Raw genomic sequence first — 72089 nt, forward strand, 5'->3', positions numbered from 1 at the left:
TCAGCCTTTATTTAAGGGCATACAATAGGCATATGTAAACTTACAAGGGATGGGTGTATGGGTATAAGAAGTTTTTTAAGCAAGAGTCTGACAGGAGTTCAGCTTTTCTTTTCTTTTTCTTGGTTCTCTTCTTGCCTCCATTCCACTGCTGCCATTCCTATCTGATCTCATTCCTATCTGAACCTTCAATGCTGCTTCCCTTGGGACCTGCACATGTTGAAGGAAGCTGAATGCTGGTGAACTAAGTTTAAGAACTAGTGGTTCCAGCCAAATTTCTTTCTTTCTTAAAAAAAATTTAATTATTGGATAGAAACAGAGAGAAATTGAGAGGAGAGGGGGAGATAGAAAGGGAGAGAGACACCTGTAGGGGGAAAGCTTCATGAGTAGTGCAGTCTGCAGGTTTCTATCTATCTCTCCCCCTACCTACCTGCCCCTCTTTCAATTTTTCTCTGTCCTAACCATTAATAATAATGATAATGAAAAAGGCATTTCTTTCCTCTATTCTCCCAGGTCAAATAGGAATACCAAAGAAGACCATCTGGGACCCTAACAAGACAGGACTAGAATGACTTCAAAGCCACCAAATCACAGGTGAGTACAAACACGTGTGGCTCATGGACAGAGAGGAGCCTAGGGAGAGATTAAGTGGCTGGTAATAGTCTGGCAGTTTACCAGTTGAAATACCACCTCCAATCTGTTTCACCAACAAAAAGATGGCTAAAGGGAGGAGAGGACTCCCCTAGACTCACCAAATGCAACTGTGAGTCTCCATTGCTACTGCCCTCAGAATCTGGAGTAGCAGTAGGGAGGCCCTGTGCTGACACCAGGGGGCAGAGAACTATAGCAACAAAAACAATAAAATATCTAGGAATAAACATAATCAAAGAAGTGAAATAATTTTACACTGAAAATTATGCGTCACTACTCACGGAAATTGAAAAAGACACAAAGAAGTAGAAAGATATTCCATGTTCATTGGTTGAAAGAATTAACATAATCAAAATGAATATACTCCCAGAGCCAGATACAAATGTAATGCTATCCCCATCAAGATCCCAAACACATTTTTTAGGAGAATAGAACAAATGCTACAAATGTCTATCTGGAACCAGAAAAGTCCTCGAATTGCCAAAACAATCTTGAGAAGAAAGAACAGAACTGGAGGCAACACACTCCCAGATCTCAAATTGGATTATAGGGCCATTGTCATCAAAACTGCTTGGTACTGGAATGTGAATAGACACACTGACCAGTGGAATAGAATTGAGAGCCCAGAAATAATCCCCCACACCTATGGACATCTAATCTTTGACAAAGGTGCCCAGACAATTAAATGGGGAAAGCAGAGTCTCTTCAACAAATGGTGGTGGAAAAAATGGGTTGAAACATGCAGAAGAATTAAACTGAACCACTATATTTCACCAAACACAAAAGTAAATTCCAAGTGGATCAAGGACTTGGATGTTAGACCAGAAACTATCAGATAGTTAGAGGAAATTATTGGCAGAACTCTTTTCCACATAAATTTTAAAGACATCTTCAATGAAACTAATTCAATTACAAAGAAGACTAAGGCAAGCATAAACCTATGGGACTACATTAAATTAAAAAGCTTCTGCCCAATTTGTAATAGCCCAAACCTGGAAGCAACCCAGGTATCTAACAACAGATGAGTGTCTGAGCAAGTTGTGGTCTACATACACAATGGAATACTACTCAGCTATTAAAAATAGTGACTTTACCATTTTCAGCCGATCTTAGATGGACCTTGAAAAATCATGTTGAGTGAAATAAGTCAGAAACAGAAGGATGAATATGGAATGATCTCACTCTCAGGCAGAAGTTGAAAAACAAGATCAGAAAAGAAAACACAAGTAGAACCTGAAATGGAATTGGCATATCACACCAAAGTAAAAGACTCTGGGGTAGGTGGGTGGGGAGAATACAGGTCCAAGAAGGATTCAGAGGACCTAGCGGGGGTTGTGTTGTTATATGGGAAACTGGGGAATGTTATGCATGTACAAACTATTGTACTTACTGTTGAATGTAAAACATTAATTCCCCAATAAAAAAAAGAGAAGAGAAAAAAAGAAAAAAAAATTAATTTAAAAAATAAAATAAAATATTTTTTAAAAAAAGCTTCTGCACAGCTAAAGCAACTACTATCCAAACCAAAAGACCCCTCAAAGAATGGGAGAAGATCTTTACATGCCATACATCAGACAAGAGTTTAATAACCAAAATATATAAAGAGCTAGCCAAACTCAACAACAAGAAAACAGATGACCCCATCCCAAAATGGGGAGAGGACATGGACAGAATATTCACCACAGAAGAGATCAAAGAGGCTGAGAAACACATGAAAAAATGCTCCAAGTCTTTGATTGTCAGAGAAATGCAAATAAAGACAACAATGAGATACCACTTCACTCCTGTGAGAATGTCATACATCAGAAAAGGTAACAGCAGCATATGCTGGAGAGGTTATGGGGCAAAGGAACCCTCCTGCACTGCTGGTAGAAATGTAAGTTGGTCCAATGCCTGTGGAGAACAGTCTGGAGAACTCTCAGAAGGCTAGAAATGGACCTACCCTATGATCCTACAATTCTCTCCTGGGGATACATCCTAAGGAACCCAACACACACATCAAAAAAGATCTGTGTACACATATGTACTTAACAGCACAGTTAGTAATAACCAAAACCTGGAAGCAACCCAGATGTCCAACAACAGATAAATGGTTGAGCAAGTTGTGGTATATATATACAATGGAATACTACTCAGCTATAAAAAATGGTGAATTCACTATTTTCAGCTGATCTTGGATTGACCTTGAAATATTCATGTTAAGTGAAACTAGTCAGAAACAGAAGGATGAATATGGATGATCTCGTTCTCAGGAAGAAGTTGAAAAACAAGATCAGAAGAGAAAACACAAGTAGAACCTGAACTGGAATTATTGTACTACACCAATGTAAAAGTCTCTGGGGTGGGTGGGTGAGAGAGTACAGGTCCAAAAAGCTGACAGAGGCCTAGTGGGGGTTGTATTGTTATATGGAAAACTGAAATATTTTATCCATATAAAACTATTGTATTTACTGTCAAATGTAAAACATTAATTCCCCCATAAAGAAATTTAAAAAAAAAAAGGCTTCCAAGGAACAGTGGTTTCATAGTGTCAGCACCGAGCCCTAGCAATATCCTGGAGCGGGGAAAAAAAAAATCTCACCACTGACCCCCAACGTCAAATGCTGGAAGGAAATTTTTGTTTTAATTTATGCCAAATGCCAAATGAAAGTAGTTATTATGCATCTACAGGGTGCCAGGGATGGTGGTAAGTATAGGAGTTCAATGGTGAGGAATTGATGGTCATTGAGCAGGGAGATAGCACTTGAGTCAATAATCTCTGCAATAAATATAACACTGCCAGTCATGGAGAAACCATACATTCAAGTGTGAAATGTTTGGCAGGATCCAGCACCACCTGTGCGGATGAAGATGGATGGACTTTGCTGAGGGGTAACACTGAGGCTGAGAGCTGGAAGGGCATGGGTATTTGGCAGTGGAGGAAGGAGAGACAGATGTGTTCAGAGCCTGGGTAGAGAAAGTTAAGTAGAGGAGCTAAAGACAAGAGTGGCTCAGACACTGGGTTTGAAGGGGAGATGTAGGTGGTGGAACTGGTGACAGAAGCAGAAGTGATCATTTCACTCACTCACTTGCTGGCTCATTTATCCAACATTTAATGAATCCTTAAGCTATCTGGGATCATTTCCACACAGCAAGTGAGACAGAGTTCTTGTTTATGTAGAGAAACTCAAATCCTAGTGGAGAAAGATAGATCATTCTAAGGCAGTGTAGAGGTCATGACAAGAAGAAAAAGCAAACAAGGAAGCCTTAGAAAGAAACTTCAGTGAGGTAGGTCAGAGACCCCAGAAAGGACCTAACTTCAGTTTGGCATTTCAGATACTATAAAGTGTATATGTGTGAGAGAGACAGAGACAGAGATGCAGAGAGAGATGGAGAGTGATAAAGAGAAAGCCCTAAAGTTTAGACTCATTGTTGGGGAATATGTGAAGAAATACTGGCCTCAATTTAAAGACCACTTCCTGCATACTCTATATTGTCTTATAACCATCCACTTGTAATTCACATAGACCAGACTGATCATGTGGTTGGTTTAAAACGGTCGTGCCTTTTAAGTTGTCGGTGAACTATTATAAAATGTATTCCTTCACACTTCCTCTTTTCCACCAGTGGAGGTGCCAGTCGTTGCTTCTATAGTCCTAGAAGTATGCAAGAAGAGAGGCACATATAGAATTACAGTCAAGATCAAGTGCAACAGACATTCATGTCAGATGACGAGTTTCTGAATCAGCATTGTGGCCATAGCACTATCAGACTTGAACTCAAGTGTCACCTATTCTCGATGCCTTTGGGGGTGGGAGTGGGGGGGGGGAGAACCCACTGGCAAAAATAAAAGCACTAGATTAACACTTTGTTCTGATATATTTGCTGGGAGTTTGATAGCAAACCTTGTTAGTCTAAGTGGCTGTAGCAAGAGAACTTTATAAGATTTAGAAAAAATATGACTTTCAGGTCAGAGGATCTTCCAAGTGCCCTTGGTCCACTATAACCTTTCTTAGGAAATACTAAGTATGCATTTGTCTCCTTATTCAACTATTGAAGTTGTGTGTGTGTGTGTGTGTGTGTGTGTGTGTGGTGACATAGAGGCAGACAGAGAAAAGGGAGTCTGCTATTTTAGAGTAATCAGAAGCTCTCTTTAGTGGTCAGAAAGGTGACCCAACAGAAAATAGGATTGATGCTTGAGAAATTCACAAGGACTGTGAAATACGTAAGGCCTCAGAACACCACATATGTTGGGAGCAGTGCTCTGGCCTCTTTCTCTTTTCTTACGAAATTAAAAAATGTATTTTATTTTATTTATTTATTTTAAAATTTATTTATTGAGTGATTAATGGTTTACAGTCAATAGTAAATTACAGTAGTTTGTACATGTATAAGATTTCCCAGTTTTCCACATAACAATTCAACCCCCACTAGGTCTTCCTCTGCCATCGTGTTCCAGGACCTGAATCCTCCCTGCCACCCCAGAGTCTTTTACTTTGACGCAGTACACCAACTCCAGTCCAAGTTCTTAGTGGTTTCTCTTTTTAAAGAAATCTTTAAAAAATATATATTCTTGTCACAGAAACTTTCTTTTTCTAGTAAATTTACTCCTCCCCTCCCCCCCCCCCCAGCACGTCTCCAGGGTTATTGCTGGGGCTCAGTGCCTGAACTATGAATCCACTGCTCCTGGAGGCTATTTTTTCCCTTTTGTTGTTTATAATTTTTATTATTGTTATTGTTGTTATTGCTGTCGTTGTTATTGGATAGGACAGAGAGAAATCGAGAGAGGATGGGGAGACAAAGAGAGGAAGAGAAAGATAAACACCTGCAGACCTGCTTCACTGCTTGTGAGGCGACCCTTCCTGCAGGCGGGGAACCAGGGGCTTGAACCGGAATCCTTACCCCAGTCCATGAACTTTGCATAATTTGCACTTAACCTGCTGTTTTACTGCCCAGCCCGTACAGAAACTCAAGTTTCTGTTCATAATGCAATGATGAAACTGAACTAAACTTCTTCCAGCTGGGAAGATGACATAATGGTAGAACTTTGGAATTCTAAGAAGGTCCCAGGTTCAATCCCATGCACTTTTTATGTTAGAGAGAGGTCTCTTACCATCTCTCCCACCACCCCACACCCTTCCCTGGCCCATCTCTAATCTCTATTTCATGAGGTAAGTAAATTAAATCTAAAACAAAATCAACTACAAAAATGAAACTTCCTGTGCTTCCCTAAACATTCCTAATTAAGAAATTCTGGAGGGTTCCCTGGAATCCCTGTCTACCTGCTTTGACCCTACCCCCAACACAGAAAACAGTTGTGTCCTCTTATACCAGGTAATTCAGATACCCTTGCAGCTGGGGAATAGTTCCAGTTCTAGCCTGAAGCTGGGCATAGCCTAAAACAATACCCCCTGGACATCCAAGCTAGAGGCTAAGCCCCTATCCATGTAGGATGGCACCCTCTGTGGGAGGGGCAGTACTGGGGTGACAAAACTCTCCTTCTAGTCACCACAATTCCAGGTGACCAGTGGAATGGTGGTGCCATCTGATGGCCAAGCCAGGGAATGAAGCAGGGACTGGAAGGACAAATGGGGAGAAGCCTCATGGCCCCCAACTCTAGTTAGGATATGTGATTTCACATCACAGCTCTGAACAAGGCGGCTCAAGAAGCTGCTGGTTACTGGGCCAGTGTCTACAGGCTACAATGGGGGAAGACAAATGTTGGGGACTTAAAAATATTTGGAGGAACCTACTGCATTTGTTACTCAGTACAGTTAGAGGGATTAGAGGGATAGGGAGTGAGTGCATGTAGGACAAAGAATCTCTCTCTCTCTTTCTCTCTCTCTCTCATATATATATTATATATCTAAGATATACAGAGCTATTCCTCACTTAGTGACCTACCTGTTTATCAATCACTAGGAGTTATGACCAATTTTCTCTGACCAGTTGGTGGTGTGGCATTGATGTGTAAGGACTTAGATCATGAAAGGGGGGCTGGACAGTGGCACACCCAATTGAGCACACACATTACCATGCACAAGGACGCAGCTTAGAGTCCTAGCTATTCACAAGCAAGGAGGAGACTTCATGAGTGGTGAAGCAGCTCCATGGGTATCCCTAACTCTCTTTGCCCTCCTAATTTCTCTTTGTCCTATAAAAAATAAAAATATAAGGAAAATAAAAGGAAAAATAATTTCCAGGAGCAATAGATTCATAGTGCCAGCATTGAGTCTCAGTGATAACCCTGGTGGCAATAAAAAATATATAAACAAAACAAAATAAAATAAAAAGAACTTAGATCATGGAAAATAGCAGCACAGTGGCTCAGCTTCCAGTTATTCTTTTCTTTCTTTCTTTCTTTTTTATTTATAAAAAGGAAGCATTGACAAAACCATAGGATAAGAGGGGTATAACTCCACACAATTCCCACCAACAGATCTCCGTATCCCATCCCCTCCCCTGATAACTTTCTTATTCTTTAACCCTTTGGGAGTATAGACCCAAGGTCTTTGTGGGACTCAGAAGGTGGAAGGTCTGACTTCTGTAATTGCTTCCCCACTGAACATGGGCATTGAAGGGTTGATCCATACTTCCAGCCTATCTTTCTCTTTCCCTAGTGGGAAAGGGCTCTGGGGAAGCAGAGCTCCAGGACACATTGGTGGGGTCATCTGTCCAGGGAAGTCTGTTTGGCATCATGCTAGCATCTGGAACCTGGTGGCTGAAAGGAGAGTTAACATACAAAGCCAAACAAATTGTTGAACAACCATGAAATTAAAGGCTGGAATACTGCAGATGAAGAGTTGGGGGGGGGGTTTCTCCTCTTTGTAGATAGCAAGTAGGCATATTTTAGTTATATTCCAAAGGGCCCCAGTTCTTTTTCTATCACCTCTCAGGTTCAGTCTTTTGCTGGTCCCTGTTCGGGCGCCAAATGCTGGGCTAGCTTCATTGATGGGAGAGAGACAACCAGGGACTTATGGCTGAGCTGGGAACGCAGTTCAATCTTTATTGATGAACAGGAATGCAGTGCAATCTATCTAAATAATCTCTATTCATTAGAAAATCCTGTCCTTTATATCTCCTGAGACGGAAGTGTCAGGAAGAGGAAGTATGTAGGATAGGGGGTGGGGAGAAGGGAAAAACATGCGAACTAGTGGGGATTAAATGGTGGAAAACAGGATGTGACTAGGAGAGGGAGCAGAGTGGAAAAAGAGCTCGAACCAGTGGGGATTAAACCAGTGCAGGTCTCAAACAAAACAATGATTATGTAAATAGACCACGGTGTTAAGCAGTGCAAGTGAACCTACCATGATCAAAATAGAAGGGGTCTTAGAAGTAGAATTAGAAGCAGACCAACAGTCTTTCTCCCACAGTCATTGGTGTACACTGTGATAGTGTTTATATGTCATGTGTTTGTATTGTACTGTGCATCCCATAGTATGATTCATTTTATCTATTTAAATAAGTTTGAAAGGTTGTAGATGATGAGACATTGGCATTAAACTATCTAAAGACAGTTGACAAACTCACTCAATATATCATACCAGAAATCCTAGTGAGGGATGGGACCTCATTGACTAATGAAGGCTTTTATTAGCCGTTTCAGGGACCAAACACCATTCTGAGCTGAAGACCATATATATAGCCTTTGAGGCTATTTATTTACTTATTTATTTGTTTGTTTGTTTCTTTGCCTCTGGTGTTATTGCTGGGCCTCAGTGCCAGCACTACAAATCCACTGCTCTGTGGTCATTTTTTTTAACAGGACAGAGAACGTGAGAGGGGAGGGGAAGATAGAGAGGGAAAAAGAAAGACAGACACCTGCAGACCTGTTTCACCACTTGTGAAGCAACTCCCCTGCAGGTGGATAGCTGGGGGCTCAAACTGGGATCCTTGAGTGGGTCCTTGCACTTTGTACTATGTGTATTTAACGCAGCGCACCACTGCCTGATCCCCAGGCTGTTGTCCATTTGAGAAGACAATATTAGGCCATAGAGAAGAACATCATCAAGATGATGGGTTTTGAAAGGAGATCACCTGGGATCTCAACAAGACAGGACTAGAATGACTTTGAGAAGCCACCAAATCACTGCAGCAACAACAATCACAGCAATAGCTACAACAACAGCTACAGCAACAATACAGGACTTCCAGAGGCGGGGATATGGAGCATCAGCATCTGTGTTTCTCCTCCTCTCCCGGGTCAAGTAGGAATACCAAAGGAGATCACCTGGGACCACTACAAGACAGGACTAGAACAAATTTTGGAATCCACCAAATCACTGGTGAGTGCAAACACATTTGGCATGTGGACAGAGAGGAGCCTAAAGAGAGATTACTGGGGCTAAAGCCCATATCTACTCCTGAGGGGCTGGTAATAATAGTCCGGCAGTTTACCAGTTGAGGCTGAGAGCAAGAGCTCCCCATTTTGAGTGTTCCTCCACCTTAGAGCTTTATAAGTAAAAGACAGTAAAAACTGAGAAACAAGCTAACCTCTCTCACAGGAACACCTGAATCATCTGAGCAGCCACAGATGACTCATTTGAACTTACAAGAATGGTGTTGCAAAATAAGTGTTTATGTGACAATTTGAATTTTTGAAATACCCACTCAACTTTACCAGCTCATTTTGCTTATGTATACCTGCTCTGATGAGATAAGACTGACACCATAGTTAGAGATTAGAGTGTACTGTTTAGATAAAGAATGTAATGTGTAATTTGTGCCCTTTGCTTTGCTCAAGATGTAAAGTGTAAGTGTTTTCCTTAGATAAAGTTTACATCCTGCTTGTGTAACCCTGCTTGTGTAACCCCTATCCCTTGAGAGTATAAAGCAGTGAATCTCAAAGTTGCTTGGGGCTCCTAGCCAGGGAATGGTCCCAGCTAGTGAACCTTCAGTGCTGAGTTCCCTTGTATGTGTGTCTTGTGTGTTTGTGTGTGTAAATCTTTGAACTTTCCTATCTGGGAAGCAATCTCAGCTAGTGAACTCTCAACGCTGAGTTCTGCTGTATGGGTGAGACTCTGCATGTGTCTGTGTGAATAATTATTTGAATGTTTTTAACCCAGGGAGAAATCCCATCTAGTGAACCCCCATGGCTGAGTTCCCCTGTATGTGTGTCTTGTTTGTCTGTGTGAATAAATTTTTGAATATCATTACTCTGTTCATGCCTATATTGGATTGTGATCAGGCTTGGTCAGTGGCTTCCTGACAAAGGCACCACCTCCAGTCTGTTTTACCAATGAAAAGACTGCTGAAGGGAGGAGAGGACTCACCAAATGTAACTGTGAGTGACCATTGCTACTGCCTTCAAAGACTGGAGCAGCAGGAAGGAAGACCCTGTGCTGACATTGGGAAGCAGAGAAATGACCAGGAAATTCAGGAGAAGATGTACACCCTGGTGGCCTAGCAGTGGGTCTCTATAGTGGGAATATTTCCACCTTGTTCTCTTGATGAAAACATGGTGAATAATTGCCTCAGAACCTACAGACTATAAATGGGACTTGTTTAGAAACTCACAGGGTCCAGCAGTGCTACTCAATTTGGCAGAGTAGCTGAATTAAGCCCAGATCTTTGGATCCTTGGGATGTGGGAGTCTCTTTGCATAAGCACTGTATTATCTCTCCTCCACCTACTTTATCTCTTGGTTAGGAGTGAGTGATTAAGCTAAGAAGCCTATTTATACTTTAAAAGCCCTCAGTCTCCCATAGCCTACAGGGAAGAAAAAAAAAAACAAAAGAAGCGTTAACAGCCACTGTGCTCCAACTCAGGGATTGAAATAATATTGAAAAAATTTGTTAATTTCCACAACTGTGAACTCTTTAAGTACCTTACTTAGACACAAGTCAATCCAGGCAAGAGTGATCACTAATTTGAAAAGTACTGAGAGAGGGACTTCATAACATACTATATAGAATGGTTAACCCAAGAAAAAATATTAGAGAAATGAACCAGGACAAAGGTCCTGCTAAAAGCCCCCCAAAGGATGAAGCATAGAAGAATGAGGTCAACATCCAAATGCTAGTTAAGGTAATAGTCACAGGAGTGAGTAAAGAGTTTGAAAGAATTGTCATCAGAAATGCAGAAACAATATATGAGACTCTGGAAGAAAACACTAATTACCTCAAGATTATTAGAGAGCTGAAAGATGAAATAGATGAGTTAAGAATACAACTAGTTGAACAAGCTAAAAGAGTATCAGAACAGGCTAGCAAAATAAATGACCTCCAAAAAACAGCAGAGGGGAGAGAGAAAAGAATAAATGAGGCTGAAAACAAAATTAGCAAGATCGAGGATGAGTTGGAGACAACTAAAAAAGAATTAAGAGGACCAGAAAGCTGGATCTGGGAAGAGAGAGGCTCCCAAATATGGGAAAGACATATAAATACTGTTGAGGGTAAATCCCATTGATTTGATCTGATCTGGGGCCAATATTCAGCTTAGGAGCTATGTGACCTCTGCATCCTTGTAGATCCGACCTGACATTCAATGCCCATGTTTAGCGGGGAAGCAATTAAAGAAGCCGGACCTTCCACCTTCTGCATCCCACAATGACCTTGGGTCCATACTCCCAGAGGGTTAAAGAATAGGAAAGATATCAAGGGAGGGGATGGGATACAGAGATCTGGTGGTAAGAATTGTGTGGAGTTGTACCCCTCTTATCCTATGGTTTTGTCAGTGTTTCCTTTTTATAAACAAATAATAAAAAAGAAGTAAGAGATATCAAAAAGAGATTAATGATACTGAAAACACCAACAGAGACATATGGGATGACTTCAAAAGAAATAATATATGCATTATTGGCTTACCAGGGGAAGAAGGCATTCTACAGGACATATTAGCTGATAACTTCTCTAGTCTAGACAACATCAAAGACATAAAGGTTAAAGAAACCCAGAGGGTACCAAACAGAATTAACCCATACTTAAAGACACCAAAATACATCATATTTAGAATGAAAAGGAAGAAGGATACAGAAAGGATCCTGAAGGCTGCAAGAGAAAAAACAAAGAGTCACCTACAGAAGAAAACCCATAAGGTTAGCAGCAGACTTCTCCACACAAACACTACAGGCCAGAAGAGAATGGCAAGATATCTATCAACTACTCAATAAGAAAGGTTTCAACCAAGACTACTGTATCCTGCTAGACTATCATTCAGACTAGATGGAGGCATCAAAACCTTCTCAGACAAGCAACAGTTGAAAGAATCAACTATCAACAAGCTTTCCCTGAAAGAAGTTCTGAAAGTTCTCCTATAAACAGTCGGACCACCATAAATATGCCCTATATGAGAACACTCTAAAAATCTACTAGAATGGCATTAAACTATCTTCAATCTTTGATATCAATAAATGTCAATGGCCTGAATTCACCTACTAAAAACACAGAGTAGGAAGATGGATCAGAAACCACAACCCAACAGTAGGCTATCTACAGGAATCCCACCTAACTCAACAAGGCAAACACAGTTTCAGAGTGAAAGGATGGAAAACTGTCATATAAGTCAATGGCCCACAAAAAGGGGCAGGAACAGTTTTTCTCATATCTGACATGATAGACTTTAAAATAAATAAAATTTAAAAAGATAGGGATGGACACTACTTAATGCTCAGTGGATCAGTCAATCAAGAGGACTTAACAATTATTAACATCTATGCAACTAATGAGAAGCCATCTAAATAAATCAGCAATATATTAACAGCAACATAGTCATAGTAGGGGACTTCAACACCCCACTCTCTCAACTTGACAGATCATACAGGCAGAAAATCAATAAAGATATGAGGGAGTTAAATGAGGAGATACATAAACCAAAACTATTGGACATTTTCAGAGTCATTCATCCCAAGAAAGTGGACTATACATTTTACCCAAATCCACATGGGTCATTCTCAAGGATAAACCATATGTTAGGCCACAAAGACAGCATCAGCAAATTCAAGAACATTTAAATCATCCCAAGTATCTTCTCAGACCACATTGGAATTAAACTAACACTTAACAATCAATAAAAGACTAGTAATAATCCCAAAATGTGGAAGCTCAACAGTACACTTCTTAACAACCCCTGGGTCAAAGAGGAAATCAAGGAAGAAATCAAAATGTTTTTAGAGTTCAGTGAAAATGAAGACACAAGCTATCAAAATATTTGGGACAGAATACAACATTCCTTCATGATCAAAACACTACAAAAAATGGGAATAGATGGAAAATTCCTGAAGATAGTGGAGTCTATATATAGCAAACCTACAGCCAACATCATACTCAATGGTGAAAAACTGGAAGCATTTCCACTCAGATCAGGTACTAGACAGGGTTGACTACTATCACCATTGTTATTCAACATAGTGATGGAAGTTCTTGTCATAGCAATCAGGCAGGAGCAAGGAATTAATGGAATACACATTGGAAGAGAAAAAGTTAAACTCTCCCTATTTGCAGATGACACGATAGTATCTAGACTTGTGTACAAAAATTATGAATCACTACTCAAGGAAATTGAAAAAGACACAAAGAAGTAGAAAGATATTCCATGTTCATGGGTTAGAAGAATTAACATCATTAAAATGAATATATACTACCCAGAGCCAGATACAAATGTAATGCTATCCCCATCAGATCCCAACCACATTTTTTAGGAGAATAGAACAAATGCTACAAATGTTTATCTGCAACCAGAAAAGTCCTCAAATTGCCAAAACAACCTTGAGAAGAAAGAGCAGAACTGAAGGCATTAGACTCCCAGATCTCAAATTGGATTATAGGGCCATTGTCATCAAAACTGCTTAGTACTGGAATGTGAATAGACACAGTGACTAGTGGAATAGAATTGAGATCCCAGAAATATGCCCACACACCTATAGACTTTAATGTTTGACAAAGGTTCCCAGATTATTAAATGGGGAAAAATGAGTCTCTTCAACAAATGGTGTTAGAAAAAATGGGTTGAAACATGAAGAAGAATTAAACTGAACTACTATGTTTCACCAAATACAAAAGTAAATTCCAAGTGGATCAAGGACTTGGATGTTAGACCAGAAACTATCAGATAGTTAGAGGAAATTATTGGCAGAACTCTTTTCCACATAAATTTAAATTTTAAAGACATCTTCAATGAAACGAATCCAATTACAAAGAAGACTAAGGCAAGCATAAACCTATGGGACTACATCAAATTAAAAAAGCAACTACTATCCAAACCAAAAGACCCCTCACAGAATGGGAGAAGATCTTTACATGCCATACATCAGACAAAAGTGTAATAACCAAAATATATAAAGAGCTATCCAAACTCAACAACAAGAAAACAAATGACCCCATCCCAAAATGGGGAGAGGACATGGACAGAATATTCACCACAGAAGAGATCCAAAAGGCTCAGAAACACATGAAAAAATGTTCCAAGTCTTTGATTATCAGAGAAATGAAAATAAAGACAACAATGAGATACTGCTTCACTTCTGTGAGAATGTCATGTATCAGAAAAGGTAGCAGCAATAAATGCTGGAGAGGTTGTGTGGTCAAAGGAGCCTTCCTGCACTGCTGGTAGGAGTGTAAGTTGTTCCAACATCTATGGAGAACAGTTTGGAGAACACTCAGAAGGCTAGAAATGGACCTACCCTATGATCCTGCAATTCCTCTCCTAGGGATGTATCCTAAGGAACCCAACACACCCATCTAAAAATGTTTGTGTATACCCATGTTCATAGAAGCACAATTTGTAGTAGCCAAAACATGGAAGCAACCCAGGCATCCAACAACAGATGAGTGACTGAGCAAGTTGTGGTATAAAATTACAGTGGAACACTACTCAGCTATTAAAAATAGTGATTTCTCCAGAATATAAGAAATACACATCTGCATTATATGTGTGTATGTACCTACATGCATAACTGAAAAATAATAGGAGTTCATAGTTGAGGCAATTATTCCAGGAAAATATTAAAAGCAAGGAAAGATCCTGACAACCCAAGGTGGCCACTAATTGTGGGTAGCTACTGATTCTGCTGGAAGTTGTCTGATTATGATAAGACTGCTGGTCACCGGACCCTACTAGAAGCACAGGGGTAGATGTGATACAGATGAATGCGAAAGATATTTATATTACAGGACTTGAAATCTTTCATGGAGATATGAAGCCTGTAAGTCAGCTGGAGGTGACTCATTCAGATGTTAGCTGCACAGTGGGATCCTTCACAGTTCTTTAGCGCAAACCCAGTCTGTCCTTGCATTTGTCCTGCTAAGTGTCTTGCTGATCAGCGTGTTTTTTCTATTTAGTCCTGCAAACCCTCATTGCTGGGATTGTTTGTTTTGCCATAGGAATTATCTTCAGGGGAGTCGGGCTGTAGCGCAGCGGGTTAAGCGCAGGTGGCGCAAAGCACAAGGACCGGCATAAGGATCCTGGTTCGAACCCTGGCTCCCCACCTGCAGGGGAGTTGCTTCACAGGTGGTGAAGCAGGTCTGCAGGTTTCTATCTTTCTCTTCCCCTCTCTGTCTTCCCCTCCTGTCTCCATTTCTCTCTGTCCTATCCAACAACGACAACAACAATAATAACTACAACAATAAAACAACAAGGGCAACAAAAGGGAATAAATAAATAAAATAAATATATATATAAAAAAAGAAGGAATTATCTTCAGAGCATGGTGCTTGTATGACTCCACCACGTTTTATTATTCCCCCACCCCTTTTTTTCTTTGTTTTTTGATAGAAAGTGATAGACAGAGAGAGAGAGAAAAGCCACCTGCAAAACTGCTCGACCACTTATAAAACTTCCCTCTTAGAGACTGGGGTCTTGAACATGGGTATGGTAACGTGTGTGTGCTCTATTGGGATTTCCATGGCTCAACTCCTCTTTACTGAAATTGTCAAAGGAAGTATTTAAGGCCAAAGAAAAGCTTTTGAAATGGTTGCATCCTTGTGACTGTAAAAAAAAAAAATTCATAAATAGAGAAATTGAAAGGGAAGAGTGAAGGAGAAAAGAGACACTGGAAGTTCTGCTTCACTGCTTGAGAAGCTTCCCCACTGCAGGTGGGGACTGGGGTCTTGAACCTGGGTCCTTGTACATTACAACATCTGTGCTCAACTGGTAGCACCACCACCTGCTCTTCCCCACCCCAGGACAGTTTACTTTGCTCCAGTCTTTTTCAACTGTTTACAGTTTTGATAAAAGTGCACAAGAAGTAACACCCACCCACCCCACCTCCATCTCTCTCTCTCTCTCTCTCTCTCTCTCTCACACACACACACACACACACACACACACACACATCTTAAACAGTTAAGCACAAGGCTATACCCTGGAGTTGGAACGGACCTCAGAGGTCACAGTCTTCTGTCCCTGCCTCCATTTGACAGCTCTGCATATGGCCCAGCTTGTTATGATTTTGGGGGGTGGGGTGGAGGATATATTTCTTTATTTTTATTTTTCCTATTTAAAAATTGTGATTAATAGTGGGTTATAATATTTTTAGATTACAATGTATAGTTCCATACCCACAGGTGAGATTCTTGTTTCCAAATCCCGATGTTCTCCATGGTGCCCAAGTTAAAGGAGTCTCAGCCTCTGAGGCACTGGGCTAATATTAAGACATTACAAAGGACACAGTGGGCTTTATATTTTTCTTACTGACTCTTATCATCACTGAAAACTCAGAAGAGGGGAGGGCTCCAATATACCTTGGAGGAAATAGAAGACCTGTTTTTTTTTGTTTTTTTTTTTATCAAACCTCCTAAAACTATTGATTGTGAGAGACTGAAAGTGAGGAGGCAGGCATATGGTGAGTATGAGAGGGGAACATTAATTTATTTTCTGAAGATTTATTTATTATTTTATTGATTGAGTTATGAGAGGAAGAAGAGAAGAGAGAGAACTAGAACATCATGCTGATACATACAATGCCAAGGATGGAGCTCAGGACCTCCTGCTTGAGAGTCCAGTGCTTTATCAAGTGTATCACCACTTTTTGGAGAGAGAGAGACAGAGACAGAGAGAGATATGCTAGAGTACTGCTCAGTTCTGCTTTATGGCTGTACTTGGGATTGGATCAGAAGCCTTGGAGCCCCAGACATGAAAATATGATGTTCTACCTCTGTACTAAGGGCCACTTTAACACAAAGGAAACATCCATAAATTCCCCTCTTAATCTCTGCATCTTAATAAATATTGGCAAATAATTAAATTTCGTGAGACTGTTATAACCCTCAAAATCCTCCCTTCCTTCCCTCACCCTGTTTCTTTTTTTTTTTTTTTTTAGGGTTAATTATTATTTCTATAACTATATGTATATATTTTTCCTATTTATTCTTTTTTTATTGGGGAATTAATGTTTTACATTCAACAGTAAGTACAATAGTTTGTACATGCATAGCATTCCCCAGTTTCCCATATAACAATACAACCCCCACTAGGTCCTCTGACCTTCTTGGACCTATAATCTCCCCACCGACCCACCCCAGAGTCTTTTACTTTGGTGCAATACGCCAATTCCTGTTCAGGTTCTACTTGTGTTTTCTTTTCTGATCTTGTTTTTCAACTTCTGCCTGAGAGTGAGATCATCCCATATTCATCCTTCTGTTTCTGACTTATTTCACTTAACATGAAATTTTTAAGGTCCATCCAAGATTGGCTGAAAACGGTGAAGTCACCAGTTTTTACAGGTGAGTAATATTCATTCCATTGTGTATATAGACCACAACTTGCTCAGCCACTCATCTGTTGTTGGACACCTGAGTTGCTTCCAGGTTTTGGCTATTACAAATTGTGCTGCTAAGAACATATGTGTACACAGATCTTTTTGGATGGATATGTTGGGTTCCTTAGGATATATGCCCAGGAGAGGAATTGCAGGATCATAGGGCAGGTCCATTTCTAGCCTTCTGAGAGTTCTCCAGACTGTTCTCCACAGAGGTTGGACCCATTGACATTCCCACCAGCAATGCAGGAGGGTTCCTTTGACCCCACACCCTGTCCAGCATTTGCTGCTGTTACCTTTTCTGATGTATGACATTCTCACAGGAGTCAAGTGGTAGCTCGTTGTTGTCTTTATTTGCATTTCTCTGACAATCAGAGACTTGGAACATTTTTTCATGTGTTTCTCAGCCTTTTGGATCTCTTCTGTGGTGAATATTCTGTCCATGTCCTCCCCCCACTTTTGGATGGGGTTATTTGTTGTCTTGTTGTTGACTTTGGCAAGCTCTTTATATATGTTGGTTATTAAACTCTTGTCTGATGTATGGCATGTAAAGATCTTCTCCCATTCTGTGAGGGGTCTCTTGGTTTGGGTAGTGGTTTATTTTGCTGTGAAGAAGCTTTTTAATTTGCTATAGTCCCATAGGTTTATACTTGCCTTAGTCTTCTTTGTAATTGGATTCCTTTCATTGAAGATGTCTTTAAAATTTATTCAGAAAAGAGTTCTGCCAATATTTTCTTCTAAGTATCTGATAGTTTGTGGTCTAACATCCAAGTCCTTGATCCACATGGAATTTACTTTTGTATTTGGTGAAATACAGTGGTTCAGTTTCATTCTTCTGCATGTTTCAACCCATTGTTTCCAACACCATTTGTTGAAGAGACTCTGCTTTCCCCACTTAATAGTCTGAGCCCCTTTGTCAAAGACTAGATGTCCATAGGTGTGGGGTCTCACTTCTGGGCTCTCAATTCTATTCTACTGGTCAGTGTGTCTATTCATGTTCCAGTACTAAGCAGTTTTGATGATAATGGCCCTATAATACAGTTTGAGATCTGGGAGTGTGATGCAAGATTGTTTGAGATCTGGGAGTGTGATGCAAGATTGTTTTGGCAATTCGAGGACTTTTCTGGTTCCAGATAAACATTTGTAGCATTTGCTCTATTCTCCTAAAAAATGTGCTTGGGATCTTGATGGGGATAGCATTAAATTTATAGATGGCTCTGGGTAGTATATTCATTTTGATGATGTTAATTCTACCAACCCATGAACATGGAATATCTTTCCACTTCTTTGTGTCTTTTTCAATTTCTTTGAGTAGTGACTCATAATTTTCAGTATATAAGTCTTTCACTTCTTTGGTTAGGTTTACTCCTAGATATTTTATTGTTTTTGTTGCTATAGTAAAAGGAATTGATTTCTGGATTTCAATTTCTTCTAACTTAGTGTTTGCATAGAGGAATGCCCTGACTTTTGAATGTTAATTTTGTAGCCTGACACCTTACTGTATTTCCTGCTGATTTCCAAAAGCTTCTTGGTGGATTCCTTAGGTTTTTCTGTGTATACTATCATGTCATCTGCAAATAGGGAGAGTTTGACTTCTTCTCTTCCAATCTGTATGCCTTTAATTCCTTGCTCCTGCCTGATTGCTATGGCAAGAACTTCCAACACTATGTTGAATAGTAATGGTGATAGTGAGCAGCCCTGTATAGTACCTGATTTGAGTGGAAATGCTTCCAGTTTTTCACCATTGAGTATGATGCTGGCTGTAGGTTTGCTATATATAGACTCCACTATCTTCAGGAATTTTCCATCTATTACCATTTTTGTAGTGTTTTGATCATAAAGGGATGTTGTTATTTTGTCAAAGGCTTTCTCTGCATCTATTGATATGACCATGTGGTTTTTAGTCTTGCTTTTGTTGATGTGGTGGATCACATTGATTGATTTACATATATTAAACCAACCTTGCATGCCTGAGAAAAACCCCACTTGGTCATAATGAACAATCTTTTAATATACTGCTGTATCCAGTTGTCTAGAATTTTGTTCAATATTTTAGCATCTATGTTCATCAGAGATATTGCTCTGTAGTTTTCTTTTTTGGTTGTGTCCCTGTCTGCTTTTGGTATCAGAGGGATGTTAGCTTCATAGAAGCTGGCACGGGGTATTCCAGTGTCTTCAATCTTCTGGAAGACTTTTAAAAGTAGAGGTATTAGTTCTTCTTTGAAGGTTTTGTAGAATTCATTTGTAAAACCATCTGGTCCAGGACTTTTATTTTTGGGAAGATTTTGGATAACTGTTTCAATTTCATTAGCTGTGATGGGCCTGTTCATGTTATCCACTTCCTCTTTACTTAGTTTTGGAAGTTGGTAGGTATCTAGGAAATCATCCATTTCTTCCAGGTTCTCTAGCTTGGTGGCATATAGTTGTTCATAGAAGCCTCGCATGATATGTTGAATTTCTGCAGTGTCTGTTGTGATATCTCCTCTTTCATTTACTACCCTATTTATTTGGGTCCTCTCCCTTTTTTTGTTTTGTGAGTCTGGCTAAAGGTTTGTTGATTTTGTTCACTCTTTCAAAGAACCAACACTTACTTTCATTGATCTTTTCTATGGTTTTCTTATACTCAATGTTATTTATTTCTGCCCTAACTTTAGTGATTTCTGTCCTTCGGGTTGCTTTAGGGTTCCTTTGTTCTTCTACTTCTAGGTCTTTAAGATGTGCAATCAGGCCGTTTATTTGTGCTTTTTTTTTTTCTTGTTTCCTAATGTGTGCTTGTATAGCTATGAGCTTCCCTATCAGTACTGCCTTAGCTGTGTCCCAAATATTTTGATAGCTGTGTCTTCATTTTCATTGAAGTCTCGAAACATTTTGATTACTTCCTTGATTTCCTCTTTGACCCAGGGGTTGTTAAGAAGTGTACTGTTGAGCTTCCACATTTTGGGACTATTACTAATCTTTTGCTGATTGTTAAGTGTTAGTTTAATTCCACTGTGGTCCGAGAAGGTGTTTGGGATGATTTCAATGCTCTTGAATTTGCTGATTGCTGTCTTTGTGGCCTAACATATCGTCTATCCTTGAGAATGACCCATGTGGATTTGAGTAAAATGTGTAGTCCAGTTTCTTTGGATGAATGACTCTGAAAATGTCCAATAGTTCTAGTTTATCTATCTCTTCATTTAGCTCCCTTATGTCTTTATTGATTTTCTGCCTGGATGATCTGTCAAGTTGAGAGAGTGGGGTGTTGAAGTCCCCTACTATGACTGTGTTGCTGTTAATATATTGCTGTAGCTCTTTCAGTAGACGTTTGATGTATTTAGATGGCTTCTCATTGGGTGCATAGATGTTAATAATTGTTAAGTCCTCTTGATTGACTGATCCTGTGAGCATTAAATAGTGTCCATTCCTATCTTTTTTAATCTTATCTCTTTTAAAGTCTATTGTGTCAGATATGAGAATAGCTGTTCCTGCCCTTTTTTGTGGGCCATTGGCTTGTATGATAGTTTTTCATCCTTTCATTTTAAGTCTGTGTTTGTCTTGTTGATTTAGGTGGGTTTCCTGTAGATAGCATATTGTTGGGTTGTACTTTCTGATCCATCTTCCTACTCTGTGTCTTTTAATACGTGAATTCAGGCCATTGACATTTATTGATATCAAAGATTGAAGATATTTTAACGCCATTCTTGTAGAGTTTTGGAGTGTTCTGACATATGTCCTATTTATGATGATCTGACTGTTTACAGAAGACCTTTCAGAACTTCTTTCATGGCAGGCTTGTTGATAGTTGATTCTTTCAACTGTTGCTTGTCTGAGAAGGTTTTGATGCCTCCATCTAGTCTGAATGATAGTCTAGCAGGATACAGTAGTCTTGGTTGAAAGCCTTTCTCATTGAGCACTTGATAGATATCTTGCCATTCTCTTCTGGCCTGTAGTGTTTGTGTGGAGAAGTCTGCTGCTAACCTTATGGGTTTTCCTCTGTAGGTGACTCTTTGTTTTTCTCTTGCAGCCTTCAGGATCCTTTATTTATCCTTATTCCTTTCTATTGTAAATATGATGTGTCTTGGTGTCTTTAAGTCTGGGTTAATTCTGTTTGGGATCCTCTGAGCTTCTTGAATCTTTATGTCTTTGATGTTGTCTAGACTAGAGAAGTTTTCAGCTATTATGGCCTGAAGAATGCTTTCTTCCTCTGCCTCTCTTTCTTCCTCTGGTAAGCCAATAATGCATATATTATTTCTTTTGAAGTCATCCCATAGGTCTCTGTTGTTGTTTTCAGCATCTCTTAATCTCTTTTTGAGATCTCTTACTTCTTTTTTAGTTGTCTCTAATTCATCCTCGATCTTGCTAATTCTGTCTTCAGCCTCATTAATTCTATTCTCTCTGACCTCTACTGTTTTCTGGAGTTCATCTATTTTGTTTCCCTGTTCTGATACTGTTTTAGCTTGTTCAGCTAGTTGTGTTCTTAGCTCAGCTATTTCAGCTTTCAGCTCTCTAAAAACCTTGAGATAGTTAGTGTTTTCTTCCAGAGTTTCATTTGTTGTTCCTGTATTTCTGATTACAATTCTTTCAAACTCTTTACTCACTCCTGTGATTATTTCCTTAGGTAATATTTGGATGTTGAACTCCTTATTTTGTGCTTCACCCTTTGGGGGCCTTTTAGCTGGACTGTTGTCCTGGTTAGTTTCTCCAATATTTCTTCTTGTTGGTTTACCCATTTTATATATTATGAGTTCCCTCTCTTAGTACTTTTAGAATTACTGATCACTATTTCCTGGATTGACTTGTGTCTAAGTAAGGTAATTAAAGGGTTCACAGTGGTGGAAGTTAACAGTTGTTTCAATAGTATTTTAATCCCTTAGTTGGAGCTCAGTGATTTAAAAGCCTCTTTTTAATTTTTTTTTCTTCTCTGTAGGCTATGGGAGCCTGAGGGCTTCTAACTATAAGTAGGCTTCTTAACTTAATCACTGACTCCTGACCAAGAGATAAGGCAGGGTGTGGTAGAGATAGTCCGGTGGTTATGCAAAGAGACTTTCACAGCTCCGCAGCTATGCTATGGAGGTATAGGTCAGGGAGTCGGGCTGTAGCGCAGCGGGTTAAGCGCAGGCGGCGCAAAGCACAAGGACCGGCATAAGGAGGTATAGGTCTTCTCCTGAATTTCCTGGTTAGATCTCTGTCATGTGGTGTCCCTCCCTGCTGCTGCTCCAGATTCTGAGGGCGGTAGTAATAGAGACTACCAGGGTTGCACTTGGTGAGTCTCCAGGGAGTCCTCTCCTCCCTTCAGCTGTCCCCTTCTTGGTGGAACAGACTGGAGGTGATGTCTCAACTGATAGACTGCAGGACTGTTACCAGCCATTTAGTGTCTCCCTAGGCTCATCTCTGTCACCAGCCACATGTGTTTTCACTCACCAGTGATTTGGTGGGTTCCTGTAGTCATTCTAGTCTTGTCTTGTTTCAGTCCCAGGTGGTCTCCTTTGGTATTCCTAGTTGATCCGCCCTCACCCTCTTTCTGTCCACAAGTCACCAGTGTCTGTCCTCACCTGTGGCTTTGTGAATTTTTTAAGAGATCCTGGTCCTATTTTTCTGAGTCTTCAGGTAATTTTCATTGCTTTTTCTAGATGATTTTGTGATGGGGAAGGTAATCTAGAGCCATGCCTCTGGAAGTCTCTCCCTTCCTTCCCTGCTCTTGAATACCACACTTTGGTTTCCTTATGTATTAAGAATACATTTCTGAAATAGGATGGGGGCTCCTCCAGTAGAGTGTCCATGTTACTATATATGAGCCCATGGTCTCCACCTGTGGGGGGAGGTGTGTGTGGTGGTGGTGGGGTGGAAGCCTCACGAGCAGTGAGGAAGTGCTGTAGATGTGTTTTCTTCTTCCCCCACCTCTCTCTCTGACTCTCACTCCCTATAAAAAAAGAAAAATTACATATATATATATATATATATATATATAGAGAGAGAGAGAGAGAGAGAGAGAGGGAGAGAGAGATGGAAAGAAGGAAGAAAGGACAAAACTGCAGTGATAACTCTGGTGGCAACACCCCCCATCTCCCCCAGCCAACCCCCCCAAGAGCATTTTTCCAGGGAGATTTTCACAGCTATTTCATAAAGACAGCCAATCTCTCTCTCTCTCTCTCTCTCTCTCTTTCTCTTCTTAGACCACATAGCTAAAAGAAAGTTTAAACAAAATGCTTTTAAATCTAAAAGGAGGTGCCAGGAACTTGTTCACTTAGTAGGTACATGTCTTAAAGTTAAGGTCAAAGGCTCACCAAGTACATTTATATTATGTCACTTATAGCAGTGTCCATGAACTTGAACTGTTCATGGTGAGGGCAGAATGACCCTCTCTTCTGGGCAGCCAGCCACAAGCCCAGTCAGGGAAGAAACAGCATGTTTGCAAAGAGGCCTGGTGTGGTCTTCAAGTTTCAGACATGGGTTATCTGGAGAGCTGTTTCCCATCTGCAATGTAAGTTTTAAATGTGTTTTTTTTTTTTCTTCCATTTTTCTCCCCTTCACTCTGAAATGAAAAGAACACCTGGATTTAATCAGTTAGACAGTAACAGAATCAGAGTCCCAGAACCCAGCACCAGGTGAGGGCCAGGAGGCAGGGCAGTGAGCCAGCAAAGAGGGCTCACCGGGAACTAAATTGTGGATCCCCATGAACTCACTGTTAATGAGAAATGCACTGCCAACTTTGGCCTAGGACTCTCTCTAGGGTGTTCACAGACTGCTCTCTAAGACCTTGTGTGAACTGAGTTGGAAGGGGCTGTGAAGTTTGGACTGATAACATTGGGTAATGCTCAACACTGCCATAAGGAGTCTGTTTCATAAACCATGTTCAACCTTATGCTTACAATCATTCTAGAATTTTCTTTGGGTTTAAGAAATCTTGTAGAATTTTTTTCCAAAAACAAATAAATATATATTTTAATGTAATGCTGGATATTGAGCCTAGAATCTCACACATGCAATCTATTATTAATTCAACACGCTGGCTCAATTTTTTTATTGTATTTTTATATAAGATGATGAGAGGGAGAGAGACAGAAAGCAAAAATATCACTTTACCAGTTAAGGAATTCTCATTATTGCTTTCATATGGTGCAGAGACTTGAACACAAGGTCTCACATATGCACAGCAGGCACCCAACCATTGAACTACCTCCTTGACCCTAGAATTCTGACTTTGGAAGCCTTATCCTTTGTTAACATCTTGAAGTGAGGTTGCAGATTCTAATCTGTTCACAGACTGGCCACCCTCTGTGACAAGTGCCTTGTTCTGCCTATGGGGATAACAGCTACTGATGATGAATGGGTCACAGCTTTCAGAAAGAGGAGAAGGGTCAATTCTATGGTAGACTTATTACCTACCTTTGATAAGACTCTGACACAAATCATATGTACAAACATCTTGTTGGATAGTATGCCAGCTCCCCCTGGCTTCTGCTTAACCATATGCCTATATAGGGATAGATTTAATCCCATTCAAAGCTTTGGTCTATTTACATAAATCACTTTTACATTTACATAAAGCACTCCAGGGCATTGGTGGTTCAGTGATAGGATTCTCACCTGCTCTGCCCCCTCCTTGTCACACTCTGATTTTCACCAGTCACTTTTCTCTCCACCCTCTCTATGTCATATCCTGTTTCCACCCTACTTGGCAAGTATATATAAAGACAGCATTGTGAGTTTTGGGGTACTTGAGTTTAGCTTAGCTTGTCTTAGATTGTGCTGCGTCCTGCATGAATAAAGAGATACTGCCTACAGCTCAACCATGAGTCCCTGGTCATCTGTTACCCACCCGTGAAGCCAGACCGGTGAAAACAACATAGCCCGCGCAAAACAACAACATCTGGTCCTTCTTGTAAAATAAATCTTTAAAAAATAATTCAGTGACTCTTTGATATTTATTTTAAATCCACAAATGTGGAGAAGGACCTAAGTAGGGGTTGAGAATGTTCTGCATACATCTATCACGGGGAAATGAGAAACTGAACCCATGGGTCAATGACTGTACTGTAAACCATTAACCCCCAATACAGTGATAAAAAGGGGAAAATTCACAGAGAAATCATTTTTAAAGCTGATGTCTACATATATGAAACATATCTCATAGCTCATAATGGAGGATGATAAAAATATGTGATTTCTGCAATCATTTCTGTGTCAGCTGATCCACTATCAAGAGAAAAAGAAAAATCCCAAACACCGAAACACAACATACATACAGAAATAGCACATAACAAGAAACTGTGAATGTCATCTTTCCTGTTGTAGTTGTAGATGAGTGGAGAACAACTGTCAATTTTTGGTGATAATTTTTCCAAACTGGAAGAACATTCTGACTTCCAAAAAATTATCAACTAGAGTTTCTTTTATTTCCAGAAATACTTACCAAACCCTGGGATTTCCACATTTTTAAAAAATACATGTAAACAAAAAAAAGTGTTATTTGTTGATGTATATCAGCTGGTTAAGTGCACATATTACTATATAGGCACATGGGCTTGAGCTCCACTCCCCACCTACAGAAGAAAAGCTTCATGAGCAGGGAAGCAGGTCTGTAGGTCTCTTTCTCTTTCTTTCTTTTTCTCTTTCCTGCCCTCCCTCTCAATTTCTCTCTGTCTTATCTAATAAAACAGTCGCTGGGAGTGGTGGATTCCTTGTGCTGGCACTTAGCTCCGGTGATAATCCTGTTGGCTATAAGTAATAGTAATAATAAAGTCTATTAAAATAGTTAATAAACTGAACTCCTCAACAGAAGACACACAAATGTAAAAGAAAAAGACCCATGGCCCCATGGCACTAGATATATATCAAACAGGACTCATGGATACAGTCTGAGAGCTGGCGGCATGTACTTCTGGCACCACTATAGTGGTTATGGGTTGGAACACAGGATTTTGGTGGTGGGTGCAGTGTGAAACTGTAGCTCTGAAATCTTACAATTTTGTGAACCTTTATAAAATTACCGATAAAAAAAAATTAAGGTGTCTCCATGGAGAAGCAGACATAAAACGAAGCTGCTGTTGATTGGTTGCTGGAAATGTGAATCACAGCCCCCAGCAACTTCACCCTGTCTCCCCTCAGCTCACTGGTTCAGTATTTACTCATTAAGCAGTTGTGGTGACTTTGTCAACATAAGCACCAGGATTAATGATAACGGACTGGACATTGCTACCAGGCTGTAGGAGAGAGATTCTGGTCAATTATATCTCTTTCCTTAAGCTGTTTTTAGTTAGAACATTCTCAGACTAGTTCATGCTGAGGGAGAGGGGGGTATACAAAGCCCAAATATGGGGCATGGCGGTGGGGCAGTGGTACACCTGGTTGAGAGCACACCTTACTATGTTTGAAGATCCAGGTTCTAGCCCCTATTCCCCACCTGAGCGGAGGGAGTGGGGGGCATTTCACAAGCAAGCCATGAAGCAGATTTGCAGGTGTTTCTCTTTCACTCTCCCCCACTATCTCTCCTTCCCCTCTTAATTGCTCTCTGTCCTATCAAATACAACACACACACACACACACACACACACACACACACACACACACACACACACCAGACAAAAAGAACCACCTTGGCTTTTTCTCTGGTCAATGGTCTGAGTTATGGAACAGGATATTGTAAACTTTATTTATTTATTCCTTTTGTTTGTTTGTTATTAACAGCAGGTTGTTATTAATTGGGTCTCTGTGCCTACATATGGAATTCAGTGCTCCAAGTGGACCATCATTCCCTACCTTTTTTTTTTTTTTTACAAAGACAGAGAGAAATTGAGAGAGATGAGAGAGATAGAGGGAGATAGATGTCTGCAGCACTACTTCAATGCTCATGAAGCTTCTCTCCCCACCCCAGACCCCCAGCTGCAGGTAGGGATGAGGGGCTTGGACCCAGCTCCTTTTGCATGGTAGTAGATGTGTTTTACCAAGTGTGCCACTTCCTGGACCCTAAACTCTCTTCAGATAGAGCCTAAGGTCTGTCTGGGGCATCAATGTTACACTGTAGATGGATGACACTCCTCTTTAGCACAATTATCTTCCCCGAAGTTTCAAATGCCTAGTCAGTCAGTGGATTTGTAGGCTTGGAGTGACTGTGAATAAAGAAATAAAGGAGTCTGTAGAAGAAGTAAGATTAGGTAGGAAGATGACTTGAGGCTAACTGGATTTGTGTAAGAGTAGCACTTAGTGCCTCCACTGACCAGAGACAAGATGCTAGAAGACAAATGACCCTGCAAATACTTTAACTAGTAGAGACAGGGTGTGGGTGGGGCCCTAAAAAAGAGACAGAAGTAGGGGTGGCAGAAAGATCACTTGAGGGTAGACCTAAACCTGAGTGTCACCCAGGGCCAGGGTGGCTCATTGGGGCACAAGCAAGAGCTGTTAAGAACCAAACTGATTTGCTAAGGATAATAAGTTAACAACAAGACAGGATCAGTCTGATCCACTGCTTATACTTTTGGATAAAGTAATGAAATCTTTATGGCTAGTAGTAAAATGCACACACACATACAAACACACACACACACACACACACACACATCTCTGTAATCTCTGGGTTGAATGGGAACAAAGAGAGTTGTCAGATGGAGGTGGGGTGAGCCTTATTATCAGACAACTGGTAATTCCTTGGCCTCAGCTCTGGCAAGCAGCATTTGTTGTCAGGATACTACTGGGTTGGAAAGCAGAATGGGGTAGTGCCCTAAAGATTAGGTAGATGAGTTGGCAGGCCATTTTTCAACCAGGTCTGAGCCTGCCCTCTGAGGCTCCCTCATTCACATGCTAGTGCCAGGGCAGCATAATTGGGGTTACATTAGGATAGTCTGCTGTAGGAAGCAAATGTAAAACTCAAATCCTTAAGTCTCTCCTGTGAAGAGAGAGGGCCTAGAACTCATTTCATTCTACCTCAAAGACCAGAGCATCTGCCTGTGCCCCATAAAATATTCTTTTAAGAAATACATTTAATTAATTTATTTATTTTGGATAGAGACAGAGAAAAACTGAGAGGGAAGGGGACGATAAAGAGAGGGGCGCAAGAGAGAGGCACACACATGCAGCATTGCTTCACCACTCATAAAGCTTCCCCTCTGCAGGTGGGGCTGGGGGCTTAAGTCCAGGTCCTTATATATTATAATATGTGCACTCTACAGTGCACACAGCCCCCAGCCCCTCCCATGAATTATTCTACTTGGTCATGTGTGTGTGTAGGGGAGGCAACGGGGACTAGAGCATCAAGCATGTGATTTCAATGATCCTGGACCACTTGCTTATTCAGAGAGAGAGTGAGAGAGAGGGAGATACTGAGGCTCAGAGAAAGCAGGTGAGGCATCGTATCTCTCCAGAGTTTCCCCAGTGTCATGCATGGCATTCTCATTTGGTGCTGAGAATTCAAATCTGAGCCATGCTCTAGGAGGGCACATGACCTACCTGATGAGCTCTCTGACCAGCAAATTCTCCTATTCTGGAATTAGAGAAGAGACTATGGGAGATAACTTCATTTTCTCCAAATGTATAAATCAGTTAACCTTGTTCTCTTTTTAACTTTTTAAAAAATCTTTAATTGTTGTATAGAGAAAGTCAGAAATTGAGAGAGAAGGGGGTAATAGAGAGGGAGAGAGACAGAGAGGCACCTGCAGCACTGCTTCACCACTTATGAAGCTTCCCCCCTGCAGGTGTGGCCCAAGGGCTTAAACCTGGTTCTTGTGCACTGTAACGTGAGCTCAACCAGATGCAACACCACCTGGCCCCAACCTTGTTCTCTTAACCTTCCAGAACACATACAGAAGACATAGAATAAAAAAAAAGAGTACCCATGAGTAAAGTTTTTTTTAAATTTTTTATTATCTTTATTTATTTATTGGATACAGACAGCTAGCAATCGAGAGGGAAGGGGGAGATAGAGTGGGAGAGAGACAGAGACACCTGCAGTACTGCTTCACCACTTATGAAGCTTTCCTTTGCAGCTGGGGATCAGGGGCTTGAATCTGAGTCCTTGTGCACTGTAACATGTGCCCTCAACCAGGTGCACCAACACCTGACCCCTGAATAAAGTTTGTTTTTTTTCAATAAAGATTTATTTATTTATTCCAGTAAAAAGAAATTGAGAGAAACTAGTACCGTCTGACATATGCAATGCTGTGGATGGAACTTGGGATCTTAAGGATGCAATCCCTCCTTTTCATGGCTGATCACCTAGCCTGCCTCCATGAATAATGCTTTGCAGGAAAAGCCATGCTTACATATGGGATGTTGTTGCTTTTGAATATATAGCCAAATTTTGTATAGGACAGAAGATGTTTGGCCTCCAAAGCCTTACATATAATCTATATTATAAAATGCCATATAATTTCCATTGCATATTATTTTTGTTGTTGTTTTCTTATTGGGGCTTCACTGCTCCAGGAATACTTTTTGAGAGAGAGAGAGAGAGAGAGAGAGAGAGAGAGGAAGGGAAGCATAGTACCCTCCAGAGTTGTAGGGGTGAGCTTTGCACCTGGATTGCACAGACGACCAAGCAGTTACTTTCCATGTGAACTATTTTGCTGGTCCTCCATTTTATATTCTTTTACTTCTTCATTCATAGACTTTTAATGTTTTGGTTAACAAAATGTCATTAACTTCTAACCCACTTATTGTTTCCAGAAATAATGGATTGTATAACATTAACTGATGAGATAGGTCATCTGGGCTGATGTCTGCTTTGCCATGCATAACACCAAGTTTGACACCCCTGCCCTAGTATACCATGTGGAAGTCTGACTCTGAAGGAAACTTGGCGTTGTTCTCTCTCTCTCTCTCTCTCTCCTGAAAAAGTCAACCCAAAACATTTTGGTTCACAGAAACAAAGAATATCATAACAAAACCCTCAGACAATATAATGGATATCCTCTGTTCTCTAACAGCAGAACTGAGTACATGATGGACAGGAAATTCCATATGTAGACAGAAATAAACCTTTCCCCAGCGTGCAAGTAGAGACTATGTTCAAAAGTCAGAGATGTTGCAGGAGTTTGAATTTGGGTGGGCACTGTGTTGAGTTAATTTTGTGATGGCTTCCAAGTCTAACTTTTGGTAAGCTTCCCAAGCTTTGCCTAATCTGAGCTTTAACTTTGTACAGGTTCATCAAGAAGAGTTAAGAAAAAAATATTTACACTGAACTCCAGATTGTCTATGACTGAGTTAAGTTAGGTTGCATTTACTATGTTAGTTCTCTCTTTGTTTAATTTTTAAAAGAATATTTATTGTATAGAGATAGAAATGAAGAGGGTAGGGGGAGATAGGGAAGGAGAGAGATACCTACAGCACTGCTTCACCACTCAAAAAGTTTTCCCTTTGCCGGTGAGGACTAGGGGCTTGAACCTGGATCCTTGCACACTATAATGTGTAGGTTCAACTAGGTGCACCACCACCTGTGCCCCATGTTAGTTCTCTATCACTGTTGCAGCAGAGTATGGCAATATAGTGGTCTAAAACAACACATATATATTGTCCTGTGAATCAGAAGTCTAGTGAATCTCTCTAGCTACAATCAAAGTGCTGTCAGGGAAGGAGATTCCATTTCCTTCTCTCTCTCTCTCTCTCTCTCTCTTTTCTTGAACTTTTGGAATCTACCTGCAATACTTATGATTTCCCCCTCATCATTAAAATCAGCAATGCCACATCCTCTTTGATTTTCAATCTATAATTGTACCTCCCTCTGATGATGTATAAGGAAGGTCCTCTGTGCTTACTGGCATTATCAGGATGACCCTGGTTCTATTCCCCTATCTCAAGGCGTTTGACCTTATTCACATCTGCAATTTCTTATTTTCCTTGATAGTAGTAACATCCATGGGTTATGGGGATTAGAATGTGGAGTTCTAGTTTTTGTTCTTGTTTTTCTGCCACAGAGGTCTTCACAACTCCAGGCTGACTTTTTCAAAGAGAGGGGGAAGAACAGAGGAAGAGAGGAGAAGACATCATATAACTAGAGTTTTCCCTCAGTGTGGTGCAGGTCAGGTTCAAACGTAAGCCATGTTCATGACAAAGCAGATACACTCTCAGGTGAGTTATCTTGTGGGCCCTGGAATGTGAACTTTTGGAGGTCGTGCGTCTGCCTCTCCCTACCCCCATATTAACCAGGGAAGACTCTGTGACAGCTGGGGTTTTCCTGGACACTAATAGCAGGCTCTAAATCTTCCATTTGTAACATGAAATACAATTAGCCTGTGTTTTTCCCAAAACTTTGTTGAACATTTTCCATTCCTCAGAATGGGAAATATTCTAACAAATATTATCACTCACAGAAATGATTCACAGTCTGACATCATCACTGAAACAGACTTGGCTAAAATTGACCCCTGCTTGGGAGGCCCAAACTTGCCTTCTGTCAGGGCCAAAGATGAGTTGATCCTGCTAAGTTGAGTCAATGTAACTACTTAATTAAGGACTTAATTAAATTGGACTTCAGATGGAGAGTTCTAGTGAAATATACTCTACAATATCTGGTATGCCATCATGACTATGCTCCTCTATGCTAGGGCAGAGAGAAAATTGAGAAGGGAGAGTGAGATGTAGAGGGAGAGAGGGACACCTATGGTGTTGCTTCACCACTTATGAAGAAACATGCCCCTGCAGGTGGGGACAAGGGGCTTGATCCCAGGTCCTAGCTCTTGGTGATATGTGTACTCAACTGAGTGTGCTAACACCTGACTCCTATGTTAAAATTCTACTCATTATTTTCTCTCATCCTTCATCATCATCATCATCAACATTGTTGTTTTTTTATTATTTATTTTTTAAATTTTTTAATGTATTTAAAAAAGGAGACATTAACAAAACCATAGGATGAGAAGGGTACAACTCCACACAATTCCCACCACCAGATCTCTGTATCCCATCCTCTTCCCTGATAGCTTTCCTATTCTTTAACCCTCTGGGAGTATGGACTCAAGGTCATTATGAGATACAAAAGGTGGAAGGTCTGGCTTCTGTAATTGCTTCTCCACTGAACATGGGTGTTGGCAGGTCGATCCACACTCCCAGCCTGCCTCTCTCTTTCCCTAGAAGAGTGGGGTTCTGGGGAAGCAGAGCTCCAGGACACATTGGTGAGGTTGTCTATCCAGGGAAGTCTGGTCGGCATCATGCTGGCATCTGGAACCTTGTGGCAGATCCAGCGGATTCCAGGTTGCAAGCTGCTGCCTCTTGGAGCTCATGGCAGCTGTGGCTCCAAAGTCGTCATCTTGGCTCCCCCTTGTTGTTATTATTATTATTATTTTCCACCAGGATTATTGCTGGGGTTCAGTGCCTGCACTATGAGACCACTGCTCCAATGGCAATTTTTTATAATAAATTTTTGAATAGGACAGAGAAAAATTAAGAGAGAAGGGGAAGATAAGGAGGAGAAAGAGAAACACCTGCAGACTTGATTCACCATTTGTGGGGAGCCGGGGGCTTGAACCAGGATTGTTGGACAGGTCCTCACACTTCGTACTATGTGTGCTTAACTGGTGCACCACCGCTACCCAGCCCTCTCATTAATTTTGTTAAAGAGCCCCCGGTCCCCCCACCTGCAGGGGTTTACTTCATAAGCAGTGAAGCAGGTGTGCAGGTCTATATATTCCCCTCCCCTCTCAATTTCTCTCTCCTATCAAAAATAAATAAATAAACAAATAAATAAAAATGGCCACAGGATTAGTGGATTCATAGTGTGGGCACAAAGCCCCGTTGATAACCCTGGATGCAAAAAAGAAAAAAAAACTTAAAAATATTTTTGAGACTACTTTTATTTTTTAATATTTTCATTTACTTATTATTGAATAGAGATAGAAATTAAGAAGGGAGGAAGAGATAGAAAGGGAGAGAGACAGAGAGACACCTGCAGCCCTGTTTATCCACTTCTCCCCTGCAGGTGGAGACCATGGGTTTGTAACGTGTGTGCTTAGCCAAGTGTGTCACTGCCTGGCCCCTCAGCCTACATTTTTCTTCTTCTTATCTTCTCTTGCCATATGCTCTGAGTTTGATGTGTTTAATACATATGCTTTCATATATGTGTATGGCCTCTGGTAGGCCTGAAAAAGCTTTTTTTTTTTTTTTTTACAAAATATTTTATTTTATTTAGAATAGAGACAGATAAATTTAGAAGGAAGGGGAAGATAGGGAGAGAGGAAGAGAGAGACACCTGCAGCATTGTTTCACCACTTGTGCCTTTTTCTCCTGCAGGTGGCATTTGAACCTGGTTCCTTGATCATGGTGGCTTGTTGCTCAGCCAGATACACTACCACTCATTTATCTGCACAAGCATTTTTAGGAGCAGACCCCGAATAGCTGAACCTCCAGTTTGCTGGAGTTGTATGCATTCCCAATACCACAAAGTAATGCCAGGTGGCGTTTTAAAAGGACTGTCCTAGTTTGCACTTCCCCCTGTGTGCTGAGAGCAATATCTCATTCCCTGCTGTCTCCTACCTGATGAGTGAGAGGTAAAGTTTTCTTTTAATTTGTATTTCTTTGATTAAAAGGGGAATCAAAGATTCTCTGCTTTCTTTAGCCAACAGAAGGGAAATCTTTTCAGCTCTCTGGAGAAAATTCAGTACTCAGGTCATCTATCTGCTTCTTTTAGTATCTGTGGAAAATGCAGCTCTCAGGGCCCTTGCTTAAGCACTTGGTTAAAGTGGTTCTATGCTCTGACTCAGGTCTCAGCTTCATGGTGATTATCCTCTCTTCACACTCCACTCAAGTTTAGAGCCAGTGTGTGTGTGTGTGTGTGTGTGTGTGTGTGTGTGTATTTCTTGGAATGATGAAGCCCAAATTAGATTTCTGGGAGATGGGTCATGCCACACCTGGTTGAGGCACACGTCATAATGCACAATACCTGAGTTTTAATCTCCTAAAGTTTTTACCACCTAAAGAGGGAAGCTTCATGAGTGGTAAGATAGTGCTTCAAGGCTTTCTCTCTCTCCCTTTCTCTTTTCCTTCCTTTTCAATTTCTGTTTCTATTCAATAAATAAATAAATAAATAAACTATATTTTAGAAATAAAATAAAAGAAAAAGAAAAGAACCTCTAAAATAGATTTCTGATGGGATTATCCAATTTGCTAGAATTTGTGCTTTTCCCCCCACGATGTCTTCCCCAATGCACCTTGGCACATACATTGGCAGCCACAGTAGAGATACCATAACTGTCCTGCCTGCATGATTCACACAGTTACATGTCAACAGGGGCATAATTCCATACTGTTCCCACCAACCCCTCCATTGCAAACCGCTGTGGTTCTCCTAAGGTTGCAGATATGGGTTAACTATTATTTCTACAACTATCTGTGTATTTTTGTATACAATTGCCTTTTTTGTTTTAATGTCCCATCTTCTCTTCCATTCTTTTTCTTTTCTTTTCCTTTTTTTTTTTTTCCCCCTTAAGAATATTGCTGGGACTCGGTGCATGTACTACAAATCCACTACTCCTGTGGCCATTTCTTTTTCTTTCAATTTTTTGGATAGGGCAGAGAGAAATTGAGAGGGGAGTGAGTAGATAGGGAGGGAGAGAGAAGGATAAACAGCTGGAGAACTGCTTCACTGCCTGTGAAGTGAGCCCCCCCTGCAGGTGGGGAGCCAGATGGTAGAACTGGGATCATTGTACTTCATACTATGTATGCTTAATATGGTGCACTACCAACTGTGTGCCCCCCACCCACCACCCCCACCTCACAACCACCATCTTTTCTTCCATTCCAAGCTACACATAACCCTCTCAGTACATCCAAATGTCCCCGTCTTTTTCCTCTTTTCTCTCTGGATCCTGATGGAGCTGGAATCTAAAGCCCTCTCATCCTCTTCCTCCTTTCACTTCTTCCTCACCAGCATCATGAATCAGTATTGTTTTGGGCTGCATATGGTAGAAGTTATGGCTTCTGTAATTGCCTCTCTGCTGGACCTGGGCATTGGCAGGTTGATCCATACCACCCCTAGCTTGTTTCTATCTTTCCCTAGTGGAGCAGAGCTCTGAAGAGGTGAGGTTCAGGACAAATTGGTATGGAGAAGTCAGGATGGAATCATGATGGCATTCTGCAACTTGGTGGCTGAAAGGTGGCAGGACATAAAGTGAGACAAAATGGTTAATGAATAGGAACGAAAAGGTGTTGGGCTGTGCTGTGGAGAAGAGAGAGAGGAGATCCAGAGTGGAGAGGGAACACAAATCTTTATTCATGAGGGCACCTCAGAGTTGGTTGAGAGCGCAGTGGTTCGGACCATGTGGAGGTAGCAAAAATGGCCGCCTCCCAGACCACCCTTTTCTGCGTCTAACCACTGAGGTGAAAACCAGGCAAGAGGGGCAAGGGGTGGAAGGAGAAGAGCTTCATAGGGCAAAAACCAGGAGTGACGTGTCGGGACAGGATTGGTTTAAAAAGGCACTGCGAGAATATCGGGAAGTGGCAAAGCCTGAGGGCAAAGACTGCATTTGCATAATTCCCCAGCAAAAAGATAGGAACAGAGCAGATGAGATAAGGGATCTTAGGGTGTAAGGAAGCTAGGAAGTCCATTTTAGGCATGTTTCTAGGGGCCCACAACCATGGTAGTTTTTGCTTGAGTTTTATAAATAACATGAAGTTGAATATAAATGTTGTTTGAGAAAATGGTGTCAGAGCAAAGGGCTAGAAAGTTGTATTAGGGCTGAGAGTAGCTCCCATTCTTGAAAAAATTCTATGAATAAAATGAAATATTTACCCCTTTCCACCTGACCCAGGTCTCATATATATATATATATATATATATATATATATATATATTTATACTTTGCACTGTATAACCTCTGAGTCCCTATTGATCTGAGTTCACAGTTCATGGTTACAGCTGGGAACATTGCAGACTGCACTCATTTCAGGACCAGTCTTCCTGACTGACAGGGCAGGATACCCCAGACTCCATCCGGAAACTGGGACAGTCCCTACCATCGCTGCTTTATGGTGAGGGCAAGGCCATTAGAGCATCTCTTAGTGCTGCCACACTGCAAAGAATTCCAGAACCCAATTCTAAAGTTAGTGAGTATGTGTGTGTGTGTGTGTGTGTGTGTGTGTGTAGGCCTTCCCACATCAGCAAGCAATCCTGGGACACCAGCAGGGTGTCTGTTAATTTGACACAATTTTAACAGTATCTACCTGGAAGCAGCATCAGTTTCCAGAGGTTAAGGACTCAGTCTCTCAGGGGAGCCCTTCAAGTGCAAGTCATAAGCACAAGCTGTCACCTATACTTCTGACCAATTTGTTCCAGATTGGAACATCCTGTTACACCCTACTCAGGTACAATTAATTTTGCTAGAACAATTCACAGTATTCAGGAGATTCGTTTACTCATTAGATGACTCATTTATTGCACAGGATACAAGGAAAGGAATCAACAGGCAAACGAAGAAAAAGAAGCACAGGGTGAGGTCTTGAACAAAGGAGTTTCCTGTCCTCCTGAGACTTGGGTTCAGTCTGAGAGGCTGTGGAAGCAAGCTGGCTTTCCAACCTGTTTTTTTTTTTTTTTTGAAAACCCTTCCTTTTTGAGGTTTTATGGCAACTTCATTACAAAGCAATGATTGATAAATCATTGGCCACTGTAATTGAATTCAATTGGTAGTCTCTTTCCCTACTTTGGAAATTGGGTTGGGCATGAAAGTTCCTCCCCTTCTTCTTGCTTTGTTTCCTTGGCAACCAGTTTCCATCCTCAGGTATTTTCCAATGGTTACCTCATTCACATAATAAAAGATACCTTTATCATTCCCCGTCCTTAAGAAATTACAGGAGTTTGGGGACCTGTGGGTCAGAAACTGTGAATGAAAACCAAGTTTGTAAAATAAACTTATTTTGAGCTGTTTTTTTTTCCCTCCAGGGTTATGGCTGAGGCTCAGTGCTGGCACTATGAATCCACTGCTTCAGGTGGCCATTTTTTCTATTTTATTGGATAGAACAGAGAGAAATTGAGAGGGGAGAGGAAGATAGAGAAGGGAGGTGAAAGACAGACACCTGAAGACCTGCTTTATGCCTGGGAAGCGACCCCCTGCAGGTGGGGACCTAGGGGACCAAACAGAAATCCTTGCATGGGTCCTTGCACTTTGTACTATGTGTGCTTAGTTCAGTGCGCCATGGCTAGGCCCCCTATTTTGAATATTTGAATGACAAAAAATTACTATTCATAAATATGTAGCTATATTACGTTTAAAAAGATGTATATGTTATTATTTTATCTATTTGTTCTTTCTACACTTGTTAGGGCAGGGACAGAAGACACAAAGTAAAATCTGGATTGAGTGTGGTGTATTGAACCGAAGCAAAAGACTCTGGGGAGGGAGGGAAAGAGAGGATCTGGTTTGAGCCCCCAGCTCCCCACCTGCAGTAGGTGGGGGGTTGCTTCACAAGCAGTGAAGCAGGTCTGCAGGTGTCTGTCTTTCTCTCCCCCTCTCTGTCTCCCCTCCTCCCTCCATTTCTCTCTGTTCTATCTAAGGACAGCAATGGCAACAATAACATTAACCACAACAACAAGGGTAACAACAAGGGCAACAGAATGGGAAATATGGCCTCCAGGTGCAGTGGATTTGTAGAGCAGGCCCCAGTGATAACCTTGGAGGTAAAAAAAAAAGTTACAATGTTACAAATATTCCCTCCTTATTGTATTATGAATATATCTATGTGTATGCAAATATATTTTCTCTTTTATTCCTTAGCATGCAACATGACACATATCAACTTTCTATAACAGTATTTAAGTATTGTTAATTATCTGTCATAGTATCTAAGTTACAGGATATCAAGAAGCACAAGAATTATTTATGTACTTGCTGGGCTAGTGTGGGGTTCCTCTTCCCAGGCACATACTCTCTGGGTTGGAGAGAACTCGACCAGAGCCAGCCTGGGCTGCTACTCACTCAGCAATGAGAGGGAGATGACTCAGGAACCAAGCACGTGGTGGTGGCGGCGGCGAGGCAATGCAATGTAATTTATTGATCAGAGATCCCAGGCTTTTTAAAGGGCAGACCTGGAAGTGGCAAGTTGGAAATGGAAATCGCTAGGAAAGGGGCCTAGAAAGGCAAAAGGGGCTGGGAAGGTAGAAACTGCCTTAGCAACTATTGCCAGGGTTTTAACTGGTAGGATTAATATTAACCTGCAGGCAGGGCGGGCCTCAAGAGTAGAAAGAAGATAGATCAAAGGAATGGAAAGGGTGGGGATCTTTCAGGTAAAACAATAATTATGTAGATAGGCCATAGTATCAGGAATGCAGGGTGCTTTGTGAGGCTCCTCACAATTTCCTGACAGTACTTCACATTCTCTTCTTTGAGAAGGTTTAGGGCATTTTTGGTTATACATAGGGTAGTAATGTTGCATAGATGAAGGTATAATCTTGTTTTTTGGTGGTCACTGTGGTTTCAGAAGCTGTTTATGAATAAACACAAGATGAAGAAGGATGGACTTGTAATGGCTCATTTTCCCTGTCAATTTGGCTGACTTACAGTACCCAGTTGAAACATTACCCTGGATGTTTACTGTAAAGGGATCAACATGCCACTTGATAGACTTTATATAAGTACCATGGGCTAACCAATTGCCACAAGTGGAGCTCCTCATAGATTTTGAATAAAGAAGATTGTCCTCCATTCTGTGGATGGGCCTTGTCCAGTCAACTGATTGATCTGATTGGAAAGAAAGATTTCCTCTGAGCAAGAAGGAATTATGCCAGCAGATAGCCCTCAGGCTGCAACAATGATTCATTGCTGGGTCTCCAGGCCTTTGAAATAGAACTTACTTACACATCTAAAAGAAAAGAAAAAAAAAAAGGATAGTAAGGATGTGACCTGGGGAGCATCAGCCCTGTCCTGCATGATGACTGCCTTAGGGGAAGACATTAAAAATTCCTTCACGTAATGTTGGATTAATCTGAGTCCCTTATGAGCAGGCACTGTAGTTTTCTAAATTCTTACCTACCAATAGGTACAGAGCAAATCTTGTGTTGAGCAGCCTGGGAAGTGGTACAATGGATAAAGCCTTGAACTCTCAAGTATGAGGCCCCAAGTTTGGTCCTTGTTATCACATGTGTCAGAATAATGCTCTAGTTCTCTTTCTCAAAAGCAAGTAAATAAATAAATACTTTAAGGTGTGGGGACGGGCAGTGGCACACCTGGCTAAGTGTATATAGTAAGAAGTGCAAGGCCCCTCTCAAGGATCCTGGTTTGAGATCCTGCCTTCCCAACTGCAGGGGGGTCACTTCCCAAGTGGTGAAGCAGGTCTGCATATATCTCTCTGTCTCTCTCCTTCTCTATCTTTCCCTCCCCTCTCAATTTCTCTCTGTTTTATCCCATAAAAAAATGAGAAAAAAATTAGCCACCAGGAGCAGTGGATTTGAAGTGCAGGCACCAAACCCCAGCAATAATCCTGGAGGCAAAATAAGTAAGTAAGTAAGTAAGTAAGTAAGTAAGTAAGTAAGTAAGTAAGTAAATAAATAAATATTTTAGGGGCCAGGTGGTGGTACACAAGGTGAAATGCACACATTATAGTGCAGAAGGATGCAGCTTCAAGCCCCCTGCCCCCACCTGCAGAGGGAAAGCTTCACGAGTGGTGAAACAGTACTGCAGGTGTCTCTCTGTCCTTCCCTTCTCTATCTTCCCCTTCCCTCTCACTTTCTCTCTATCTCTACCCAATTATAAATAACAATTAAAAATGAATAAATAAATAAATAAATACTTTAAAATAATGCTGAGTTGAAGAAAGAGCAAGAGAAGACATAGGTGATTTGAAAAGTCAAGTACTGGGACCAGGTGGTGGCATACCTAATTGAGCATACATGTTACAAAGCACAAGTATCTGGACTCAAGCCCCTGGTCCCCACCTACAGAATAGAAGTTTTATGAGTGGTGAAGTAGCACTACAGGTATTTCTCTCTCTTTCTGTCTCTCCTCCTCTCTATTTATTTCCTCTAAACTTAACCCACCTCTGTCCTATAAATTGGCAACTATATAAATAAATAAAATATTAAAATGATAATTTTTAAAAATTCAATTACTAGAAATTTCCTAGCAATAGTCCCATTGTCACAATATAGTCAGAGCTAGTCACCATCAAGTCCTGCTTGTTTGAATCTATGTGAGAGACTCTTCTCTGAGTTATAGCATTGACTGTAGATGTCTCACTGAGTTCAAGAAGTCATTGGCTGCCAACTTTTAGGCCCAGTTAGGAGCCATGGCCTCCCAAAGGACCAGCAACAAAGGACACATTGTAAAGTTTTGAAATTTTTCCCCTTTTTTTATCCACTTCTCTGCACACACACACACACACACACACACACAAACACACACACACACACACACACACACTCACACACACACACACACCTAAAGACAATGCCTGCTCTAAAACTTTGAAAGCCTGGAGTGTTTTGCCTACCTCAGGGAGAAGAGAAGGAAGAGTGGGGAAAGGGTGGGAATCAGTCTCTGCTTGGCACTAATCCAAGAACTGTCCAGATGAGAGACAGAGCCAGGGGGCCTCTTCCCAACTTTATCTTTTTTAGCTTTTCAATCTGGAGGATTTGAGAAAAAGATCCAGGAGGGGTGTGTGTGTGTGTGTGTGTGTGTGTGTGTGTCTACACTTGTAGAAAGGGAGAAGATCCTGGTAAGCATTATATTTCTGAAGCTCTTTTAGGAACCTGTGTTCAACTTTAAGTAGAAATATATCTGGGGGTGGGAGGCTTCTGTTTTTTTTTTTTTTTCTGTTTTTCTCTCCTATTTCCCTGTCTGCTTTAGACTGTAACTCCTTGAACCAAGCCTTAATAACTGACAATTGTCAAGATTCTCTCTTTGCAGGTAGTTTAGAAAGACAAATCTTAGGGCCAAGTGGTTGAGTGTACATGTTACTGTATGCAAGGACTCAGGTTGAAGCCCCTAGTCCCCAGCTACAGGGGAGAAACTTCATGAATGGTAAATCAGCGTTGTAGGTGTTTCTCTTTATCTCTCAATCTTCCTCTTCTATTTCAGTTTCTATCCAATAAATGAATAAATAAATACAATTTAAATTAAAATAGGATTACAATTTAATTTAAAATTTAAATAGGGGGATGGGCAGTAAAGTACTGGGTTAAGTGCACATGGCACTAAGGACTGGAGTTAAGGATCCCAGTTCGAGCCCCTGGCTCCCCAGCTGCAGGGGAGTCACTTCACAAGTGGTGAAGCAGGTCTTCAGGTGTCTTTCTCTCTCTCTCTCTGTCTTCCCTCATCTCTGGGTTTCTCTATGTCCTATCCAACAATGACAACAGTAACAACAACAATATCAACAATGACAACAACAAAAATCGGAAAAAAATGGCCTCCAAGAGTAGTGGGTTCATACTGCAGGCACTGAGCCCCATTGATAACCCTGGAGGCAAAAAAAAAAAGTTAAATAAACAGAAAGGCAAACCTTCTTGCCCAGAAACACACAAGCTAATAAATAGAGCTAGGATTCAAATGAAAGAATGGACTTCAATAGTATACAATACTACCCTTAGTGGTAGATACTCAGTTCTTAGTCATTGAATGAATGAATGAATGAGTAAAGGAGTAATGAACATTTTGTAGGAGAGGCCAGGTAGAAGGGGGAGGAAAAGAATTTGTAAGGAAGCTAAAAGAATATCTCGTGTATTCTGAAAAGGACTTAGCTCTGATGCTGTGTGTCCAAGGGGGAAGAATTTAGAGTCTGTGCACAGATCCCTACTGAGACATAGGCTTGCTGATTACACATTAAGTATGGCTTAAAATGAAACCAAATAAAGGGACCCACCCATCTTTCTAATGCCACCGAAAGGTAAGTCTTCACACCAGCTTTTGCATAAAGGGGATTTTCTTGCACAGTTTGTAGTAACTTAAACTTGGAAGCAACCCAGATGTCCAACAATAGATGAGTATCTAAGGAAGTTGTGTTAAACATACACAATGGAATACTATTCAACTGTTAAAAATGATAAAGTCATCTCCTCTGTTTCATCTTGGACCTAAGTTGGGGGTGACAGTGTTTTGCACACACCTATCATAGGGAGATGAAGAACAGTACCCACATGTATTGTACTGTAATCTATTACCCACCTCATATTTCATAAATGTAAATAATAATAGTAATAATAATATCAATGACATTTATTCTGTTGTCATACAAGTTGCAAGAAGAAGTTGTGCTCAAGTAAACCTTTTCATCCTTCAAAGAGTGTCTAACTTTTATTCAGGTGGGGAAGATAGGAAGCCAGAATCTGAATGTGGGCCAATCAGGAAGAACTTGACCACTTCCACCTCCATCATTTCTCCCTTCTAGTCCATCAAAAGGGCACAGCCAGCAGGAGCAGGAGGTGTGAGTTTTGTCCCTGTGTTCGGTAAGGAGCGAAAGACATGTAGATTCACCAGTCCCATCAACAGAGATTCAAAATAAATTGGCTTCATTGAGAAACATACAGGAGCCTGGGTGGTGGCACACCTGGTTGAGTGCACACATTACAGTGTGCAAGGATCTGGGTTCCAATCCCTGGTCCCCACCTGCAGGGGGGGAGGCTTCATGAACAGTGAAGCAGGGCTGCAGGTCTCTCTCTCTCCCCTCCTTTCCTCTCAATTTTTCTGTCTCTACCCAAAATGAATAGATAAGTAAATAAATATTTTTTAAAAGGAAATATACAATTAGTCACTATAGGTATTGAGATTAAATTTTACCTTTTCAAAACAAAAAAGAAAATATGCAAAATGGTCTTCTCTTTCTTGGGGAAATAAGGCTGAAGACTTAGAAATATCTCTCAGGGATGTTATGTTGTGGTATCTACAGCTGGACTTGTAATGGGTTGATTCTCCCCATATTGCCCTAGCCCCAAGTCATGCTGAGGTCCAGTTACTGGTGACTGTCATATTCTTTGCAGGAAAGAGAATATTTGAAAGTTGAGATGATGTCATGTGTGAGGGCCTAATCCAGTATGACTTATTTCCTTATAAGAAGAAGATGAGAAACACACAAATAGAGGGAAGACTATCACATAAGGATGGAGACACAGAGAGCTTAATTATGTTGCCACAAGCCAAGGATATCTGTGATTTATTGGGAGGGCTGTTAGAGGTAGAAAGAATGCAGCACAGAGCATTGTAGGAGGTGACACAGTGCTAAGAGCACTGGACTTGCAAGTGTAAGATCCTGAGCTTGGTCTCAGGCAACTTCATATGCCAGAATGATGGGTGGTGCTCTGGTTCTTTCTCTCTCTGTCTCTCTCTGTCTCTCTCTCTCTCATTAATATATAAAATCTGACCTAGAAAATAGCTCACATGGATAGTGCACTGCTTTGTTATGTGTGTGATCCAGGTTTGAATCCAACCCCCACTGCACTGAAAGAAGGAAACTTCAGTGTTGTGGCCTCTCTCTCTCTCTCTTCCTCTCTGTGTCTCTGTCTGAAAATTTCGTTCCAGAATAGTGAAGTCTCAGAGATGACCAAATTAATTAATTGATTTAAAAAAAAGAAGAAGAAAGAAAACAACTTTGGGGAGAAGGAAGGGATCCACACATAGAGACTTTAGAGAGAACATGTCCCTGTTGACACTCTAATTTTAGATAGCCTAATTTTAGACTTTAGACTTTTTCAAGAAAGTAAGTTCTGCTATTGTAAGCCACCTATGCTGTGTACTTATTATTTATTTATTTATTTATTTATGTATGTATGTATTTTAACCAGAGCACTGCTCAGCTTTGGTTTATGGTGGTGCAGGGAATTGAATCTGGGACTTTGGGGCCTCAAGCATGAGAGTCTCTTTGCATAACCATTATGTTATCTACCCCTTGGCTTGTGTACTTCTTGATAATAATCTTGAAAAATGAATATGAGGCCTAATATCATCTCTCATCGTCACAACCACTAGTGGTGATTCCACAACTAATATCCTGTCCCTGTCCTTGCCCTCTTATTCCAAGGGCTACACACAGAAGTCAGAAGCATTTTAATTCAAACAAATTGAGTAATTTAGCTTGAAATCCTTGAAGGGTGGCTGATCTCTGTGTACAGATGCTGGTTCTGGTTAGCTGTGTGAGTTTTCTTGTTCAAAAGTTAGAAGGGTGAAAATACGAATATTGGCATGTGTAGAGGGTTGCCTATATGATGGGTTTACAGGATTTTCTCAAATCCTCACCACCATCCTTGTAAGTTTATTGACATGAACGCAGACTTAAAGACAAAGAACTTTTCTGGGGAAAGACAGACCCAGAGGCTGGTCCTGTTCTGACAGCTCTGGCAAAAGCATCTTCCTCAGGCTTCTGCTTTTGATAACAGGCTGGAAGGAGAGAACAGGTCTGGTGCAGATGAGGAAGTATTTTGGCACTGTAGTGCACTGGGTCTGAACACTCAATGGTGGCATTTTCAGGATTTGCATAGCAGGCGGATGTTTTGATGATGATTTGAGATGGCACAGAGGGAGTATTTACACCACAGGAGTCGGCAAGGTCTATCAAGTCAAGCTACCATTCCCCCACTGTCTAATTTGTTGAAAACTATTTGATTATCAAGAGATAAGGAAATTAACAGAAGGCATCCCAGAAGCCTTCAGTCAGAGGTTGACTGCTCTGGGCCACTGTGGTTGAGGGGTGTTGTGCAGCATTTGGGACCAAGGAAGGTAAAATTGTATGTGACAAATACTAGTAAGAACCAGTCCCTTCCTGAGAAGCTTTCTCAGTATAAAGTCAGCAGAGCTGCCTACCAAGATGCCAGGGACTGGCATATGTTACCACACTCAAGGACCTGGGTTCAAGCCCTTGCTCCCCACCTACAAGTGGGGCAAGTTTCACAAGTGATAGAACAAACAGTGCTGCACTTTCCAGCAGTCTCTCACCTTTTCCTTTCCTTCTTTGGATTTCAAAGACTTGATATGAAGAAGGATTTAAAAATATCTCATTAAGGGGAGCCGGGTGGTAGAGCATCAGGTTAAGTGCACATGGTGCAAAGCACATAGGCTGGCGTGGGCATCCCAGTTCAAGCCCCGGCTCCCCACCTGCAGGAGGGTCGCTTCACAGGTGGTGAAGCAGGTCAGCAGGTATCTGTCTTTCTCTCCCCCTCTCTGTCTTCCCTTCCTCTCTCCATTTCTCTCTGTCCTATCCAACAATGACAACATCAACAGTAATAACTACAACAACAATTAGAAAAAACAAACAAACAAGGGCAACAAGAGGGAAAATAAATAATAAAAAAATTCTTTAAAAAATAAATAGACTCCTCTTGTTTCTTTTTTACTATAGTTGCTGGAAAGTTTAAAATTATCAATGTGCATATGTGATTGGAAGCATATCTACTTTGGACAACACTGCTCTAGCGAAAAAGTGCATGTGGTTCCTAGATTGGGTGACATTTGTCTTCTCTGGGTCAGAGTTATTTAGTGTTTTATGTCTTGAGCCAGCCTTGCTTTATTCTACCCAGTTCTCTTCTTGCTTTACACTAGCCAAAATAGTTTGGATTATTTGTAGCCAAAGACTAAGAGACTAACTGAACCAAGATCTCTTCAGGGTGTCATACAAATAATTCCACAGTTCTGCCAGAGAACCCTCCCCATACTTCAGTACTCCCAGAGGGACATGTTTAGTCAAAAAGATGAGATCACCTGGATGCATGATCACCGCTTCACAACACCCTGATGCTGCCCTTGTTCTTGTGGGACCTTCAGCTCTGGCCACAGGACCCGGATTTGGACTATGAGGCTTCCTTGGTCAGGAAAGACAGCTGAACTCCCCAAGGTGTCTGGTTTGAACTGAGACTGTGTTTAGGAAGTGGATTATATATCATCAGAACTTGGAGTTTAGAACAGTAGTCGCTTTGTTGGATTCTCTCACAACCTAGAGTGAATCAAAGTTGGAGACCAGAGCAAATCACCAAGCATGTGCTTCCGTCTCCTTCATTTTCTTTCCTTTCCCCCCATCTGGCAACTCAGCCTACCCTCACGCATGGTGACTGGAGTTTGAAGTGTCTCTAAACCCAGGCTAGGAATTCTTTCGAAATGTAATTTTTTTCCTAAAATGTTTCAGTTGTCCCAAGGTGTGAGACGAAAGCCCTGCAAAGAATCTGTCAAGAGCTAGCTTTTGGAGTGAATGCTCAAGGTTAACTCACTAGGGTGAACAAGAATCATATGCCAGATTTCAAGTAATTATTCCTGCAGGAGATGCCTGCTCCAAGCACTGTAATGAAAAATGATAGAAAGAGTTATTGACCTTTGAGACATTCCATTCCACCATGCAGCTAAGCATCTGCAGTGGATTCGGTCAGGGAAGATTACATCTGCCCCACCACAGAGATATTGCAATAGTTCATCTTCAAAATAAGCTGGGAAAATGTGTCTAATGATTCCCCAAAGCCTGGTTCGTGCAGATGGGGTTGAAACTTGCCTTTGGCAATTTTTCAACCTTATTGTAATGGGAATCCCTTGGAAGCATGTTAGAGATCATATGTAAATTTGACTTGCTATACTTAACAACATTCTTGGGAAGACCGGGGATGAGATGATAAATGGAGACATTGCAAAGTTAATAATTTGAGAATGGAACCCTTAATAAAATTTTAAGGAGAGCTACGCATGCCATTTTCACAGGAACTGCCTGATTTAATACAATGAGGTATGTTTCCAGTGCGTTGGAGGTGACTGTGTTGAATGGAAGACAAATGTTAAGTAAGGCCCTACCCTCTGGGAGCTTGCAATCAAGTCAATTGTTAAGACAAGATGCAAACATGGAGAAGCTGCATCACATTGCCAGGTAGCTCCAGCCAGAGAAAAGCAGTGGTCTGACTGTTAAATGGGAAGGGCGTGAGAATGTGTGTGTGTGTGTGTGTGTGTGTGTGTGTGTGTGTGCTGGGGGGGGGGGGCAGAAACCAATTTCCAGTATGCTTTTATTGTTTTCATTTTTCTTGAACATAGTTAATAACAAATCACCCAACTCCTTTTCTCTACTAATGTTAGACTTGATTGTTTCCTCACTCTCTTCACTCTCTGTGGTAATCAGCACCCTGTAATTGGAGTGTTATCTTTCCAGGTGAAACTTTATTGCACATGACGGGTTAAATAATGAACTACGGCAAAAATGACAAATTTTAAACATTTGATTAATCTGGATCATGGGCATATGGTTCCATTTTTAGTCTTTTTTCCCCTCTAAGTTGTATCTTTGAAATGTTCTTTAATTGAGAAGATTGGAATGAGTAGTATCTATAGTGTGTAGCTAATAAAATAGTAATCTTAAGAAAGAAGAAAAGGGAGGAAGGATCAAAGAATAGATCAGAGGGAAAAACGAAGAAAAGGAAAATGAAGGAAAGGAAAAAGAAACTAAGATAGTTAAGAATTTATAGAGTCAGGGAGTCGAGCGGTAGCACAGCGGGTTAAGCGCAGGTGGTGCAAAGCATAAGGACCAGCATATGGGTCCCGGTTTGAGCCCCCAGCTCCCCACCTGCAGGGGAGTCGCTTCAAAGGGAGTGAAGCAGGTCTGCAGGTGTCTATCTTTCTCTCCCTGTCTCTGTCTTCCCCTCCTCTCTTCATTTCTCTCTCTCCTATCCAACAACAACGACATCAATAATAACTACAACAATAAAACAACAAGGACAACAAAAGGGAATAAATAAATAAATATTAAAAAAATTTTTAAATTAAAGAAAAAAGAATTCATGGAGTCACAAGGTTGCTTTGTAGGGGAAAAGTCAGGAAAAACATTGCCAAGTGGATGAAGTACAACCTGGGTTTTGAAAAATGTAGAAAAGGGAGGATAATCAACAGGGAGGAACTCTGCTAAAGATCAGCTCTGCTCTGTAAAACTCAGAGGTCAGGCTCCATAAGTTCTAAATCCTCATTTAAATCCACAGCCTGTGTTACATTCATTGATTCAATCCACAAGCAGTGTCTGGACACCTGACATGCATGGTAAATAATGTTCAACATTATAGAGATTCCAGAAAGAGAATAAGGAGAATGACCCTCTTTGTGGAATCACCATTTTCATTTCCATCATTAGTCAGTCTGAAACCTGAAGAATTTACTATACTTCATCTATCACATATCTATCTGGCTGTTAATCTTTCTTAAGAGCCTTATCTATCCTATTAAACTCTGACCTCCTTTAAATGGGAACTATCACTTATAGTTCTCAGCACCCTCCACAGGGTTGAAGTAAAACCATACAAATAAGTGGTTATTCATTAAATACTCATCGAATGTTTGATTAACTTATTCATTTACATGCTAATTAAGAAGCAATTATGTCCTAAAGCATAGGAGGAATTCTCTGGAGAGGAAAAACAAAACAAAACAAAACAATCTTTATTTCTAAGGAGCTTTCAGTCTGCTAGGAAAGATAAATTGGTACAGCTCAATTACAGCATAAGAAGAAGTGTTAAGAACCAAAGGAAAAGTACAGAAGGGCTGAAAAAATAGCTCACTGGGTAGGATGTGAGCTTTGTCATGTATGTGGCCCAGACTCAAGCCCCTATGCAACACAGGAGGTGCCATGGAACTGGGGGAAGGCTCAGTGCTGTATTTTTCTCTGTCTCTTACTCTGATTTCAAAAGTAACCTGAAAACAGTGTAATTGCATCAGAAGGAGTCTCTGTTTCCATAAAACAAAGAGGAGGAGCAGGGGGATTAAATGATTAGGGAAGGGGGAAAGAGGTGTGAGCTATGTGAATCCAGGTATGATCCACCATGACAGGTGTCTCCTGTACTAATGTCATTCAATACTCACTAAAATCTTTAAAAAGAAAAGTACAGAGAAAGGGCTGCATGCACTAACTGATGATGTGAAGGGATGCATAATGCCTCTGCTCTCTTGGCAGTAAATAAGTATTCAAGTTTATAACAGGCACTAGAATTTTGGGGAAGGAAGCCAGTAACACCACTTCCTGTTAGATGGTAGCACCTATCTCTACCACTCTTTTCTTCCTTGTGTATGCCTCCCTTACACATTATTTAAACTTTGGTTTTAATACAAAAATGAAACAGAAATCAAAGCAGACACCATCATCAATTTAGCCTCTTCGTTGTATAGTTTTTGAAGTTCAAGGTTAGAACTGTACTAAAAAATTGTATAAGCTCAGCTAGTAAAATAATAACTGTGCACTGAGGTTCCTGAACGTACCAGAGTAGTGCTTTGGTATGTCACATTCTCTGTCTCATTATGTGACACACACACACACACGCACACGCACACGCACACGCACACACACATTCCCACTCCCCCATATGAAATAAATGTATATATTTTTTAAAGTTTCAAGTTATATGGTGATTATTGTTATGGGGGTAGCTAGAGAGTGAGGGCATAGGATTTGGTGGTGGGAGTGGTATGGAATTGTACCCCTATTATCTTATAAATCACTATTAAATAAATATGTGAGGGGGAAAAGAATAATTCAAATTCTTAAACTGCCTATATTTTAGTACTAGGTATGCTTTTTAGTCTAAATATTTAATGTTTTCAATTTGAAGAGGTTGAATTCTGATACTGGGATTGATTTTTTTCCCTAGTACCTAAGTTGCCAACAACCTCAGGCCTGATAGATTAAAATCATTTGGTCCTGTTGGTGTCTAAGACAGTCTTATTAACAGATACTGTAAAACTACATAAAGCATAGTAAGGTCAAATATGTTATGGTTAATTCTAACCATTAGATTTTCAAAGAAAAGTAATCTCCTAACAATAATAATTGATAGTTGTCATTTTAAATATCTTATAAGACTAAAAGGAACTTTTCCCATTCTCTTTAAAATCCGTATTTCTCCTTGTCTTGGAACTTCTAGAACTTTGCTTATATGCCTTGATTCTCTTCTCCTGATGCCTTAGCTGTTATACTGCCTCTGTGGGTCTATACTAAATCAATGTTAACTGTGCTACTATGCAGCTACTACCTTATTGCTGTGGATGGTCCCTGGAGACCTGAGGTAGCAACTTCCAAATTCCTTTTTTTTTTTTTTTCTGGTGAGATCTTTCCTAACACAAGGGAATACATAATATCTTTTCAGCTTGGGCGTTATCCAACAAAGTTACAGATCTTAATATGGTAGCTACTTACTCCTTGTGAAATGCCTAATTCAGATTCAACGCAGATGTACTTAAGTATGTTACTACTAACGCTTGGCATCATCCTCCTAAGAACTAAAAATAAGTTATCTTGACAGCTGTGCCTTCTGAATGGGCTCCTTTGGTTGGAGTTACAGATAAGCCAGTATTGAACCAAGATTCTGCGTCATGGCCTTTATAGCCTCTATTTCTTTCTTTTATTGCTTTATTGGGATGGTTAGTGATTTCTAGTACAGTTGTTTGATATATAGGTATACTTTAATCTTCTCACCAAGATAAATTTCTGCAAAACACTCTCACCCCAAAATTAGATCCATCACCATGCACCAGGAACTCAAAGCCCCCCCCCCCCCCCCACTCCTCTTCCTGCCATCTTTTTCCAGAACTCTTCTCTTTGGTGCGGTCCAAGTTTTACTTTACTTTATGGTACAAGCCCAGTCCAAGTTTTACCTTATGCTTTCTCTTCCTGTCCATGTTGCTTAAGTTTCATCTATAAGTGAGATCATCCAGTATTCATTTTTCTCTTTCTGGCTTATCTCATTAATATGATTCCTTCAAGCTCCACCCAAGATGAGAGGAAGGAGATGACTTTATCATTATCAGCTCAGTAGCATTCTACTACATTCAAGGTTTTCACAGAATGTCAGTAGGTCAAAGGATGTAAGGATGTGAATGATAGTAATAATATTAACAAACAACACCAATTTTGAGTGTTTTCTATGTATTTCTACTGCTCTATGAGAATCAAGAAAATAGAGTAAACAAAATGTTTCCTTTTTTAAAATTCATGTAAAAGTCATTCAGGAATGCTTCGTTTTCTTCTTTAGGTCCTATGTCACAATTCACATGCATGGGGCTTGCTGTGTGTGTGTGTGTGTGTGTGTGTGTGTGTGTGTGTAGCATCATGAGAGTTAAATTTTTGCACATATGTTAACTTATGTTGAAGGAAAATAATTTTATTTCATGTATTTTTTAAAATTTTATTTATTTATCTTGCCTTATGTTGCCCTTGTTGTCTTTTTATTATTGTTGTAGTTATTATTGTTGTTATTGATGTCGTCATTGTTAGATAGGACAGAGAGAAATGGAGAAAGGAGGGGAAGACAGAGAAGGTGAGAGAAACATAGACACCTGCAGACCTGCTTCACCACCTGTGGAGTGACTCCCTTACAGGTGGGGAGCCGGGGGCTGGAACCAGGATCCTTCTGCTGGTCCTTGTGCTTTGTGCCATGTGCGCTTAACCTGCTGCTCTACCGCCCGACTCACTATTTCATGTATTTTATATAAGATAGATTTTCACATGAGAGAGAGAAACCAGAGAACACTGTAATACTTAATGGTGCTGGGAGTGAACTAGGAGCCTCAAGCATGCAAATCCTATGCTTTTGTAGCTGAGCTATTTCCCCATCAAGAAAGAAGCAAATTTTATAAGGATTGACAAACTCTCTTCCCTGCCTTCCTTCCTCCTTTCTTTTCTTCGGTTTCCCCAGAACTTATCTTTTTATAAAACAATGCTTTGCAATAATCCTTTACAAGTGTTTTAAACTCTCTCAGACTTAGATTTAATGGGATGAATACTTTTCTTTTGCAAACTAAGCAATGTATTTGAGGACCATTCATACTTAAGAGAAGAAAATCCTGTTTTGTTTACTTTTTCATCAAGGTGAAATTAAAAATACATATTGGCACCTTGGGAGATATTAAGATCCCAGCTATAATCTATTCACTTGCCTCTGGATGTCTGAGTGGGTTTGTTTACATTTATTCCTTTGTGAATAAAGGATTTCCAAAATCAGTTGCTTATTTTTGACCCTGTATTTAGAAATTGTTACAGATTCTTGTTCTTATTTATTGACTCATGTATTTGTACAAATAATTATTTTTCAACGCTCTCATTATGGATTTCCTTGTTTGGGAAGTTTGTTAGGAGAAACAAGTTTGTTAGATTTGGTAACAATTGTGGATGAGTTTACAGATCTCGATCTTTCTCTCTCTCTCTCTCTTTCCTTTTTTTTTTTTTTTCTCCAGAGCACCACAAAACTCTTGTTCCTGGTGGTATAGGCAGTTAAACCTGTAATCTTTCGTGTCTCAGGCATATATGTATTTCTACATAACCACTATGATATCTACCCTGGTTCTCTTCTTTTAAAAAAACAGTTGGCTTAAAAACAAACAGACAAAAAACCCTGGATTAGCTTTAGAAATTACAGTATGATTTTGTTATCCACCAGCACAGAGGGCCAAAGGGCATGAGGGACCTTACTAGGGGAGTAAAAACCTGGAGAACAGAGGACAAACAAAAAGGTCAGGTTAATGGAATTGGCGTATTGCACCAAAGTAAAAGACTCTGGGGTGGGTGGGTGAGTGGGGAGAATACAGGTCCATGAAGGATGATGAATGACATAGAGGGGGTTGTATTGTTAAATGGGAAACTGGGGAATGTTATGCATGTACAAATTATTGTATTTACTGTTGAATGTAAAACATTAATTCCCCAATAAAGAAATAAATTTTAAAAAAAAGGTCAGGTTATTTAAATGGGCCAGTGAAAAGTTCATTCCAAGTGAGAGAGAAATTGGGGATAAAAAGCAAACAAAGAAAAAGAAAAAAGAAGAGAAAAGAACATGTAGATCAGACACCATTTTCTCCACACAAGGGCATGTCTGTGCACGAGTTCTGTCTCTTTTTTTCTACATAACATTTGTCTTGCCTGGCCCATGGTGTCACCTGATTCTTTATGGAAATCTACCATGAGGAACTAGACACTGGGAGACACTCAGTTCTCTTCCAGGGTCAACACCAGGACTACCTCCAACAGAGTGAGAGCAAATTAGAGCATCACTCTGGCATGAATAATACAATTTTTCCAGACCATGGAGTTCTAGTTATTAACCACCTCAACTTCAGTTTCCTTACTTATAACTCAATAACATGCTTGCCTACCTGTACAATGTGAGCAGGAAAAGGAGACAAGTTTATGATATATTATAGGGGCTTAATACATGTCCACTTCCTTTGTTTTCCTAAGTCACTCTTTCTAAAAATATAGTTCTGTCTTACTTGTTAATCTTCTGAAATTCTTCTGTTCCACTCTTCTAAGAAGCCAGACTAAATAAAGACCTTATCTCTTGACTTCTTCATGCTATCACTCCAAATTCCAACTTGAACAACAAAAAAATTAAACATAACAACAAAAAAAGTGATTACAAAGTCACAATTGTATTTTGCAGAAAGAAAAAAAACTTTTCAAAGAATAGACAGTGAGAACTCTCCTCAGATTCAGGAACAAAAGCATACTATTTTGCATGTAAGAGTTTGCAAACTTGTATAGTGTTTATATACACATTGGCTTTTAGAGTCCAGGTCTTCACTAGTTGAAGTGACTAAATTCCTCTGAACTTCAGTTTCCACATCTGCATAGTGAAAGAGTGTCTGCCTTGGAAAGTTGTTAGGAGAATTTGATGGGGTAAAATTCTTCATAAAATGCTTGGCACATGGTTTGGTGATTTTAAACTATTACTATTTTATCTGAAGATAACTAATACGCATAAGGTCTACAGTTATCTGCATATATATAATCCATAGTAATAATATATGATGTTTAAGAATCTATGCCGGGGGCTTGCCCCGGCATGTTACTAAGGTCCCTCAAAGATTAGGGGTGTCGGTGCAGAAGGAGGTGGGAGATGCGTCTCTGCTTTCTCTTCTGCAAGGGTTTATTATTTATACATTTTCCACCCGGATACAACATGTGCCAGTCCATTGTTTTTGCAGAAGTCTTTACACAACTGTTTACCATAAAATTCATCTCTTATTTTAGCAGTTAACCTATTTTTCTTGAGCAAGCTTCTTGGAATATTATGAGTTTTCTGTAAAGCATCTATTGTTTCTAAAAGGTCAGTTTCTGTGAAGCAAATTATCTTGTTTAGCTTGTCTTTGTTTCCTGGCAAACACGCACCTAAGGGGGACGGTGCTTTGCAAGTTTCTCTGCAGACGGTAACTTACTAACCTGAACCTGCTTGCCTTTAGTGTAAACCACATGACCAAGGTATTCATGATAGATGCACTTAAATGGAAGGGGGGGGGGTAACTAAGGGTAATTGGTATGGGCCCTTACACTTTGAGGGAGACTACAATCTACCACCTAGTCTATAAGCTAACCAAGGCGGCCCTTGTGCCCTGGGAAGAACCCAAGGTTCTTGTTCGCTTGTATCTATTTAGCCAATTTGGTACTGTAGTAGTTACAGGCTGGAAGGCAAGCAGCTCTTCCTCTGTGAGATTTTTTTTCTTTTATTTATTTAAAAAAGACACATTAACAAAACCATAGGATAAGAGGGGTACAACTCCACACAATTCCCACCACCAGATCTTCGTATCCCATCCTCTCTCCTGATAGCTTTCTCATTCTTTATCCCTCTGGGAGTACCGACCCAAGGTCATTGTGGGATGCAGAAGGTAGAAGGTCTGGCTTCTGTAGTTGCTTCCCCGATGAACATGGGCATTGACAGGTCAATCCATACTCCCAGTCTGCCTCTCTCTTCCCTAGTAGGGTGGGGCTCTGGGGAAGCAGAGCTCCAGGACACATTGGTGGGGTCATCTGTCCAGGGAAGTGTGGTCAGCATCATGCTAGCATCTGGAACCTGGTGGCTGAAAAGAGAGTTAACATACAAAGCCAAACAATAAATGACTATAAATGACATAGTGGGGGTTGTATTGTTAAATGGGAAACTGGGGAATGTTATGCATGTACAAACTATTGTATTTACTGTTGAATGTAAAACATTAATTCCCCAATAAAGAAATAAATTTAAAAAATAAATAAAATAAATAAAATTAAAAAAAAAAAGCCAAACAAATTCTTGACCAATCATGGACCTAAAGGCTGGACTAGTGCAGATGAAGTGTTGGGGGGTACTCACTTCAGACTGCTTTCAGGTATATATTTTGCCCTAATTTATGGATCCGTGTGAACATATGCTCTATTTCATGGGACCTGGTCTATATCTACGTTTTGGGACTTTGTTGGGAAGTGAACCACCTGGAATGGAATTATAGAATACTATGAAAAGAAAGGTCTCACCCGAGTGATGAAGGTTGTCATTCCACACCTGAAGTCTCTGGACACAGTCTGAAGTGAAGCATGCTGAGGTGGTACTTATTGCGTTGGTAAGGTTGGGATCAGAGGATGCAATATTATTTCGTATAAATTGAGAGAAGCATGCAGGACAGTGCGCCCCACCCTAAGATTCCAGGACTGGGGGAAATATAGGCTCTATAGTAGAAATGAAAGGTTCCTGCTGTGTTAGGGTTCAAGAAGACAATAGTTATTGTTATCATCACATAATTTGGTAATTGGGTTAGCTTTGAAAAATCCCTTTATTAGGATTTGCTGTATCATACACAACATCACAATAATTTATGTCCTTTGACATTATTTGTATATAGCTGTGTCAACAGTTGCTTCTGTTCTCCCTGGTCTAGGCTTTTGAAAGAGTCAACATCTCAAAGACTCAGCCTATGTATTAAAAAGACTCAGTCTGTGCTTTAAAAAGTTTGAGACAGGGAGTCGGGCTGTAGCGCAGTGGGTTAAGCGCAGGTGGCGCAAAGCACAAGGACCGGCATAAGGATCCCGGTTCGAACCCCCGCTCCCCACCTGCAGGGGAGTCGCTTCACAGGCGGTGAAGCAGGTCTGCAGGTGTCTATCTTTCTCTCCTCCTCTCTGTCTTCCCCTCCTCTCCCCATTTCTCTCTGTCCTATCCAACAACAACAACAATAATAACTACAACAATAAAACAACAAGGGCAACAAAAGGGAATAAATAAATAAAATAAATATTTAAAAAAAATTTAAAAAAAAGTTTGAGACATACAATCAACTTTCCCTCTCATATTAATTAAATAGTGATTTATATGACTACAATTTAATAGGAGTGTACATAAACACCATTCCCACCACCAAAAGACTGTGTCCCATACCCCCCCACCCCACACATACCTCACACACTGCCCCGGAAGCCGAATATCCACACTCACCCTCACCCCAGGGTTTTTACTTTGGTGTCCTACTCCAGATTTAGTCAAATCTTGCTTTTAGTTTCCCTTTCTGTTATTCTTTCTCAACTTCTGTTGATGAGTGGGATCATCCCATACTCATCTTTACCTTTCTGACTTAGCTCACTTCACATAATTCCTTCTAGCTCTGTCCAAGATGGGTCAGAGAAGGTGGGCTCATTGTTCTTAATAGCTGCATAGTAATCCATTGTGTATATATACCACAGCTTTCTCAGCCACTCATCTGTTGTTAGGCACCTGGGTTGCTTCCAGGTTTTAGCTATTATGAATTGTGCTGCTATGAACATAGGTGTGCACATATCTTTTTGGTTGGGTGTTATGGAGTCCTTGGGGTATATCCTCAAGAGAGGAATTACTGGGTCATATGGAAGGTCTATGTCTAGCCTTGTGAGAGTTCTCCAGACTGCTCTCCAGAGAGGCTGGACCAATTTACATCCCCACCAGCAGTGCAGAAGGGTCCCTCTGTCCCCGCAGCTTCTCCAGCATTTGTTGCTGTTGTCCTTTTTGGTGGTGTTGTTGTTGGATAGGACAGAGAGAAATTGAAGGAGAAGGGGAAAGAAAACAGATTGGGGGAGAGAAAGACAGACACCTGCAGACCTGTGCTTAACCTGGTGTACCACCACCTGCCCCAGAAGTTTTCTTAGACCTGCTTAATAAATTAAATTGACCCTACTCCTTTGGATCTGAATTCTGGAAATAAATTACTGAAACACTGACACCAATTTGAACTAGGAAAATTGGGAACCTTTGTGCTAGATCTCACTTTTCAAGGTCTTCTTGGGGGAAAAATAAAAAAGCACGTGTTAAATAAAGGGGTATGTGGCCCAGTGGTGGTGCGTCTTTCCTCCCAATTTCTCAATTTGAAATTTTTTTCAATAAGTACTAAATAAAATATTTTCAAAAGAAAGTCTTAAGGAAAGAAAGGAAAAATTAGAAAGAGAGAGAAAGAGAGAGAGAGAAGAAAAGAAAGGAAGATTGAGTATGCCTGTAATTTTATAAGGCTCCAGGGGTCAATGAAGGCCTGAAAAATTTGCTTATATAAGTGAAGGCTGGCAACTCAGATTTGCCTGATGTATCCACATTTGGATAGCCAAGAAGCTTAATGTATTTGGAAGAGTTGGGGACATAATATTTTCCATAATCAACTAGAAGCAGTTTCTTTACTTTGAAGTAGATTCCTTTTGGCTTTTTGTAAATTTCTCTGCATTAACAATTTGTACTGATTTTACCTACTGATGAGGAACATTGTTTTGGTGAGTTGTGATTAGCACATGAATACCCAACGATGGGCCTCAGGGAATGCAAAGCAGACACATTTGCAATTGAATATCCACTTAACATTTGGTCTGGAGTTTGAAGTCTCAATCAATTTCCACATCCCCTTCATAGTCTACTGGGACTCTTGCCCAGCTGTGAGTCTCTTAGGATGTAAATCTTTAGTAGTCATAGTTTTGTTTTGTGGCCTTTGAAGGGATTGTGCATAGAGAGGAGAGACCTACCCTTGAAATGTAAGAAGGTGTGAACATTTTATTCTCAGACATTGCAGTCACTTTCCTTTATATAATTCTTTTCAGGTTCTTTTTATATAATCAATATGTGACCATCAAGAAATCATATACTAAAAAGAAGTTTACAATTTAAAAAATAGTCAAGTACTCCTTCTCCTTTTAATTTCCATTCCATATTCCCTAATAAAAGAACTCCTTTTTTTTGTAGTATTCTACTGGTTACCTTCGTTTTTATTTTATTTATTATCTTTTTTTATTGGCTAGATTCAGCCAGAAGTTGAGAAGGAAGGGGGATTGAGAGGGAGAGTGAAAGAGAGACACCTGCAGCCCTGCTTCACCACTTGTGGAGCTTTCCCCCTGCAGGTGGGGCTGGGGGCTTGAACCTGGGTACGAGCACTGTAATGTGTGTGCTTAACCAGGTGCACCACCACCTGGTCCCACTGGTTATTATCTTCATAACTACTGACATGCCTATGCTGTATTTCTCTATATCTTGATTTATAAATTTTAGACAGTAATTATCAGTATCTAAGTCATGAGGAGAACTTTCCCTATCCAATTAGGTCTGGAGTCACAGATTGTATTCAACTATTTTTTTTGGAATTTTGATTTCTGGGACATTTTGTCATAGATAGTTTTTAAAGTCTAGAAAACTTACATAAATTACTATGAAAGAATATTTAATTATCCATTTAACCTAAGCAGTGATGATTTTAAAAACAGCACAATAACTTTCAAGATTGTGAGTCAGTCAAATTAGGTTCACTTTAACTAATCAGAGACATGATGCTAAAGATTGACGTACACTATGTGAAGTTATTCTTACTTCTAGACAAACTAAAAGGATTTATTATTCACTATTGTTAACTTATATTTTGTTAATGGATGAAAGAGAGAAGGAGAGAACCAGAGCATCTCTCTGAGGCATGTGATGCTAGGGATCGAATTCAGGACCTCATACTTCAGAGACAGTATTTTCCCACTGCACCACTTCCTGGACCACTATTCTCTATTATTAAAAGCCAAGACCAGTTTCTCCTTCCTTTCTTCCTTCTTACCTTCCTTTTCCTATCTCTTCCCTTCTTCATTCCTTTCTTTCTTTCTAACTATGCCAGAGCACTACATAGCTCTGGTTTATGGTGGTGCAGGGCATTTGTTTGGGGGGGAAAGGAGGATCGGCACTTGCTTGCCCAACATTAAAAACACATTATCTCAACAAAGAATTGAGGATACTGCCGGGAGCCAAGGCCTTAGCTAAGTCTCTCATATAGAAAGTTACAAAACATCCTGAAAGCATTTATAGGTAGAGTGGACATTCCGACCACTGGAACTGAGATTACCATCTAGCTGTTTGGAAAGTTGCTCACCCACCTCCCTCCCCTACTACCTTAGCTGGACTTCCTCCTTGTTTGTGTTTATATTGAGGCTGTAAAATAAAATTTTCAGAGCTTGATCAGACCTCCTGTCTTGCTCTCGTTCATCATGTCTCTTGTCCCCTCCATTCTCTCGCCCCCTACCCTAGGTTTCTGTCAATAACCCCGCAGGCTGGGGCAGAGACAGCATGGTTTTCAGGAATTTTAAATTTTATCCAGGAAAATTGAGAACATTCACATGTTAGAACATGAGAGAGACAGAGAAACAGAAACAGAGTTGATACTCATGTGATGATATCACAGAGAGAGAGAAGCTCACAGATCTAGCTTTTAACACCCAAAACCCCACCCCCACCTTTCCAAGCCACACCTGTCACGACTCCCATTTTCTGGGTCCTACCCTCCAGTACCTCCTGTCCCTCAAGATACTGAATTTAGGATTTCGGAGACTTGGGCATGAAAGTTTTTGTATAACCGTTATGCTACCCCCTTCACAACTTGGCCACATTCTTTTTGCTTGTTTGTTTGTTTGCATTATTTTGTAGAGACAGCAATTGGCAGGAAAGGGAGAGATAGAAGGAGAGAGAAAGAGAAACACTTGCAGCACTGCTTCACCACTTTGGAAGCTTTCTTTGTTCACGTGAGGACTGGGGACTTGAACACATTAATGTGTGTGCTTTGCCAGGCCCTGACCACATTTTTTTTTAAAAAAAAAATTATTTATAAAAAGGAAACATTGACAAAACCACAGGATAAGAGGGGTATAGCTTTGCACAATTCCCACCACCAGACCTCCGTATACCATCCCCTCCCCTGACAGCTTTCCTGTTCTTTAACCCTCTGGGAGTATGGACCCAAGACCATTGTGGGATGCAGAAGGTTGAAGGTCTGGCTTCTGTAATTGTGTCCCTGCTGAACATGGGCATTGACAGCTGATCACATTTTTAAGCATCTTAAGACTGAGCATTGGTTCACTGTCTGGTGCCCCTGAAAGTCAAACAATTTTTGTCTTATTTTGTCTGTTCAGACCGATTTTTATAAGAAGGAAAAATAAATCTTCATTTTATTGTCATTCAAACACAGACAGAAGTCTGAGGTAGTGTTCACATGAACCTCTTCATCCTTTTATTTTCAGATAAAGATGGGAGGAGCTGCAAAATCAACAGCTGAGTTCAAGGTCATTATACCTCCTGGATCATAGATTACAACTTATGGGTTATAATGGGCCTTTCTTGAATTTCCTCTTACAGCAAAGCCTATATATAGCAGGTCTTAAATTACTTTTCATTGTTCTAAAGGGTCAAGAAAACAGAAATGGGGTAGAAGATGTCAGTCCCTGATCTTGTTTTTTTTATTATTATTATTATTTAAAAAAATTTTTTTGAATTGAGTTTTAGAATATTAACTGCTACAGAGCACTTACTATAGTTGAACTGAAGATAATTGATACCTATATATACTCAACACAATTTATTCATCTCAAGTCATCTCCTTCTCCTGTGGCCACACCCAGTTGTTTGGTGGGGTCAATTTCAATACTTAAAAAAAATTTAGCAAACAAAGAAAGTAAAGTCTGAGTGACCCAGGAGGTGGCACAATGGCTAGAGTGACTGATTTAGAAGCATCAGGTCCTGAGTTTGACTACGAGTATTGTATGTGCCAGCCAGGGTCTGGTTCTCTCTTTCTAATAAGTAATTCAACTTTTAAAGGTAACATTAAAGTTTACTTTTTATTTTATTTTTATTGCCACCAGGGTTATCATGGGCTTGGTGTCCACACTACGAATCCACTACTCCTGGTGGCCATTTTTTTTCTTTCTATTTTATTTCTATCTGACAAGATAGAGAGAAACTGAGAGGGAAAGGGAGGCAGACAGGGAAAGAGAAAAATAGACCTGCTTCACTGTAAATCTGCTTCACTACTCATGAAGCACCTTTCCAGTAGTTGAGCAACAGGGGCTTGAACCCAGATACTTATGCATGGTGATATGTGCACTTAATTGAGTACACCTTTAAAGTCTGTTTTTGTACAAGTATACTATGGACATTAAAAATTTAAGTTTTTTAGAAATCATATACCAATTATCTTGATATTATCCAGCTTTCCCACACATAAAAGTTTCCTACACTACATTTTTCTAGGTGACATAACACATGTATAGATGTAAATCCTTAATTTTTAAAGTAATTCTGAGTTCAGTAATTAGTACTTTAGTAAAATGACCCAAAACTCAATGAATTCATATATTTTAAACTTAGTAAAACCTTGATATTACCCCTACACACTATAGATACATAAAATGTGAGTTCAGAAATTCTTTAAATGAAGCCCCTATGGTAAAGTTCTAGCTATACATCTTCTTGCCAAATGAAATCCCCATTTAATTAATCTAGAAAGTAAGATTAATTTGCCTGAAGTTATCATTTTTATTTTTTCCACTTTATACAGCAAATTAATATAACCTACTTCAAGAAAATTTCAAATTCTTAAAAGTCTCTGTGATTAATGGTAGAAAATTTTATTATCTGTGTTAAATATCTTTTTACCTTTCAAGGAAGTTTCTCTGACCTAGAATTTGCATTTTGATATTCCTTAATGATGTGGGTTTGAGTACAAATTGTTCCATCGTGTTGTCTTAGCATCACTTATAAACTCATGTGAAACCAAGTCAGCTATTTCCCTTGTTTGAGAGCAAGAGATATTTCTGATTCATAAGCACAGGAAAAATAAAAGCATGGCATCCCATACTATAACCTTAAAGACTTGCATGTTTCCAATGGAACCTGTAAATTTTAGAACATGTCATTTATCAAAATCATCCTCAGATGACATCTTTTTTGATAAAAAAAAACTATTTATTTATTTATTTATTCATGAATGAGAGGAGTTGAGATACAAAGCATCACTGTAATATAAAGATGCCAGGAATCAAGTTTGAGACCACAAACACAAGTGTAGCACTCTTCACACAGTTACCTCTCAGTCTACAGATTACCTTTTATTTTCCTTTGAAAATATTTGGGATGGTTTTCATTACACTTTTAAGTCTAGACATTTTTTTATGGAATATTTCATATGGTGACATTTGATAGAAATATACTGTAATCATGTCAGCAAGTGAGTAAATTAAACAGGAAAGAGACAGATAGGTACAGGTAGAGATCATTTGCTTTCAGTAATATTTTAGATATATGTATAAACTCACAGTTTATAAAAGAACAGTTGGGAGAGTTCAGTTTACTGCCTCACATAGCCAAGCTTGATTTCTGAAGAGATATACCTATATTTCTATATTTTACTCTGCTATAAATTATGACAAGGGGGCGGGCAGTGGCGCACCCAGTTAAGTGCAGGTAATACTAAATACAAGGATCCAGGAGCCTCTGGCTCCCCGCCTTGGAAGTTCCAGCTTCACAAGCTGTGAACAGGTCTAGGCGTGTTTCTTTTTCTCTCACCTTCTCCATCTCACCCTCTCCTCCCCTCTCAATTTCTCTCCTGCCTTTCCAATAAAATGGAGAGAATGGTCACCAGGAGCAGTGGATATGTAGTGCCAGCACCGAGTACCAGCAATAACCCTGGAGGAAGAAGAAAAAGAAGAGAAAGAAAGAAAGAAAGAAAGAAAGAAAGAAAGAAAGAAAGAAAGAAACCTGATTAGATCTTAGATCTAGAGAGTTTCTCTCTCTCTCCCTCTCCACCCCCCCCTTTTCTTTTTTTTGCCACCAGGGTTATTGTTGGGGTTTGGTGCCTGCAAAGATACACTGTTCTGAAAGACCATTTGTTTCTTTTTTTCTTTTTTTTCTGTTTTGATAGGAGAGAGAGAAAAACAGAGAAAAAGAGACAGAGAGGGAAGGACAGAGAGAAGGAACAGCACCTGTAGCACTTCTCTACAGCTCCTGAATCTTTCTCCCTGCATGTGGGGAGTGGGGATTTGAACCTAGGTCCTTACACATGACAATGTGTGCAGTTTATCCAGTGTGCTACCACTCATTTCTTCTTCTCCTCCTCCTCCTTCTCATTCTCCTCTTTCTTTTTTCCCTTATTTTTACTTTAAGAGTTCTCTTCTAAATATGAATTCTAAAGAAAGACCTAGGTTTTAAAGGTATGGCAGGTTTTCCCTGTCTTTGAATTCCTAGAGGTGATTTGGATGAGCAAAAGTCACATGTTTCTTTGACCTACCTCAAAGTCCATAGCTACATAAAAATACTTCAAGTAAAAGAAAATTTAATAAGGCTTAATATTTGGTTTTATCAATTAAGACCAATTCTCAAAATAGTAACAAGGCCAAAAAGTGGTGATGCTAGACATAAGAAGAAGACAAAGGGATAGACTAGGACTTCTCTTACTTTTGATGCTTTATAGGCCCTTATTAACTCATTAAATTTTCTTAAAATTCATGGTTTTCAATTTCACATACAAAAGTTTTAGAAAGTCCAAAGAGTTCCTTAGTGGCCACTGAGAATTGAGAGCCTTTTTAAATTTTATTTTAATATTAAGTCTTTTCACAACAAGGAGTATAGACTGATAGGGCTCTTAAAACTTTCATAAATTCAATAAGCACTTCATAATATTTCCAATTTAGTTATGACTCAATGAAATTATGTAAACATTTGTTTGCTTATTCAAATGATCTAAATCTCACACCCAATCTAAGCCATGACAAAAAGAAAAAACAGGGAGTTGGGTGGCAGCGCAGCCAGTTAAGTGTAGGTGGTACAAAGCGCAAGGACTTGTGTAAGGATCCTGGTTCGAGCCCCCGGCTCCCCACCTGCAGGGGCATCGCTTCACAAACGTTGAAGCAGGTCTGCAGGTGTCTATCTTTCTCTCCCCCTCTCTGTCTTTCTCCCCTCTCGATTTCTTTCTGTCCTATCCAACAACAACAACATCAATAACAACAACAACAAAACAAGGGAAACAAAAGGGAATAAATAAATAAATATTTTTTTAAATGTTCAGTGTGTAATAACAGTTAAGCCTTGGGTCCAGAAACGTGAACATGACCATTAAAATTTATATCTTTTGACTTAGAAGATTTTCTTTGTAATAGTTTTTACCTTGGTGTGTACTAATAGTTTTATTTTCTCTTCTCATTGTTTCTTTTTTAAAATTTGTTTATTTATTTTTGACAGAGATAGAGAGAAATTGAAAGGAAGGGGGAGAAAGAGAGAGAGAGACTTCTGAAGCACTGCTTCACTGCTGGAAGCTTCCCTCAGGAAGTGAGGACTGAGGACTTAATCCTATTTCCTGGGGCATTGTCACATGTGCACTCTACAGGATGCAACATCCTTTGACCTTTCCTCTTCCTATGAAAACAATGCAAAGGACAGTCTAGAAACCACTCAAGTATCAAGGATTAAACAAGAGTGAAATGTGGAATCCAAATATCCTGCTCAAGAAAGAGGGGAAAAAAGTAACAAAGTAACATTTATTTATTTAATGTTATTTCCACCAGAGTTGTTGGGGCTTGGTGTTCGCATGTTGAATCCACTACAACCAGCAGCCATTTTTCCCTCCTCTCTCTTGTTCTTCCATCCTTTCTTTCTTTCTTTCTTTCTTTCTTTCCCTTTTCTTTTTATTTTAAAGGACAAATTTGAGAGGGGACGAAAGATAGGAGAAATAAAGAGAGACACCTTTAGTATTGCTTCACTGATTGTGAAGTTTCACTTCTACAGATAGGGATCAGAGGCTTGAACCTGGTTCCTTACTCACTGTAATTGGTGTGCTCTACCAGGTGTGCCACCACCCAGTCCTTCCCTTCTTTCCTTCCTTCCTTCCTTCCTTCCTTCCTTCCTTCCTTCCTTCCTCCTATCCTCTCTCTCTATCTCTTTCCTTCTTCCTTTCTTTTTCTTTCTTTCTTCTTTTCTTTCTCTCTTTTTTTTCTTCAGGACTAGATCTCCTTTTGCCACCTCTATCCTATGAAATCAGTTTGTAACTATTTGACATCTTGCTTGGCTCACAAAACTGTAGGGATGGAAACAAATCACTGTGTGCATCAGTGAATTCTTTAGAAGCTTGGCAAAATTCAAACAAGCATAGGGCAGACTGATAAAAGAAAATGCAAAGAAAAAGATTAAGAAATTCTGAGTAACATGCTGCATGGTGGGGTGGGGGTGGGGAGGTATTATCAGGGCTTCATTGCTCTGGGCCAACTTTTTCAGATAGACAGAGATACACAGAGATACACAGAGATAGAGAGATACAGAGACACAGAAAGAGAGAGAGGGAACAAAACATCACACAATATCCAAGTTTCTTCCAATGTGATCGGGATTGGTCTGGGCTGTTCTAAAGTGCCTTATTTTGCCACCCTCCTAGAAACATTCTTAAATTGCTACCTAGTGCAGAGGATTTGGGGAAGAATAGCAGGGACAGTCCTGGAAGGAAACTAATTAATAGAGCACAGGGTAAAAAAAAGGCATATAGGTTTGAGTTCCCACACTGACTTAAATTCTACCTTCCCCATTAATTGACACTCCATTAAAGATCCTTATCTCACAGGTAATCTTCATTCTGCTGATAGAGTCTATCCTGTGAAATATCAGTGTCATGAGGAAGACATATTTGAAAAAGGGGGTGATAGGGGATTGGAGGGTAGTGCAGTGGGTTAAGTGCACGTGGCACAAAGCACAAGGACCAGCATAATCAAGCACCCGGCTCTCTACCTGCAGGGGAGTTGCTTCGCAAGCAGTGAAGCAAGTCTGCAGGTGTCTTTCTCTCCACCCTCTCTGTTTTCCCCATCTCTATTTCTCTCTGTTCTATCCAACAATGACAACATCAATAACAACAACAATAATAACTACAACAATAAAAACAAGGTCAACAAATGGGAAAATCAATTTTAAAAAAAGGAAAAGAAAAAGGGGGTGATAGACTTGTTTCCATACAAAAGAATCCCACAAGCAATATATTGTGATTGTCAGAGCCTTAAAGTTATTAAAATCAACAATAATACTGTGGGGAACTGTGAGGCTGAGATTGACCACCTATGAAAAATGGGTGCCTGAAATTACAGCCACCTCGTCAGTCTCCCCCACCTCTGGGCTGAGCAGGGGTGGGCCTTGGCTTTCCAGGTTCAGTCCCCCTATCAGTCTCCCCCGCCCCACAAGGGCCCTGCATCTCTAAGCACAAAGTTTCACTCCCTTGTTCTCAAACCGTTTAGTCCGCTTACTCAGCTACTAGAAGCTCCCTCACCTCTTCCCTGTCTCCCGTTCTTCTGATCATATATGGTTCAGTTCCCCCTGCCCACGCAAAGACCCCTCTCCCTCTCTCTCTCTGTACACCTGTTGATAATCTTACTTCCTCATCCCCCAAACCAGCTAGACCACCTGCCCAGCGATTACTGGAAAAACCCTCACCCTTTCTTAACCTCCTGGTGCCTTAACCATAGTAGGTATAAACAAACTGCTTCCCCATACCACCCTTTAAAACTCTGCTCTGCTCCTCAATAAACAGACTATTCATGGCCATAGTCTCCTGGGGTGATCTTTGGTCTCGTCTCTTGCTGCAGGCTGCAAAGGTATCCCAGTGTACCCACCCTGCTGCCTCGGGCCAGATTCTCACTGGCACCCATCTCCAGTGGCCAATGGAACGGTCACACTTAGAGGTCTGGGCCTGAGATAGGCCCCCCCCCCCCCACGAGAGCCCGACATAATACCTTTCTTTTCTTTTCTTTCCTTCCTTCCTTCCTCCCTCCCTTTCTTCCTTCCTTCCTTCCTTCCTTCCTTCCTTCCTTCCGTCCGTCCTTCCTTCTCTCTTCCTCCCTCCCTTTCTTCCTTCCTTCTTTCCTTCCTTCCTTCCTTCCTTCCTTCCTTCCTTCCTTCCTTCCTTCCTTCCTTCCTTCCTTCCTTCCTTCCTTCCTTCCTTCCTTCCTTCCTTCCTTCCTTCCTTCATATTTTTCTTTTCACCTAATTCCAAGGCTGGTACCAGACCAGCCAGCTTTATTTTGAAGGAATTTTTCAGTTTACTGGGTAAACGGGAAGCTATAAGATAGTCTGGAATAGGGAGTCGGGCTGTAGCGCAGCGGGTTAAGTGCAAGTGGCGCAAAGCACAAGGACCGGCATAAAGATCCCGGTTCGAACCCCGGCTCCCCACCTGCAGGGGAGTCGCTTCACAGGCAGTGAAGCAGGTCTGCAGGTGTCTGTCTTTCTCTCCTCCTCTCTGTCTTCCCCTCCTCTCTCCATTTCTCTCTGTCCTATCCAACAATGACGACAACAACAATAATAACTACAACAACAAAAAAAAAAAACAAGGGCAACAAAAGGGAATAAATAAATAAAATAAATATTTTAAAAAAAGATAGTCTGGAATACTCGTAAGGATGAAAAAGGTTTCAGTTTTCAGTGATACCAAACCAATAGGGTGGGGGGAAACTTTTCTTTTGAAAGTAGTAAACAGGGCTGAGAAGATAGCATAATAGCTATGCAAATGACTTTCATGCCTGAGACTCTGAAATCCCAGGTCCAATCCCCAGCCCCATGACAAATCAGAACTCTGGTTAAAAAAAAAAAAAAAATCCAGCCCCACAACCACCTTTCCAAACCAAACCTGTAACCACTCCTATTTTATGGGCAGTACTACTGTAACCTCCAGGTACTCCTTGCCCCTCAATATTACATACTATTTGTCTTTCTCTGTTCAACTTAATTTAATTTACTTTGCATGATACCGTCAAGGTACATACATGCTGTTGCGAATATCAGTATTTTCCTTCTTTTTATGGATGCATGTTATTCCAAGGTGTGTATATGTGTACAAGTGTACTCTATTCTCTTCATTCTTTTTTTAAATATTTAGTATTTATTTCCTTTTTGTTGCCCTTGTTGTTTTTATTGTTGTTGTAGTTATTGTTGTTGATGTCATCGTTGTTGTATAGGACACAGAGAAATAGAGAGAGGAGAGGAAGACAGAGAGGGGGAGAGAAAGACACCTGCAGACCTGCTTCACCACCTGTGAAACAACTCCCCTGCAGGTGGGGAGCTGTGGGCTTGAACCGGAATCCTAAGGTCTGTCCTTTGCGCTTAACCCACTGGGCTACTGCCCAACTCCATATTCTCTTCATGCTTTTATCAGCAGCAAACAATTGCGTGGTCATCATTTTGCACTGTACACACTTTACATTCCTTAAAGTCTCACAACATTATTGCATTGATTATATCTCTATGTAACTGGAAGATGAAATTAAAAAAAAAATTAAAAGTTTAAAAAAAAAAGTTGACCTAAAGAAAAGCCACCAAATTATTTTACTAACAATATGGACTTAGTTGGATACAACAACAGAAAAGTAAGTAGTAAAATACAACTTCACAGTGAGAAAGAAATGCTTCCCCCCCAGAATAAAAGCCAGTACTCCCCTATATAGCTGGGTAAGGACTGCCTCCTTCTCCTTCTTTTCAGGGAGAGATGACTTCCCATTGAAGATACAAAGCATCTTGTGCTGTAACATTTGCTAGTAGTGCATGTGTGGAAATTCTCTTCTAGTCTCCTGGTCTTATTTAAATAGGATTTCTGTTTATTAATTTTTCACATTTCACACTTTTAATCAAGATATTTGCCTGAAAGCACTGTTTAACAAGAGTCAGATTCATCTTGTATTTAATAGTCTCTTTGTTCCTTGGCACCAGAAGGAACCTCTTCTGGGTGCCATGTCTCACAACAGATGGAAAATGCACAGATCTGAAACCTGCTAAAGTTGCATTACAGTAATGAAGAAGGGTAGAACAGATCTCTTAGGCACTTCTCATTAAATCTGCATCCTCTAATGGGCTTGGTCTTGACATATTGGGGAACTCTCTCACCAGACATTTTCTTCTTTAATCAAAGGAAATCTTTTACCTTCAGGTTACCAGATGGGGTGCAGTTCTAGTCAGGATTTGATGTATTCTTTAGATGTTTCACATGATTCCAAGAACCTGTTCTCTGTAATTTGGCTGTGTAAGGATTTGTTAACAACACCTGATGGGGGCTTTCCCAAAAAAGTCAAATAGTGTCTTTCTGGAAGTTTCCTTTCTAATAGATTCAGTTTCCAAATTGTAAAATGTTGTTGTAGAAGGTTTTCATGTCCCTGGAGCATTCTGTTATTGATAGACATAGTTAGGATTTTTACAATATTAAAGTATATCTTCTTTAGTCTGCTACAAGTGAAAAGAGGAAGGTGCTAGGTACACTGGGAGTGCTCACCCAAAGTTGGCAAGGTTAGGAACTATAAAAGGGGTAACTCTAAGATTTAAAAAGATCAGTTTTGTGGAAAACTGAAAAATCTTATGCATGTACAAATTCTTGTATTTACTGTTGACTGTAAAACATTAATCCCCCAATAAAGAAATTTTATAAATAGAAATAGATCTTAAAATAAATAAATAAAAAGATCGACAATAATGCTTTTCTTTTTTCTCCTTTCTGTCTATCTTTCTTTCTATTTTTCTTTTCACCTAATTTCAAGGTAGGTTCTAGTGAGTTCATTTTAGAATGCTCTAGAAACTCAATAATGACTAATGCAGAAAATAAAAGTGCATCATCCAACAATTTTTGAACAAAAAACTATTTTTTTTACTAATCACAAAAAACACTAACTTTTCATTAAAAAAAAAAAGGGAGCAGGGGAGTTGGGCAATAGTGCAGCGTGTTAAGCATGTGTGGCGCCAAGCACAAAGACCAGCGTAAGGATCCCGGTTTGAGCCCTTGGCTCCCCACCTGCAGTGGAGTCACTTCACAGGCAGTGAAGCAGGTCTGCAGGTGTCTGTTTTTCTTTCCCCCTCTCTGTCTTCCCCTCCTCTCTCCATTTCTCTCTGTCCTCTGTCCTATCCAACAACAAGAACAACAAAAACAATAATAACTACAACAATAAAAGAAAAACAAGGGCAACAAAAGGGAATAAATAAATATTTTTTAAAGAGGAGCAGGATGACAGGGAGTTTCTTTTTTTTATTATTTTATTTTATTTTATTTATTTATTCCCTTTTGTTGCCCTTGTTGTTTTATTGTTGTAGTTATTATTGTTGTCGTTGCTGGATAGAACAGAGAGAAATGGAGAGAGGAGGGGAAGACAGAGAGGAGGAGAGAAAGATAGACACCTGCAGACCTGCTTCACCGCCTGTGAAGCGACTCCCCTGCAGGTGGGGAGCCGGGGTTCGAACTGGGATCCTTCTGCCGGTCCTTGTGCTTTGAGCCACCTGCGCTTAACCTGCTGCGCTACAGCCCGACTCCCCAGGGAGTTTCTTTTTATACAAATTATTGACTGAATTCTGAGAAGATATTTTGAAAAATTAAGATGAATATTCATGGAATGAGCCAGCATCAGGAGGAGATCTAGACTGGACACAATTTTCCCTTTCTCTTTGACTTTATTGACTAATAGAAAAGGTTTCAGTATAAAAATCATAAGGAAAAGATACAATTCTCAACAAGCAACACTCAATGACTTAGCAAAAAGGAGAAAGCCTAAGTTCATCAAATAAAGAAAGGACTACAAAAGCAGGATAAGGGCAAGAATTGACCTTTTTGGTCAATACTAGGCCATCCTATCTTCTGGGGCCCTACTCAGGGAATCCTTGAATTCCCACATAGATATGATGGGCCTGGACCTCTATTAGATCCCTCTCTCTACAGTCACTAGTCACTTCCAACAGGAACATCATCATAAACCCTCTTGTGGGCCTTTCTAGGACCTTGCCCTCAATGCAGAGGAACAACTATAGGGATTGCCCACTCTCCAAAGGTAGTCTGGGCCAACCTTAGCTGCCATTTGAGGAAGACAGGTCCTGAATTGAGTGCAGCCTAGAATGTTCCATGTGACCATGGACTGTGCACTCCGACTGACAAGAACTCAGAAGTTACATTGGCTCTTGTGCTAAATATGAATAGATATGGGCCCTAGGTCAAATAGATAGGGTAAACAGCTAACTGTATTTATATAATTTCTTCAAGTTTGGGAGCTACTCTCTGCTGTAATTCAGCTTTTTAGCTCTATTCCGAACTCTGATATAATCTTCCCAGACAATATTTTTAGTCCACCTGAATGTTAGCTATCAAGCTCAGGCAGAAAAAAAAAAAAAAAAATTACAGAAGTCATGGGTTCCATGGATCATACCTAAAATAGACTTCATAGCTTCTTCCTACCAGAAGAAAAGAACCCCAATGTCAACTGCTTACTCCTACCTTTTGGTTCCTGTTTATTAAGTAATTTCTCCTACTTTATATCTTACCATATTCCAGCCATTAAGATGCAGATGCTACTATGACCCCACCTTGATGATCTTGAAGCCTCACCTCTTCAGAGCCCTATCACACCAGAAAAAGATAGAAACAGGCTGAGGGTAGATTGACCTACAAATGCCCATGTTCAACAAAGAAGCAATTACAGAAGTTAGACCTTCCACCTCCTGCATCATGAAAAAAAAAAAGGTCCATATTCTCAGAGGGATAAAGCATAAGGAGATCTCCAATGGAGGGATTGAGATACAGAACTCTGGTGATGGGAACTGTGTGGAATTATACCCCTATTATCTGAGAATCTTGTAAATAATTTCTAAATCACTAATTAAAATCACTTTTATTTTATTTATTTTTATTTTTTTTAATTTTTTATTTAAGAAAGGATTAGTGAACAAAAACATAAGGTAGGAGGGGTACAACTCCACACAATTCCCACCACCCAATCCCCATAACCCACCCCCTCCCATGGTAGCTTTCCCATTCTCTAGCCCTCTGGGAGCATGGACCCAGGGTCATTGAGGGTTGCAGAAGGTAGAAGGTCTGGCTTCTGTAATTGCTTCCCCGCTGAACATGGGCGTTGACAGGTCGGT

The 72089-nt window shown here is 40.3% G+C and overlaps 1 long non-coding RNA gene across 1 annotated transcript; it reads left to right on the top strand.

Annotated features, from left to right (window-relative positions):
- The first annotated feature begins 8587 nt into the window (after nt 1-8587).
- LOC132536942 (uncharacterized) lies at nt 8588-37610 on the top strand. The gene is made up of 4 exons (XR_009548469.1): nt 8588-8912; nt 31204-31357; nt 36662-36709; nt 37544-37610. It is a non-coding gene; the product is annotated as an uncharacterized LOC132536942 (long non-coding RNA).
- Nucleotides 37611-72089: the final 34479 nt, after the last annotated feature.

The sequence above is a fragment of the Erinaceus europaeus genome, chromosome 2, assembly GCF_950295315.1.
Source record: "Erinaceus europaeus chromosome 2, mEriEur2.1, whole genome shotgun sequence".
Lineage (NCBI taxonomy): Eukaryota > Metazoa > Chordata > Mammalia > Eulipotyphla > Erinaceidae > Erinaceus > Erinaceus europaeus.